The 70,904-nt window shown below is 45.6% G+C and overlaps 2 protein-coding genes across 2 annotated transcripts; both read left to right on the forward strand.

Annotated features, from left to right (window-relative positions):
- Positions 1-5,351: 5,351 nt before the first annotated feature.
- On the forward strand, positions 5,352-26,982 carry OBI1 (ORC ubiquitin ligase 1). Its single transcript, XM_064143920.1, has 6 exons — positions 5,352-5,494; positions 10,071-10,206; positions 11,075-11,166; positions 12,497-12,745; positions 15,191-15,279; positions 24,549-26,982. The coding sequence occupies exons 1-6, from the start codon at positions 5,423-5,425 to the stop codon at positions 26,050-26,052; spliced, it is 2,142 nt and encodes a 713-aa protein (XP_063999990.1). The 5' UTR covers positions 5,352-5,422; the 3' UTR covers positions 26,053-26,982.
- Positions 26,983-36,682: 9,700 nt separating this feature from the next.
- Positions 36,683-39,495, forward strand: POU4F1 (POU class 4 homeobox 1). Its single transcript, XM_064143921.1, has 2 exons — positions 36,683-37,190; positions 38,028-39,495. The coding sequence occupies exons 1-2, from the start codon at positions 37,068-37,070 to the stop codon at positions 39,075-39,077; spliced, it is 1,173 nt and encodes a 390-aa protein (XP_063999991.1). The 5' UTR covers positions 36,683-37,067; the 3' UTR covers positions 39,078-39,495.
- Positions 39,496-70,904: the final 31,409 nt, after the last annotated feature.

The raw sequence follows: 70,904 nt of genomic DNA on the forward strand, positions 1-70,904 counted from the left end.
TCACAGAGAGAGGACAAAGGAAAAGAAAGTTTGAGATCTCTGTGATCTTGGTAACGTTTTCAAACTTCTCTGGTATGTGGCAGTGCTTTGGCTCATCTCTTGCTACACCCCGGGGGACAGATGCTCATCTGGTACAGGCACCATAAGGTACACTCAAAGGCCATCATAATTGTAGAATCACAGAATCAGTCAGGGTTGGAAGGGACCACAAGCATCAGACAGTTCCAACCCCCCTGCCATGCCCAGGGACACCCTACCCTAGAGCAGGCTGCACACAGCCTCAGCCAGCCTGGCCTCAAACACCTCCAGCCATGGGGCCTCAACCACCTCCCTGGACAACCCATTCCAGCCTCTCACCACTCTATTTGCAGAATAATGCCTGTGCTAGTTTGAAGCTAGCTAGAATGTTCTGGTGAGAAGAATTAGATGCTAGGCTGTGAAAGGGAAACAATGGTGATGTCTGCTGCACTCATAGGCTTGCTGAGATGGATAAGAACACAAACACAGATAACACAGTCGCTGTCTGGGCTTTGGTGCTGCACCTCTCTCTTTCTAACCTAACCTGCTGTCTGTGTGACCAATCCAACTGCTTCCTACCTGCCCTGGCCAACCTCCAAACCTAACTTAAACACAAGGCAAGATCTGGGGTAAGGTAGAGGAGTGAGAGGAAAGTGGAAGGGTGGTTTAGAGCCTCTCCTGGGGACTCAGGTTTCTGGGAGGGCTGTTGTGTTTCTGTATTACCCTTTAAATTGTATATTCCTGTATGTAACTGTATATATATTGTAAATACCTGCTAGTCTATTGTGAATATAAAGCTTCATTCCATTTCCAGAGCTGCTGGGTCTAGTCTGGGTGATTTTCCAAAGCTGGGGTGGGGGGGAGGCAGGTAAGACCCAAACCATCACAATGGCCCAAACTTCCAGATGTTCCCTGCCTAGTTAGATAGTAGCACTATTCTTCTGAAGTCAGTTAAATTTCACCAGATGGAAGGCTTGAGAGAGATCCTCTATGCATATAAAGTAGCTAAAGTTCACCCCTCTTCTCTGTTGCACTGCCTATTTCACAACGGCTCTGTATAGACTACAAAATCAGATAAGCACAGGAGACAAAGCACAGCCTTTTTCTCTGTACCTCTTGGTGGTCAGGATGCTACCAGGTACATCTGTGGCTCACTGCAACCAGTCTTCCCCCTGAAGTCTCAGCCTCTGGCTGAGACATACCATTACAGGTAGGTTAGAGAGCGCCTGAACAGCATAACACTTCTGGAGCTTCTTCCTGCCCTCAGATGCCATTTTAGTATAATTCATTTTGTTTGGATAAAATATTCATCTGAAAAAATAGTCTGATGGGAAATCAACCTCTTGCATGACCCTCAAAAAAGAAAAAAAGGGCATAGACTAACGTCCTAGGCACACAAACTGCACCGACTTCAGACAAAAGCCAGCATTCCTGTTCACTTGTTTGGCTCCTACTGACACACTGCAAGAAAAACTGAAAGTATAGAAGGGTAAGATAAAAAAGAAAATCTAATCTCAAAACAAAGCCTGCATCTGTAAAAATGGTTTGTCATCATTCACTACTTTGTCTTGAGAAGACTAACTGCACCAAGCTGACTCACGCCTGTCAGCCTCAAATGTCACTAAATTGCCAAAGCTGTGCTTTTACTTGGCCTCCAGCTCACTTACCCAACAGCCAGAAATCTATCTCCTGCCCTCTGACATTTATTTTGTTTCCTTTCTGGAGGTACATTTTTTGCCAAAGCCCAAAATGTTGTCCTAAAGAAAGAGATTAAATTCACTTCCATTGTGAAATGAAAGCCACCCTGGAACTGCCAAAGAGCAAGCAGCAAGAGCAGCCTACAGGCTGTGTCCGAGAGCTACACTTCCACTGAATGGCCTGGGAATGGCACCGAGAAGGGATTGGGCAGCTGGTGAACCCCTTCCAGCCTGACACAGTCTGAGAATCTGTGAAACTTCAATCAGCTTTGTGAGTCAGACAGAAGTCTCAAGCTGCAAGGACTGAAATGGCTTACTTTAGTACTCTGACTAGTTTATCTTGCCCTAAATGTGTTCCTTTCAAGCTCTCATGAAACAATTTCCCATTTTTGTGATAATGTTTTTGTATTTCCACTACAAATCAGCTCAAGGCTTCCCAGATTTCAAGCACGAGTAGTTAAGTGGCTAAAGTGTTTTGCTAATACAGCCCTAACCACAGGAGACCATTCATGGTAGGGTTCTCAACTTCTAACCTGTTCTTTTAGCCATCCTTTCTCTGTAGTTTTACCAAGAGCAGGGGCAGACACCCATCTGCTGCCTGTTTGATCCTCCTGACCCAGTGCCTCCGCAGAGGCATGCCAGGCATTCCAGGAAGTGGTGTGTCTGTTTCGTCCTGACTCCAGACCCAGTGCAAAAGCATCCTCCATGCACTACACCGTTAGGTAGCCTGGACTTCTTCAACATTTGTCGCTTCCTGCAGTCGTATAGGATCTCTCAGCTCCCTTTAACTGCAGGAGATTGTTACCCCTCCAGCTCCCTTCTCCTTGCTCTCTGCGGTCCTTTCCTCTCTCTCTCAGCACTGCAGAAATAAACATTTTCCATGCCCCTGAAGAGTTGGTAACATCATCCCATAAATTTCAACTAAACCTCAGGCACTAGTAGATCACAAATAATTTTTGAAGTGTTCGTTCACTGCCTAGGCATCCAACTGCAGCAGAAATCTGCTAAACAAATAAATTTAACCTCCTCACATGGAAAACATATCCCTTTTAGCAGCTTGTTCAGGAAAAAGCATAGGGGGAAATAAAAAAAGAAAAAGCTCCTTTGGAAGCTGGTTTTGACTGAGAGAAAATATATTCATCCCAGCAGAGCTTTTTCTCTAGTAGGTCACTTTCCAGTTACATACACTGTTTTGAAGAAGTGGAAGTCGTGCCTTTGAAAAGGTTCCTGCTTCATCCCAGATTCATTTAAGAGTTTCATGTGTCAAGTGTAAGATGCATCTCCTTGCTTTTGATTTCTCTTTCATGCATTTACCCTTTTTGCTTTCCTATTGTCTAGTCACATTTTCTTCAAGAAAAATCTAAGAAAGATAAATATCTAAGAAAGATAAATAACGGAGTTCTATGGCATTCCTGTCCAGCTCGCTGACTGCATGATAAACTTAATCAATCATAGAATCAGCCAAGTTGGAAGAGAGCTCCAAGCTCATCCAGCCCAACCTAGCACCCAGCCCTGGCCAAGCAACCAGACCATGGCACTAAGTGCCCCAGCCAGGCTTGGCTTCAACACCTCCAGGCACAGCGACTCCACCACCTCCCTGGGCAGCCCATTCCAATGTCAATCACTCTCTCTGCCAGCAACTTCCTCCTAACATCCAGCCTAGACCTGCCCTGGCACAACTTGAGGCTGTGTCCCCTTGTTCTGTTGCTGGGTGCCTGGCAGCAGAGACCAACCCCACCTGGCTACAGCCTCCCTTCAAGTGGTTGTAGCCAGCAATGAGGTCTGCCCTGAGCCTCCTCTTCTGTCAGGCTCCAGTGGTGTTCTTTAAAGCTTGGAATCCAATCGTTTCTCTCGTGAAAATTCTCTATGCATCCTCCTACCTAAGCAGGAGGTTGATTTTGCCAGGTCTATCAGCATCTCCTCAAAGTGGATTTCCACCTGCTCCAACTTAACAATAATTAATGGTATGTTCATTATGTTACTAACAGGGTCTTTCTCTGCTTGGCAATAGATCATTTGCTCTGATGCTCATGAAAAAGTGTGGCACTTTAACACATGAATTAAGCCCATCTTACTCAGACCTGTCCTTTCTCATCTAAGGACATGTTACCATCAAAGCCACTGTGCCTTCTCTATGCTAGAATGTCACTGTTGATTAGTTTGCTCTCTTTATTCACAGTGACTTGCCTATATCAAATTGAAATGCATCCATGCAACTGTGCTACATCAGCTTGAGATACTTTTCTTGCTAATCATTGCATCCATACCTTTACATCTGTTTGAATTAGCTGCTCAGCATTCTAAGCATTTACCATGTGGTGCAATATTAAATCGCTCAGGTCTATACTTTTAGCATGCTGTGGCTCATTTACAAGAAGCTACAGGAATCCTGGGGCTGAGGTCAAATGAGCAAACTTCTAGGAGCTTCCCATCCTGCCAGTGTCACTTCCCAGCTCTCTCCAGCAGCCCGAACGCACAGCACCAGGGCTTTGCAACTTGAAGAGCCATCGGTGCAAGGTGGGTAGCAGAGACGAATTTTCTTCTGTGGATCTGGCCCCTCAGTTCCTGTGGTTTGGGACAGGACCTTCCATCAGGCATCATTAGGCAAGCACCACCATGCACAACACTTGCAGGACTTGGGGACTTGGCACAAGTACTTCTTTTCTCGTCACTCTCAAAGCTGCAGGAGCAGGAAACATTTTGGGCCAAGAAGCCCTTGCTTCTCGGTCAAGCTACCTGTGTGGCAGGAGGGCAGCGTGGGAGCTAAGGGGTGATGGCAGGCACAAGGCAGTGGGGAAGGGAACTTGTGTGCTCCGAGTTTCTCCTGTAACGCGTTCCCAGGTGCTGCACTGTATTTCAAAGCAGTAAAAAGGGATACCTGAGCGGGGCCACAGGAGAGCTGGGAAGTGACGTCTTACAAAGGCTTGTTAGTGATAGGACAAGCACCAATGGGTTTGAGCTGGAAGAGAGGATATTTAGGCACCATTAGAAAGACATTCTCTACAGTGAGGGTGGGGAGACATCGCTCAAGGTGTTGTGGGTGCCCCATTCCTGGAGGTGTTCAAGGCCAGGCTGGACTGGGCCTTGAGCAACCTGGTCTGGTGGAAGGTGTCCTGGCCATGGCAGAGGGGTTGGAGCTGGACGATCTTCAAGGTCCCTTCCAGCTCAAACCATTCTATGAATCTGTGAATCGATAAAAAGCACAGAGGAAGACCCGGGGGGATTAAACAGGATTAAAAGCGCCACTTTATTTAGTTCAGTACAATGAAACCTGAGCTAGGAGCAGAAACACTGACTCGTTTAGGCTGGAATAGACCTGTAAGAGCCCGGCCATGAAGATGTTTATCTGGAGAATGTCCCTGCGGCCGCGTCGCCTCCAGCCGAAAGGGCCCCAGTTTTCCCTCGGGAAGACGGCGCCCTGGCAGCCCCACGGACCTCCTGGGGCCGCGGGACGCCGGGGACTGGCCCATCCTGGCCCCGAGGTCAGCAGCAGGCAGCGGGCAGGGAGCGCCGGAGAGGTCCGCGGCTGCCGCCCGCCCTCCAGGGGAGCGCTGCAAACGCGCGGCGCCCCCCCTCCGCCGGGCGGCGGCTTGGCCCCGGCGGCTTGCCGTAGCGGGGCTGGCCGTAGCGGGGCTGGCGGGGCCGCCGCTGCCGCGGCCGTGAGCCTGCGTGTGGGACTGCCGCGCTGGTGGCGCCGGGCCGCCGCCATGGCGCAGCACGGGCCCAGCGTCACGCTGGCCCTCACGCTGCCCATCACCTGCCACATCTGCCTGGGCAAGGTAATGGCCCTGCCGCCGCCCTTTCCTCGCCTGGAGGCGCCCGGTGGTGGATGCGGGGAGGGGGGGAGGAGGTCTGGCCCGGCCCGCAGCCCTGAATCCGGGGGCTTGTCTCTTTCAGGGGACGCAGCTCTGCGTTGGGAGGAAAGCTGAAACGTGGGGCAAAAGCAGGGGTAGGGAATGTCGCTTCGGGGCAGTGGAAGTCCCTATCTCTGCCTTGGGGAGGAGAGGATCTCATCTCTCAGGGAGGGCCTTTAGCACCTGCGGGCGAACCGTGCGCCCACCTGGGCGTCTGTCGGGGCATTTGGAGAGACCCCGGTCCTTCAAGTTGCCCCTGCTTGGAGACATGGATATATGGCTTCCAGGGTGACGGGTTTGAGGTTTTTACTTGGTTTGTGGGTTTTTTCCTTCCGGCATCCATAGGATCGTCTCTTAAAACAGTGCGTGAGTTGGTGTTTGAGCCTAGTGTGTCGTAGAGAACGTGTGAGACGAGGAGAGGATGTGTCGCCAGGAGGACTTTAAAAGTGTTGAGCAAAAGTGCAGCAAAACTGGAGAAGCAGTTTCCATTTCTTCGCTCGGACCCGGGCTTGGTCTCTTGTTCATCTCCCTGGGGAAACAGAAGGCTCTTGCTGATCTGCTGTTCTCTAAAAGCCTCCGAGCACCTCATAGCTGTCACTAATTACTTCTCAAATTCTTCGCACATTCCCGGCCGCTTTTTCTTGTTTCCTTGCTCTCCGAAACAAAATGACCCTCTTAGAGTACAACAGCAATTACAAGGGAAGAAACAGCCTTTTTCTACTTGGCGTTTGCTGCTTGGTTACCTTCTACCTCACGTGGCCTTTAAAGTCTTCCCTGATAAAAGTGATAACCAAAGAGTGGGCACTTCTGATTGTACAGAGTAGGTGTGGTGCTGCTAGGGAAAGTAGCGGAGCTTCTCCCTTTTCTCATGCTCTCTTAACAGCAAGGGGTCATTTTTAGGAACCATGTTTACGTATTTCTTGGCTTTTCTGTGGAAGCTGAGCAAGATTTCCTGGGCATGGTCCTGTTACCACTTGTGTTTATCTGTGTAATGAAAATGGATAACACAGATTTACTGTGTAATGCAGAGTGGATACTCTCAAGGAGAGTGAAATTAAACCGGCAATGTATTCACTGTTTGAATCAGATCCTGGTGACTTCCTAATCTAAACTCTTGGTAGACTTGCTCATGTTTTGCTGTAAAGCCACTGTTTCATATTTCCACTTCTCTTCTGAAATTGGTCAGAAATGTTCCTGAGGTTGTACTGGAAGAGATTTCCATAGTTTTCTTACCTGATACCTTGCACGGAGGTGATGTATTAACACAATATAAGCGAATCTGATCTTGATCTCTCTAACAAAGGTCCTTGAATGCTCTCTTTTCTAGATGCGAGAAGGTGCTTGTGTGTCTTGCCAAAGTCGGGGGCTCTGGCTGTCCTTTTTTTATACATATCTTTGTTACTGTCTTTGAATTTCATTTAGAAATTTAAAACAGAAGAAGCACTTCTCTCAGGAGTAAAGTTAGCGAAGAAAAAGCGACTTATTTTAAGGGAAAAATCTTTCCTAGTCTTGTCCTGTGTCGTAGAGGGTGGCAGAAAGTGTCATGGAGGGTGGACATACTCTGATACTTCCATGTTTGTAGCATAGGCTTCAACTGGAGTAGAAGGCCCACCCTACAATCAGAATGTACCTCTTGCTCTCCCTGCAAAATTTGGCCAGGACTAACTACAAAATAGGAACTATTCAGTGTGTATAATGGTAAAGGGGTAATAGGAAATCTTGAAGAGAAACTCCTCCAGTAGTGTCGACTGCTCACTGTTTTTACTGAAGCAAAAATCTCAAGGGGGCACACAGACTTCAGCCCATTTTGTTAGTGTGAATGGTGTCATCCACTGTATTGGCAAAGCGTCAGATATTTATAGTAAGAGTTAAGTGTTTGAATATGTTTTATGTTTGTTACCTGAGTGTTCTTCTAGTGCAGTCTGGGCTGTCTTCTAACATGTCTCTGTTCCTAAGTAGTGAGCAGATCTGAAGCCATCAGAATGACCAAAGGTCCGTTTTGTTTGTTTGGGTATTGACGGCTTGCTTAGGCTTGGGCACATGATTCTGTGTGCATTGAAACATCCCTAGGATGTCTGGGAATTCATGGTATGGATGCTTTTCCATATGCCTGCTCCTCCATTAATCCTGCTTGAGAGTCCAAGGTGCCTTCAAAGGACCTGTGTGTGTGTACAGGACCTGACTCTGGTCTGCGTAGTAATCGCGTTATGTGTAAGGGGGAAAATCAGAAAGCTCCTCCAAATCATCTGCCTGATCAAGCCTTCTCAAAACAGCTGTAGTCTTTCTAGAAAGTATAGTTGATTCAGGAACTGAAACTGTGCTGTAATTCAGGTGAAATGCTTCTTTGGTAATGAGTATGTCACAATTTAACACCCCCTGTGCCAGGGTTTGTCAGAGCCAGTGGCTCAGGGACCTGGTGAAGGGCAGCAGCACCGCCAGCCATTGTGTGACATTTCAATAGCAGCCTCTGCTGTTGTCACATGGATTACTTAGTGTGGACCCTGAGCCAACAAACGCATGCAGCTCAGCCCTGAAATGAAACTTGTAAAGGTGTGTAAATCAGAAGCACTGTACCCTGGAGAGAAATAAATGTGACTTACTATTTTGCTAGAGATATAGAGTAATCATTCACTTGCAAGAAGTGCACTTTCATGTAAGGTTTGGGGTAACTGAGGGTCTCTTTCTCCCCAGGGGGGAGACCTGCCCTCCTGAAATGTCTTTTCCTGTTTGGATTATGTTATGCCTTTCTGCTCTGTGTCCTGTCATCGCCATCCATGTAACTAAGGCTGCTTCTGAGCAAGAAAGAAGTATGGGTAGGGAAGAAGTTGTTGGGTTTTTATTTTTTTTTTTTCTGGCTGCTAATGGAAAAGCTGGAGAAAGCTCTTTCCTAATGAAACAAAGCAGAAAATAACAAGTAGATTTGGGTTTGTCTTTTTTTTTCACAATTGAAATTGTAGTATTTAAACATTTCCAAAGTAGTGGTGTGATGATGCTTGTGCTAAGCACAGAAAATGTCTCCTCAATTAGCAGTGAAAGCGTGTAGATGTGGTGAGAAATCCTCTGTTCACACCTTCAGCAACTTGAATTTCTGTTTGTTTATAGATAAGTCCTTTGGCTTCCAGGACTGTCATTGGAACTTTTAAAAGTACTGTGTATCTTGTGATGTAATAGAGGTGTAGATAATAAACTAGAGAAGCAGCTGACAAATTTGGGTCTGAACTCAGATCCATGTGTGTTTCAGTAGTAGAACACTTGGTTCTTCTCATGTGCAACGCTGTTTGTGTGGGTACCATTACAACAGGACCTATCTAATCTGTTTTCCCAAGTGTTTTTTGGCTGTCTTTTCCAGTTGCTTACTTCTCTCTGTCAGCACTTTTTTCTTCCCTTTCTACTTTAACTACTTCTCATAGAATGAAAGAGGAAGGTCGTGGAGGTTATGAGGCCTTCTTTTAAAGTTGAAAGGATTCTTTTGAACTTAAATCTAAGTTCAACACAGTAGAATCTCAAGTAACAGCTAAAGATACTTCGATGTCTCAAAACAGTTTCTTGGACAAAGAAAGCAGTAGAGGAAAACCATTTCTAAGACTCCAAACACAGATTTTAATGTTAAGAGTGAATATTCAAATATGCTATAATAGTAGCTGCCATAACACATAAGTACAGAGGAAAGTCTTTTTATTCTGTATCATATTTGGTCCCTCTGTGCACACTGGCTTTCAAACAAGGTTTATGGTTAAATGACAAGAGAGAATAATGTATATTCATTAATATTTTCTAAAAGTTTCTTTCCCTTCCTGTTTTGGAAGGGTTGGAAAAGCTTCTTGAAAAGATCTGTGTCTGATTGGAATATTTAATCCTTCAGTTAGCAGCCCCATTCATGGGTAATGACTTATTTAGTAGCAATGCATATCTAGCAGGACGTTTGAATTAGTGATTGCTGGTTCGTGTTTCTGCTCTGTGGTTTTAGCCCTTATCCTTTTTAAAGCCGATTTCCATGAAGCTGATTATTCCGTGAAGCTGGTTATGTGCAGACTAGAGCTAATCTGTAACACTATCCGTTTCGGTGACACCTCTTCCAAGGCAGAGTGCTGGTTGTTGCCAGGAGCAATCCCTTTCAGAAATCAGTTATTGCCTGTCTTTTGGTCTCCTCCTGTCTCGAGAGGTGAATGCACTTCACTGTAGTGCTTGACTGCAGTTCTTGGTGGGTTATGTTAAAGGAAGGGTGCCTGCCGTGCTCTCCCAGTCAAGGACCTCAGTTTTGCAAAAAAGGTTCTACCTTTTGATGTCTTCGGTAGTGGGGAGTTTGGTGTGGTGAGTCAGGAGGCCACTTCAAGGTAGCTCTGTGAAACAAGCGTCTCTTTCCTACAAGGCTAGACTTGGCACTGAGAGTGTACTTTCGTTTTCTGTTGTTACCGGAGAAGAGTTTGACTATTCATCCTTTTCTTCTGCTTGCTTTTCTTCTGTCTCTCCTCTTTTATTTCTCTTTTCTCAATACCGAAAGGTCCGTCACCCAGTCATCTGTGTCAACAACCACGTGTTCTGCTCCATTTGTATTGAAGTGTGGCTGAAGAACAATAATCAGTGCCCAGCTTGCAGGATTCCCATCACACCTGAAAATCCTTGCAAGGAAATTATAGGTAAGGACAACTTTAGGCTTTGAAATAACTTTCTGATGCTTAATGCTGGAGGAGGCATTTTTAAATCCAAAGATGTCTGGATATTTTTTCCTCTGTGGGTTGTTGTTTTTTTTAACCACCATCTAATGAAAATCTGACTTATAAATCTTTCCAGTAGCTACAAGGTAAAACTGCACAGACAACGTGTGTGTTAATGGCTAGATGAGTCAAAGGCAGCAAGTATCCCATAACACTGGTGATCCTTTTTCAGTCTTGGTGGATGGTAGCTTTAACTGAAGAAAGTGCATCTCACTTGAAGTAATCTACCTATGCACTGCAACCTGTTGACTTAAGAGAATAGGTCAGTATTTAGCTGAGGAATAGCATACTTAAATCCAGAATCTTAACTACGTGATCTTTTTTCATTTTGTTCACCATTTCTTCCTTTTTTGCTTTATTTTACAAAAATGTCTTGTGGCACAGAAGTAAGACAGTGCTACAGAACCTGAGTGAGGGTCTGAGCTTCCCCAGAACTAGGAAATGCTGCAGTCTTTGTTTGACATATGTCATCTCAGCTATTGCTGAAAGAAAAAATGTGTCTGAACATTCAGAAACTACACAGTCCTGAACTGATGAAATGGTGTTTGCTTGATTTCCCCACCCTTAGCTCTGCTTTAACAGCATAATCTGAAATAAAATAGGATCCTGCCATGGAAAACGAACCTGTTTAACCCATTCTGAAAATGAAGGGGCTTTAGATCTCCCATGCTGGCAGATTGGTCCAGTATTCGTTGCTGATGATATAAAAAGCAGTATGCAGTGAATGACTAGCACCAAACTGACTGAAAAGAAACGATACTAACTTTTCTGTCAATCTGTGCTGCTTTAGGAGGAACGAGTGAAAGTGATCCTGTATTTAGTCCAACAGTCAGAAAACACCTACGTAAAGCAAGGCTTGAATTGCTCCACAAAGAGTATGAGGTAAGAACGTGGGGACTGGTGGGAGTAATTCTGCTGAAGTCACAGTGGTATTCTTTCCCTGACACAGATAGCCAAGTACAGCCAACTCTACAGTTCTGTGGGAGTTTCGAGTGACATGAGTGAGTGCGCTTTTTGTTTTGGCTTCAGTGCAAATGTAAACAATTTCTTGATGCTCAGGGATAAAATTTATTGTGTTAAGGCTATTACTCACTCTAACTTTCTGACATAGGTCATTTTTTATTCTTATTACTTTGTGTTTTTTTCTGGAAGTTTATCACTACTCTCCTACCTGAACAGTATTGTCTTAGGAACAAGGTAAAAAGCTGTTAATAAGGAACATGCTTGCTTTTTTTCCTGAGCTGTTCTTTCCTTAGTAGCAGGAAGAGAATAAGAGAAAGGAAATTGACATTGTATATATTCTTAACACTGGAGAAGGAAGGGCTTAGGGTGCAGACTTGCTTATAACTCAGCTTTCATTCTTTGTGAAAGGAATCAAGAGGTGCAGGTCTCCTCCCTTTCTACTGAATCAACTACAAAATCAGACAGATTGTCACAGGATAACATTAATCTCTCCCAAGAAAAGTGTTTTAAATGGTTGTTCTCATGCTGAGGAAAAAATACATTGGTTTGATTGTGCAAATATGTCTTGGCCATAGATGGCCTTTTTTAGTAATCTCACCTTGAGCAACTGAAGTCTTTAAGCTGGTGTACAATGCAGAAGCTATCTTTTCAGGATAAATTACTTATTTTATTCCTTTAACAACAGGATTTTGAATGTTTTGGTTTTCTGTGGTTTCAGACTGATACAGCTAGGAGCTTTGTTCTTTGCATCTTGAGAGTCTTTGCTAAGATTTTAACTACATTTGTGTAGCTGGAGCAGCCCCTTCCAGGCTATTTTGAATCCTGAGACTTTCAGCATCTGAACATGTGATGTTTCAGAATTATATGAGAGAAGCATTCTCAAATAGCAGCAAATGAGTCAGCAGAAGACAACCTTAAGAACACCCTTGCTACAAGAAATCCTCCCACAAAGTGCCCTAATAATAGATTCATGCTTTGAAGCTTTCGGTCTACCCACCAGTTTGTTCAGGGTCCTTTGTATGTAGTCAAGGGATTCCCTTCACTAAAAACTTTGCTATGGTTGAGAGTGAGGTTGATTAAAATCCTGCCTAGAGCACAGTACATAAGCATACTTAGATATCTGTGTAAGTGAATGCATGCATCTGGGCTTGCCAGAACCCATGTTTCTAAAGAGCTGTGGAAACTTGTCAGTATTATTTAATTAATCTCAGGCATCATTTTAATTCCTGTGAATTTCTAACACCTTTAGGATGAAATAGAATCGTTGCAAAAGGAAGTGGAATATCTGAAAGGTAAAAACCTAGGTTTACAGATACAGCTGAAATCTCTTCTGGATCCTACAGCATCAGCTTTGTCTTGCCAAAATGAGAAAACTAGCCAGTCAGCAAATGAAGCAAGCACCAGTGGCCCAGAAACCCCAGAGGAATGGAGTAAAAAGTTGAAAACCGCCCATGATGTATATGAAAAAGTGATGGATAATGTGGAAAAGCTAAAAGAGGTAACAAATACCTTTCTCCAGCTATTTGGTATTGCAACTGCCTTGTGTTAGTTCAAGGGGAGTGAAAGCTAGCATGACCTCGGAGTACTTCAGAGGTCCAGGAAAAAATAGTAAAAGGAAAAAGTTGAGTTCTAGTGATTCTTGTGCTACATATCATTTCCACCTGGCCCTGGCCAGTGTCAGAAGTTATTGCTTGCTCCACTGAGTCTTGTATGTGGCTCTTCTTAGCTCCTGTCACTCTCTGACTGGGTAATTGGATTACAGTAGCACTTGGCACAGTATTGATGACCAGATTTTCTCAGGCTTGCAATAATCTATATAATATATCTGCTTTACAACGTTCAGGGGCCAAACATACCACAGCTGGCTGAGGCAGTTTTTGCACTATTGCCCTCCCTGCTAGCCGATATTTTTGGTGCGATCTGCTGAGACAGAGTAACTTGACCCTTGGACTGAAAATAGACAAGCTTCAGCCTTTTATGACCAGAAGATCCTTTACTGGAAGCCTGCAGGTTTTTATACATCTTTGATGTAATAGAAAAGACAAAAGCCTGGTACCACGGAAGGCGACATTCAGGATATAGTGATGTGAAAATACAGCTAAATAAAAATACCTTGCAAAATCTACCTGTGGACACAAACAGGATTCCTCAAGCGTTGCAGAAGAGTAAGGATTAATTTGAAAGGCAAGGTGAAGAGATTGAAGATGAAGAAGGACTTGGATTTGTCAGAATGCCACTTTTATTTCTTCAGCAATCCTGGGTTGCCATCTGCAAAACCAAAGCATGATGCGTTTAGGACTGGTTTGGGTTTTTTTATCCTTTGTGAGCGTTGAGCATTAACAGTACTTACACTTTTCCTGTGCTGCAGACTCAGAGACCCACATTACACTGTTCTGCCATGCTGTTGTTGTTAATGGGACACTTCTAGATTTGCCTCTAAAGCAAATTCTGGCCCTGACTGGACTGTGTGAGAAAGAGTAAAAGGTATAAACTCACCTTGTGCCAGGTGGACGTCCTATCTGCCAGTACTATACAAGTCATGCAAGTTCCTATTTGATTGTGTGGCTGCGTGTCTCTGGAAAGAGAGGAAGGTCTTGGCTGTATTGTCAACAGCTTTGATACCTCCTTGGAAGTGATGTGTTCTGGATTCTTGTTTACTGCTTTCAGGACAGGGGGGGTTGTGCTTTTCTTTTTTAAATGCCAAATTGTTGATGCTCAGGCATCCAAGCCCTGCACTTACCCTTCCCGTTCCTTCTTTACCAGAAGTCTTATATTTGCTCTTTCTGCCCCTAGGAGTATTTGGTGTTGGAGGGATGGTAGGTGTTGGTTTGGTGGGTTTTTTCTGCTTCATTCCCTCTACTTCACACTGTCATAGCCACACCTGTAGAGGTTGATGGGGGAGGATATTTGTATATTTGAGGTTTTATGCCTCTCTTCTTGCACTGTTTGATGCTTCTGAAAAAGTACACTTCACTGCTGAGCCCAGTTGCATAGTTTCTTCATAGATTCATCAAGTACTAGGTTAGAAGGGACATGAAGGATCATCTAGTCCAGCCTTTTAGGGTAAGAATATAGTTTAAATGAGATGACCTAGCACCCCATCCAGCTTGGCCTTGAAACTGACTGATACAGGGAAAGCCACCACCTCTGTTGGGGTCTTATTCCAACGTCTAATAGCTTGAATGGTGAACCATTTTTTTTCTGGCATCCAGTCTGAATTTCCTCAGTAACAACCTGTAGCAGACAATTAAGTGCAAAGAGCATTTTCTGCTTGTTAGGGTTGTGGCATTCATTGTTCTGAGACACGGCGGCAGGAAGACTTCTATGAAGTGCCTTGTTAACAAGAGTGTCTGCTGAACTGCAGAAAAGGAATTGACCTCAATTCAAGAATGAAGAAGGATTGGGAATCGGGAGTCTTAATCACAATGTCCTGGAAGAAAGTGGAGGAAGGCTGCAAATAGGTTGTCATAATGGATTTGCATCCACAGGGTAGCTACACTTGAAAAGCATGCCAAGAAACCCAAAGTAATCCTGCTCTGATTTGGAATGGAGGAAGCTGTTCAACATTGGTTTTGCTGATACCTGCACATTGTAATGTTAATGTCCTTAACGGATTTAGTCATGTGGAAAAAATAACATGGAATTGCCATTAGTACATCTCCTTAATGACTTTCTATGCTAACTAACGTAGCTGTGTTTATGTCCCCAGATAGGACACTTGCCATGTGTTTTGGGAATATAAATAAGAAATGCCTGTTCGCTCTTCAGTTTTGCAAGCCATTTCCCCTGGTGATTTGTAAGTGGTGTCCCTGTCTGAAGGCTGTTTCCTGCCTTCACATTTCTAGTTCTGTCTCTTTAAAAAAGAGAAACAGCTTGTCCTATAAATATTAGAAGTCATTTCTCATTTACCATATACTTATTTTTTTCCTTCTCTTTTCCTTAGGCAAATAAGAAACTGAGCATGGAAAACAATAGCCTTTTAAGAGAGAATTTGCGCCTAAAAGCTGAAGTTGATAGTAGATCACCCCAAAAGTACGTGAATATTTTAAAAGCTACCATCTTTTATTCATGCACTGCTTAACTGCTGTAGGACTTGAACCTAAAACTGTGCTGATGTATATGGTGTTGCATATATGTCTGCAGGTAGACTTGGAAATCTTTATCCTTGTAGACCTGGGTGACAAATGCAACTTAGAGAATAGCTGCAAGTCTAGAGTGAAGGAATACGACATGGCTACAAGTGGCATTCCTTGTATTACCTGGCCAATTTGAAGGACTGAGTTTACTAGCTGAATAGTACTGTTAGTAACTTAGGTTTTGTGACTGGGGACCTTCTAAATCTGCTGGGTGTGTGCAGCCTGCAGAAGGGGAGGCTCAGGGCAGACCTCATTGCTGTCTACAACTACCTGAAAGGAGGCTGTAGCCAGGTGGGGTTGGGCTCTTCTGCCAGGCAAGCAGCAACAGAAGAAGGGGACACAGTCTCAAGTTGTGGTGGGGGAGGTCTAGGCTGGATGTTAGGAGGAAGTCGTTGTCAGAGAGAGTGATTGGCATTGGAATGGGCTGCCCAGGGAGGTGGTGGAGTCATTGTCCCTGGAGGTGTTGAAGAAAAGCCTGGCTGAGGCACTTGGTGCCATGGTCTAGTTGACTGGATAGGGCTGGGGGTAGGTTGGCCTGGATGATCTTGGAGGTCTCTTCCAACCTGCTTGATTCTATGATTCTATGGAAGTACATTTTGCCCTGAAGTCTGCTAATAAGAAAGATAGAGCCCTGTTAAAGACCTGGACAGTGGAAAGGGCTTTAATGTTATGATACCTTATGGTAACAATTATGAGAGTGAGTTAGCAAGAATGGCAAACCTGAAAAGGAAATAGGTGTAACTAAATAAATCCTAGAATAGAGGAGCTACAAAAGATGAGCTCATCTAACTTGGTTTTTCACTTTCTGATGTCAGGTATACTCTCCAGTGGGGAGAATTTCCATTTCTTCTAGCTTATGTATGATTTACCATCTTGTGCGTCAGAAAAAATAGATATCAGAGGGGCAGGGGAGTGACAAAATAGTTTTTGTTGCAAGTGAAGTTGATAATTTTCCCATCTTTTGCAAGTGTGGCCTAAAACAATAGCCAGACCTTTTCTTTTTTAGAAGCACAAATGTAGTCAAATGTCACTAGAAAATGGATAATATCAAGGTCTTTTTTGCACCCCGGATGCCAGCCAAATTGGCCTGTCTCTACTATTAAACTTTTTTTGGTCTCCAGAACAAATTGGGAATGATCTTTGGCCCATACTGACTCTGCAGCTGTGCATGGTAATTGAGCATATGAGATGAATCAGGCTTAAGCTGGGTGAGGAACAGTTCAGACACTTTGGGAGTGTAGACAGTAGCATGTCTGTACCCAGCTTTTGCTGTTTTCATCAGCTTCGCTTTTATCTTGAGCCCAGTGATGAACTGCAAGAATTTATCTATATGCAAAACAAAATTTGTACTGGAAGAAAGCCTTCTACTTCAAATTTTAGCCATTTTGATTCAGCCCTTTCAGTTCTAGTCATATCCTCCAGACCAAATTTGTCCAATTCTTCTACACAAGTGTGACTTAAAAGTAAGCTGCTGGTTTACTTGGTTTTGCTGTACTCTTGAGGACTCCAATATCTATGGTTTTCTGAAGCAATAATGCTTAGTTAGAACTGGGTACTAGGTTCCAAATAAAGCCTCAGTGGCACTAATTAGGCCAGAAAAGTTGTCCTGTGCCTTGCAACAGCATCTTGCATTGCGATCTTGCAGTATCTTCTTTGCTGCTGCTTTTCACCTGACTCTTCTAGCACAAACGGCCAGTACCAAGTCTGCTAAATAACTACTTAGAAAGTTACTTTCCTGCCTCGTTTTTCATTTGTGCTGCTAATGGCCCCTTCTAAAGTGTGGGACTTTATACCTGCTTCTTCACTTGCTTCAGGTCGAAGTTTGGATGCACATGTCAAGCTTAAAACAGTTCTTTTGAATTCTGGTCAGGTGGTAGAAAATGTCTCCCATCTTAGTGTTGTTTGCAGACACTATAAATTGACTTTCACCCTTGCAGTCATTAGTCTGGTCAGTATTTAGGCCCAGTCTAACACCTGAGGGATTGTTTTCTGATGGCAAACATTTTTTTAAATAGGATCTAAAAGATCTTTCAACTAGAATTCACACACTGAAGAGGGATTGCAGTAACTCTTCTCTTAATTTGCTTCTAAAATCAGAATTGGGGACATAAGTATTGGAGCCTGACAGTGTCACTGTACTGAAACTTCTGTGCAGGCACACCGATTTGCCAGCACAGTTGTTTCATTGTGCTTTATTGAGAATTATCCAGAAGACAATTTTGGGGGAACGTTTCTGAATGGCTCTCTAATGCTATTTGAAACAACTACCTGACTGGATCTTTGTAATTGAGTGTCACCAGCGTTGTCTCATTTGTCTTGTCTTTCCTAGCTTCAGATTGTCAGGCATAGCTTCATGCCTAAACAGCTCTCTAGATACATAGCTAAAACTTGTATCACAATACTTCACAGGCTCACAGGATGCTAGGGGATGGAAGGGACCCAAGGAGATCATGCAGTCCAACCCCCCTGCCAGAGCAGGATATTACTATCTAACACAGAGCACAGAGGAACACATCCAGACAGGCCTTGAAAGTCTCCAGAGACTTCTTTTCAATTGATGATGCTGATTGATTAGGGTTTTTTTCTTTTTCTAATTACTGTTTTATTCACTGAAACATTTCTGAGAGTAGACCTCCGCCAGAGCACCCTACCACCATATAGTTGTTATATGCTCAAAAGAAGATAGGACTTTCTTGCTCTAATTCTTACCAAAGACCTGTTTTGGTCCTCCATGTCTCAGGCAAATCAAAATGATTGTGTGGTAGTTGTTGCAAGCCCTTTGTTTGCTCTTTCTCTTGCAGGAATTCCAATGACTTCCACTTTCCTGAGACAGAAGAGGAAAACTTCTAAAACTTAAGTTTCATGGGATGATAAACCCCTATTGCTTCCAGCTCTACTTAAAATAGAAAACTGTTAAGTTTATTGGCAAGGCACAACGGATCTAAAAGCATTTTTGGCAAAGGGATGTTTGCTTTTTACCTGAAGGAAAATAACTAGCAAGTCCATCTACTCCAGGGCATAGTGTATTTTATGAATGGTTAGATTCAAATTAGCTTGAACCAGACTTCTAGGCTTCCTAGGAGTCTTTTCCCTAAATATTTAATTTCCTCTGCCAGTTAAAATCCCAGCCTGAAAAAGTATCTGCAACAGGGATAAAATTGTTGTCTTACCTCTTTTTCTCTGGGAGTTATTTTATTGTTGTTTTGTGGTGTGATTTTCTTCTTAATTATGATTTCCTTTTCTGCAATTCTACTGTTGTCTTGTCAGGATTTGTGACTTGAGATACTTGCACACTGAAATCTAAGGCTGTTGGCTTTTTAGGTCATTCTGTACAACATTCAGGTTTTATCTAACACAAATATTTCCACTCCTGCCAGACTATTTAATTCAGTCTACATTTCACTGAGCCTATGAATAGACTTGTAGTAACCTGTGTCCATGACCTGGAGAGTAAGAATGCTGCTATCTTCCTTGAGAGAAAACTGGGCTTCTTCCTCACCTCCCTGCAGGCTTGATGTGCCCAGAGCAGCAACCATCAGCAAAGACTGGCTGCAGTTTGGCCTTAAAAGTAAACAGGAGAATATGCTGTATAGCAGTGATCAAAGCAGCTTGGCTGTTAAGTCATAGTATTAAAAGCTAAGGAAGCACCCACTCCAGGAGCAAAAATTGAAACTTTAAGCAGCTGGGTAAGGACATTGGGGTGTCATTGCTTGGTTTTCTGGGTTTCCAAGTGAGGTGATTTTGGATTTCTTTTTTAATTTCAGTCATTCTGAAGTCTTAAGCCATCCCTAACCTCAAGTGTGATGTCTTTCCTACATGGAAAACCAGGGTTGTTTCACTGAAGGATGTTAAAGAGCTTGAGGAGTTTTGCACATTTGTCTAAATTCACCCAATTTCCAAAGTGAAAGGAAAACTCTTTTCAAAGAAGGTGTCTTGGATGTTCTGGTTAAATCCTGCTGCTGTAGGTATCCAGCAAAGAGTAAATTTTAACCTTACTTATTAGATGTAAAGTAAGTGGAATCACCTGATGCTCAGGAGAGGTTTCATGAGGAAAGCTGTGTGTCTTCAGGTTGGTTTTTACTTTGTGAACTGTGATGAAGGGGATTTATTGCTCAGTATTTGCTTATATTGAAAATAACATGTTCTTCTACAAGCTTAGTGGAAACACTTGCTGTAGCTCATTTTCTGCCTCCTTCCAAAAGGAGCTGTTCTGTCAGCCAGCCTGATGGGTATAATGGAAGGATTATACCTAAGACTTCAGTGAAATCAAATTCTGTTCCTAATTCATTTGTTTGTGTCATCAGAACTTAAATAGAGCAGCATGGTTGAGGTCTGTCTCTCTGCCTTTGGGGTTTTTCTGTTTTGTGCTTCCTAGTAAAAGACCCCATTGGACAGCTGCTTGGTTTTTCCTTTACCCATTCAAATATGACACACTTCTAAGGCAATTGTATGTAACCTGGGATGTTGTTGAGATGTTGCTGCAGATTGCAGGTCACTTTTCATAGTTGGTGTAGAAGATGATTACAGAATTCATTCCTGCCCACCTGCATTTAGTACATGATATCACGGAATAGCTGTAGAAATGAATAAGGCTTTCAGCTATGCTGGTCATTGATTTCTTACCTTTTCCTTCTGATCTGGGTTTCAGAGGCCAAGTGAAAAATGTGTATCTGAACAATGCAGCTGGGTTTGGTTGTGTGCTCTGGCATTGCTTTGGTCTAACAAGTCTTGACTGTACATTGTCATTTCCACTTAGCATCCTTTGTTTTCTTGAGAGAATTGATCATACTTATGTATCTGAGCCACAGGATGCAGTTCCCAGTCTGGGCCATCAGATGGTTCATCTCCTGTGGCATCATTACAGCTCCAGTCTTCTGCAAGTGGTTATACAGGGAAACCATTTGATGCAGCTGCTTACTATCCACAAAGATAAATATTTGTATAAGGTTGTGTGGTTTTAAACTGAGTTGGTATGAGGTTTAGGTCTCAACTAGTAGACAGTGCCATGGTCCAGTTGACTGGATAGGGCTGGGGGATATGTTGGACTGGATGATCTTGGAGGTCTCTTCCAACCTGGTTGATTCTGTGGTATGCTGCAGACACAGTGGTCACTGATGTATGAAAATCAAACCCTAAGCCCGAATTTGTAGAACTGAGAAATAAGATTAAATTTGTTCTCTTGTAGGTGAGAGACTAGCAAATTTCCCAGACAGTTTCTAAATTAACATCTTCAGGAGCACTCAAAACATAACTGAGGGAGCAGTTGTAGAATAATGTGACAGTAAGTTACTCAAACATTGTAGATACAACATTTGTTCCTCTTGCTCACTGCAGGTGAGAGCTGACTGCAGCTTTCTGATTAGTGTTAAGTTAGAATGACACTGGGACAAGAAGGAAGTCTCAGATTGAGGAAAGGTCCTGACATACAGGATACAAGTGCTCATCTAGACATTCATTGTCACCTCAAACACTGTAACACACTCCTGGGGCTAGCATCTGTGATACAGGACCTATAGAACACATGTACCCTTCCAGAGTCAGAGATGGAGGTCAGCAGTCATGTAAAAGATCTTAAGCCAGCTTAAATGTTACTGCGTGTCTGTGTTGAAGGATCCGAATCCAGAAACATCTTTATGTTCACAGAGTCATAGAATGGCAGGGGCTGAAAGGGACCTCCAGAAATCAAGTCCAACCCCTCTGCCAAAGCAGGATCACCTAGGGCTGGTCACACAGCAACATGTCCAGACAGGTCATGTAATTCCATCTCTAGAGAAGGAGACTACATAACCTCTCTGGGCAACATGCTCCAGTGCTCCTTACATTAAAGATATGTATCCTCATGTTGAGGTGGAACTGCCTGTGTTAACTTTGAATGACCACTCGTTTCTCTTGGCTTCCAACTTGTTATGGACAGGATGTACTTGAAACAACTGCAGTGAGGTACAGACTCATTGTTTAAGTGACAGAACTAGAGAGCGAGACCCTTTGTGTCAGGATATGAGAAGTGCTCTTCACCACGTGAATACCAAACACCTTAACTTCTACTGAGCAATGTATCAACTTGGTACCCAGTGTGAAATGGGGCAAATGCTCGAGGGAAAATCATTGGTGCCATGGTCTAGTTGACTGGCCAGGGTTGGGTGATAGGTTGGGCTGGATGATTTGGAGGTCTCTTGCAACCTGCTTGATTCTATGATTCTATCTAGAGTGTCAGGTCACACTTTAATTTATTTTCATGTAGCTGTACTGCGCTCTTATTATTCCTCTTATCATCAGACCATAATTTTTTGGCTGTGGCACAGCTCACTGTATCTTGAGGGAGTATAAGAGGAAGTCTCTGAGATGAGGAAAGTTCTGGCTTTTTTAACCAAAATACGTATGTTTCTTAGCCATTTACTGATCTGCTAGAGCAGTCACTAAAGCAGCTGTGCCATGCTAGGGAGGAGGAATTGTTTTAAACATGTGTGTTGTAATATGGCTGTCTTAGAAATCCATGTCCTTGAAACCCTGGGAAATCATGCAGGTCTCAGAGGCAGAACAGAAAGCAGCTACTGTTCTGGTGCTTAACTGCAGAGGTAACTGTAGGCAGCAACACATATGCTCCATTGCTGAAAACCAAAATTCCCAAGCACATCCCTCTACAACAATTAACATATTAGTGATGCTGTTTGGCTTTGAAGCACATAATGTGGTGTGTTTGGGTGGTTCTTTTTTAACCTGAGGACACTTGTTATAAATGTTGCACTTGAGAATACAGAGCTTCTTCCTCATAAGCAAATCTCAGGCTGTCGCTAATGCTGTTTGCATTAAATAAACATGCTGCCCTGTTCTTCCATTTAAAAAGGAATTGGCAGGTAAATACAAACACATTTAATTTTTATGTCAAAGTGTCTGTTACAGCAGACCCCAGAAAATGTTGTGCTTTTTATAGAAGCATTTTCCCCATCTCTCAGTTTGCTGTTAAGCTAACTTGTGGGTTTGCATCATCTGCATATCCTCTAATAAGCAGTGTAGGGTTTCTTTCTGTAGGGCTGTATGAGCAGGTCTGTTAAAGGCAAAATAAATGCTTTTGGATCGCTCTAGGAAGTAAGAGGTGTCTTATTTGGGCCTTGCTGTGCTACACTGGCTCCTTCAGTATTTTAAACCGAAATCTGAGTTCCTTTTACTGCTGGAAGGAATAAGCCAAAACATGTTGTATATGGCAGTACTTACATGAGGGTTATTTCACTGTAGCCTTCTGCACTGGAATATAAACTTGGAACATTCTTGAGGAGTGACTCTGCTTTCATCCCATTTCCTAGGGGAGAGGGAGAAAGTCTTGTGCACCCTTTCTTCCATTCTCCTTTGCATGCCACCATGAACAGTGAAACAACTTTAATCAGTTGAGAAAACTTGGTACCCACAAAGTAGGCAAATGAAAATGGTCTGCCTTCATTTTTGTGAAACCAGAGGTGATCAGGTAGAGATCCATGTCTCAGTAGACTTCCAGGCCAGCTGGCTACTTTTTGTATTCTACATACAAAATTACTGTTTCAGTAGTTTGTGTACTGAGAGCAGTGGGTGCATATACCCAAACTGAGTGGAGCTTAGGCTGATCTAATTTAAAGATTGGTCAAACAGCAGTTCTGTGGAAAAGAAAATTAGAACTGGTTTAGGCTGTTGTGTTAATCTTCCCCACCACTGAACCATCTACATCAAACTCTTCAAAGTCCCCATTAGAATGGTGAAATATGCAAGTGGAGCCATTTGCTCATGTCCAGTTTGTTTGGGGGCTTGTGATACCTGTTGTTCCTTTCCCAAACTGCCCTCTTAACTGTATTGCAGTCATCAGCATAGAGCAGTTTCATACTGGTTTGAACTGGGGAATCAGAAAAACCCACAACAGAGTTCAGTTCTTTGCTGGAAAGGCACACTGGGATTCGTGGCTATTTTGCCAGCATAGTCACACGCCACAGACAGACCATCTTCAGACCTCGCTGGTCTAAGGGTTGCAGTGAGAGCATTTCATGAAGGAGTGAGGGGGTGGAATCGGGGAAGTGGAATGGGAATTCCCCGTGACTCTGAAAGGTGCTGAAAGAGGGATAGACAAACAGAACAAAGAAACAGGATGGAAATTCCAGGTAGTGTTTGTGCTGGAAGAGTGACTATAAACTTATGCTGTAACAAGGAGCTGCAAGATGGAAAGCAGAGGTATGTAAGCTCCCATACAGCATTGTTATTTCTTTGTGATTGAAAGCCTCAAGTGTCAAAGTTGTAGGGTGGCTGCAGGTCCTTCCCTCCTTCCTAATAATACCAGAACTTTAATTGTTTTTTCTTTCTGTAAATTGAAAGCCTCAAATGAAGCCAGGAATTCCCTGGTGCCCAGCTGTCAGTGACAGGTTAGCATTAGTCAGGGCATACAGCTGAAACCTTCACCTGCCCTCTGGGGAAGGTCAGTCTTGAAAGCTGGTGAAGGATGGGGGGAAGGCAAGTCCATATCTTGGCAGCTGAAAACGTGCTCATGTTGAGAGCCCCACAAGCACGCAACTTTCACAAACCACAAGTGGCAGGAGGTGTTTCTTTATGGGAGTCAATCAGAAATAAGTTGTTCTGGTTGTAAAGCCCAAGAAAACATGTAGCTCTGAAGCAAGTGGAAGCATCACCCACATGACGACAAAGGAACGTAATTGAAATGGTCTATAGCAGTATTTAAACCACCTCCAAGGGCTCCTGCAGTCTCTGAGTTTTGTATTTGACAAGGTGACATTGTGTAGGAAATGTATTGTAAAACACTGCCTCACTGTAGGAAAGTGATTGAATGTAAATATTTCAAGATGTGGACCACTGTTCAAATGTTATCATAAATCTGTGCCATTGTTTTAGGGGATAATTCTTCATGCATATTTGAGTTGAACTGATAGAAGCAGCCCCTGGAAGGGTAATCTGCTTCTTACTGCCTTACTACCACTAATAATTCCATTTTGGCTTTTTCAGGTTTTCACCTCCACCTGTGCATTATAGATGACAAATTTTTTTTCCCATAACTAGCAGGGGAAAGTTCTGACTTCTGTTTCTCAGATTAGCACAGTGGTTAATGGCTTTGTTCTTTCTTGCAGTGATCTCACAAAGCACCATCACGGTGGCTTTTTCCAGTTTAATATGTTGTCTCTTTTTGAATTCTTGCAGGTTTAGTAGGTTTACAGTAGCTGCACTTCAGAGCAGAGTAGAACAAAGTGAACGTGAAATCGGCCGTCTGAGAAAGGCATTGGAAAGAAGTGACAAATACATTGAAGAGATGGAGTATCAACTGCTCCAGCTGAAAAATGCAGGGGAAGGAGCCCAGGCAGGAGGCGCGCCCGGCGAGACAACGCTTCCCACGGACACTGAAGGAGCTGAAAGCGGTGAGGATACAACATGCCTGAAAACCCAAGCTGAGAAGAAAAAAGCTTTGACTAGCAGTCAAAGCCCTGACAGTCTCGAGCGGCTAAAAAGTGGGGCAACTTGTTCCGGCTCTACCAGTCAAGGCAGTTCAGATGGCTCAAATACTCAGTGCCCCCCAAAGAAAGAACTGTTTCCACGATGTCCTGGGGTTCTCCTGGATGAAAATGCTACAAATATGGATGCCTGCTTAGAGGAGCAGTGGAATAAAATTGAGCAATGTACCTCATACAAGGACGAAGAACTTTACGACCTTCCACCACCATGCACTCCTTTTCTGTCTCTCAGTCGCCTTCGGTTGACCACTCCTGAGGGAAAAGAAAGTGCAAGGAAACCATCCCCGTTCCTGAGAAAACTGAAGTGTGAGGAGTTTTGTGACACACCAGATAACTGTAGCAAAGCGTCTCCAGAGCACAGCACAGGCAACTGTAATAGCAAAAAGAAGTTAAACTGTTTTGCTACAGGAAAATCAGGGTTTTGGGAGACATGCCAAACAGATTTTGCTGAGAACTTAGATTTTGATGGATCGGAGCACAGTTCAGTAGCTGGTCAGTCAGATGAGCCACCAGCAAAGTCCAGTGATAAAACAAGTTCCTGCTTACCTAAAAGGTTACATAGTCTCTGCTCTTCTGAGATGAATCGCACAAGAACCTCCAGTGAGGCATCTATGGATGCTGCCTACCTGGATAAAATCTCTGAGCTGGACTCAATGATGTCCGAATCAGACAACAGCAAGAGTCCATGCTATAACTTCAAGTCCCCTGATCTAGATAGTTCTTCAAAGTCAGCAGAGCCCTCTAAGCTACTGCATGAAACTGAGAAGAAAGTAGAAGAGATGAAAGAAGAACAAAGTATCAAGTGTGCAGAGACAAGCGATCTAGCAGTTGACAGAGCTGGGTGGAAGCCTGTTACATTTTCCATCCTCTCCCCGTCTGAGCAAGATAGGAATGACCACTTTCCACTGTTTACAGGCCAAAACTTAGGGGCTGGTGATACCAAACCTCCAAACTGTTTATTTCAGAGAGACTTTTCCCAGAGTTTGCTCTTCAGTAACTCACAAAGGTCGTCTGAGGAACAAAAATTTGGTTCCTGCTTTTTAAAGACGTCATCTGACCTGCAAAATCAGCTTAATCCTCCTTGGCTGTCTTCCTTTGTAGCTGAAAGAAAAAACAAAAACATCAGTCAGTCGACCAAGAGGAAAATTCAGAACTGCCTTTCCAGTGCTAGCCCCTCAAAAACCACCAAAAACTGACTCTGCTTGGAAATGGAACATGACTCAAAGGCTTCAACCTGCAAATGTTTAATATTTACAGGTGAACTTAATTTTTAATGACTTCCATGCAATCTGATCCTGTCTTGTGCGACTGTGTGAAAACTGAATGTTCCCTTGCCCATTACAAACGCTTTCCTAGGGAAGGGCCATTCCAGAGGCTTTCTTTGGCTGGGCTTTTTTTTACTTGGGGGCTCGGGGGGGTTTTGTTGTTGTTTTCAGGTTATGTGATCTTCCAATGGTGACCAGAGCTAATTGCTCCCTTGAACAGGACGGGTTTAAGTGGTCTTGTCAAATAAGTCATGTATGTAGAAATGTGTTTTAAAGGTTCTGTTTCTCATTCCTGAAGATTACATTTTGTGCTTGTAAGGCAGCTAGTAGCTGTATGTCCTATGGATTCATTAAATTGCTATAAAACAGTGTCAGTTTTGCCATAAGACTTGCCTCCCAGAGGAAACGTTGGTGCTCAAACTGTTTCATAGCACTGTACTAAAACTTGGGTTATGTGGGTGTAAGGTAAAGAGCTTTTTTTTTTCAGTTACAGCATTTCACTTAGAAAGTGACTCTTTAACACTCCAGACATAGCTCCTATTCCTTGATTTCACTTAGAAAGTGTCTCCAACACTCCAGACATAGCTCCTATTCCTTGATTTCACTTGGAAAGTGTCTCCAACACTCCAGACATAGCTTTTATTCCTTGAAGTCAGGCAGAGTTTTTAATTTCATTCCCCAAAAGCATTATTATTCCAAAGGTGTTCAGTATGCCTGGATAGACCATAAAAATGGGTTTGTATGCTAATGGCTTGTTTACCTAATGTGCACTGAACATTTTACATTAATACTGTACCATTTTGCATTAATACTGCATGCTTTTCTATGTGAATTGAATAAAACATGGTATCAGCAGTGTAATCTTTGATGTTGCTTCAAATATTGAATTAGCAAAAAAAAAAAGAATGGGGAAATATTTTTTAATAACTTGGAAAATACCAAAGTTTTGTAAAACAGAGACCTGAGGTTATTCACTTAAGAAAAGAATTGCATTTTCCTTCCTCCTCCTTGTTAGACATATTACCATTCTAGTGTCAGCATCAATACACTTGATGGAAATGTCTTTCAGCCTCTCTGGAGGTGACTCTTCCATAAAGTATTGCACAGGTCAACATAATGTGATGGCCTACTACAGGCAGGAGACCTAATTAAGCAGCAAAGCAAAATTGGTTTCTTTGCATTATTGTGTTTAAGGGTTTGGTGGGTTTTTTTTAAGGGCATATTTAATTGCAAGATGCAGGGTTTTTCTTTCTAGATAGGCCTCTGGTGGTATGTCTTGCAAACAGACATGCTCACTTCGTCAATACCTGTGATATGAAGCCATACTTTGCCTTCTGTCCCCCTGGAAAGAGTGATAACCACTTGAACAAACTGCAACCGGCTGGGTCAGCTTTTGTGAAGCTAAGTCCTGCAAGGAGTTGAACAAGAGCTGCATTTTGTCTTGTGATGTGTGCCTGCACGTGTGCAGTTGTGTGTTCATTCTGAAGTGGGAATTTCTCTGTCAAGGAAAAGCTTTACAAAACAATCCTCATTGGAGCCATTCATGCAAGACCCCTCTCTGGTGTCAGGCAGGATGGCATTGTGCTCTCATGGACTACTACCGGTAACTTTAACCTTCACTGAGATGGCTACTCAGCTTTCACTTACACTTCTCAGAGATCAGACACCAAAGCCATCTGGATGTGAGTTGCTGCTTGATTGGACTTGTTTTTATTACTAAAAGTCTCAAAGTGCCATCTCGGTTTAACTCCTTGGGAGAAGAGCAAGGGTGTCCCAAGTGCATCTCCAGTACTTTCTTAAAGCAGCCATGTGTTGCAAAAGAATCACAAACATGCAGTAAAGTGAGAAGATCACTGCTGGGTCTCATTTTGCTTTGGGAGAGGATGTGTGTCTGGGCTTCACTGTATACTTCTGATACACAGGTAATTTTCAGTGATGGGAAGATGAATGCACCTGGTATTGTAGCTGAAATCCAGCTAGAATAACGGCTGCGTTGTTTTGTTGTTCATGCTATTTCCTAGGCTCTGGGACAGGCACACCGCCTATGGGGTTGAGCCTCAGTTTTGACTGAATGTCATGCAACTTGAACAGAGAACAGAGCTCACTCTAAGGTTAAAAAATGCTGAAGATCAAGGATATTAATTCCATAACTTTTTCTCAAACAAGGACTGAGAGAGACATTTCAGTCCAACTACTGGCTCTTTACTTGGAACTGTTGTGGGAGCACATACGTGGTCACCTACAGCCTCCAAGCTCTGGGCTGGGAACTTCCTACATTGTGGCAAGAGAGTTGTCGTAGTTGTCCTTAATTGCCTGATTTTCAGGCTCTCTTCATAGCCTCCAACCTCAGCTACAGATACAGTGAGCATATCGTGATTGCATTCAGTATTCTGAGTAGAAGCATTTTATGTTTCACAAGGTGTAAAGTTGAAACAGATCTGAATGTTTATTTCTTAGTCTTGTTTTGTTTGGCTGGGATTTGGTTTTCATTGTTCTGAAGGTTTGTGTGGTGGGTTAGGAACTTCCCCCCTGCCCCGGCCCTCCAGTTGAAATTTACCAGAGCAGCTCAGAGGGATTGGAAGTAAGACGAAGCTGTATGCACAGCACAGCTAAATTTGCAAGCATCTGTACAAAATGTATTCACATGTATTTACAACTATATACAACTTGGAAATAATACAGAAATCAAATCTTCAACCCCCCTGGACAAAGAAAGTCCAGAAGGGGCCAATGCCACCTTCTTTTTCTCCCCAAATAGAAAACACTTAAACCACTACAGTTTGCTTTGCCCTTTGTCTGAGTGCCTTTAAAGCAGCTATCATACTCTCCAAGTTTGGCATCATCTGTACTTAATGTAGGTTGTATTCCCTTTGGCTTAGAGTTTGGCAGTGCCCTGGTGCAGTCACAACTCACAAACTGAAGCTGTGTATAGTGATAAGGATTTCCTCAGTTATGAAGTTGTTGGCCATATGTGGGGCTGCAGTTTTCCAGGCTGCAGTCTGACAGTGCTGAGCTTGCTAAATCTTTTGCTGCACTTACCATGCTCCCTGAATAAAAGGGCTTAAGTGACAGTTCATTGCTATTAATATTTTATGATAGTTACCTAGTTATCTGGTAATGTAGAACTGGAATACACAAGATCTGAAACTCAACTATTACAATGCTGATTGTGACAATAGATGTTTCAAAGTGATGTGGAGATGAGGTCTGTGATATCTAATCATATTAAATAGCTCATGAAAATTTTGCTTCATCTAATCATACTTAAACTACAAGGCACCATGCAGGTTTTGACACAGGAGAACACTCTCCAGGAGCGTTGATAACACAGGAGAATGAGTTTACCACTAACTTCAGTTCATTGCTAGTGCAATCTATGTGGTTATGCCCAAGAGCAAGAATGCCCAGGTCAGGTTTTCACTCTGTTACCAGATGGTTTAGCTGCACATAGTCTGCCAAGTGACGACTTTTCCAAGATTCACTGAAGACCCTTGTGGAAGCCTGGTTCTGTTTGCTCTTGCTTCCTCAGAGGAAAGGCTGCTGCAACAGTTCTACCTACCAGATTATTTGCTTTCGAATGTGCTTTACTGTCTTTTTAGATCAGACTTGAAAAGGTAGATAGCAAGGGAGATAATGCATAGCTCATACACACAGTGCAAGGTGTGCTTACTTGTGTCTCGCATCCTTTTCCCCTTCTTTTCACAACTGCTCCTCACCTAAAAATGCCATTTAAAAGCAGATTAAACTGACTACATGCAGTCTTAATTCTTGTACATCATAGACATCCTGCCTCTGACTCCCATCAGCCACTGGCTTCAGAAACCCCTCTCTTTACAAGCCTCTTCCATACTTTGATTGTAGTAAATGTTTTGCACACTGTGAAAATGTTCCTTCCTTGCTGCTTTTGGCATATGAATAGTCCAAGGCCTCTCCTTTCTCCCCTCCCAGCTTTGAATGAGAGAAGTGACTCTTAAGGTGGCTTGAGGGAGAGGTTCATGCTTTCAAGGACCACCCATGGTCAATGGCCACTCATCTGAATCTGGCCCTTCCTGCAGGCATGGACTGCTGTGACAAACCACCACCTTGATAGGCTTGGGCTGAAGGGGTGGCCTGTCTGTCCTGCCATTGGGACCCAACTTCCAAGGGATGTCCACCAAGTCCCTTAGCTCTAACTGGAGAAGCCCTCTTCATTAGCAGAAGGATTGGAGGGAAAGGCACAGCTGGCACAGGGGAAAGCTTGTGTGCACTTCCACAGTTGTGACTGTAGCAGGGGAACATGAAACTGGGCCGAAAGTGAAGTTTACTATTTCTGATTGTTTTCATCTTCTGTCAGTAGAAAGTGGCATCTCCTCCTTAGTGCTTTCAGAGGCTGCACAGTGCTGTCTGCCGTCTGTCAGGGAAGCCAGATGGACAATGTCAGAATCCATCGGGCACCTCGTTGCACCTGATGCTCAGGAGCCAGGTCATCAAGTGCTGGTTTCCAGTCGGCGAAATGTGTCAGGGAAGCCCGGGGATTGGCAGGGATATGAGAGGTCCCTGTCTCGTTCCCGGCTCACAAGACATCACACCCATGGGCCAGGGCCCTCGGCCAGAGCGCCGAGGACCAGCCGCAGGGCTGAGCGGCTCCATGGCGATGCGGGCTTCGCTGAAAACAGTATCAGGGGCTCTCTTTTCCCCCCGCCCAGCGTAGAGCTGGCTCCGGATTTTCAGGACACATTGGGTGCCAGCCGCTGGCGGGACGGGAGCGCGGAGTCCTCATCCCCTGCCAGCATGTGGCGAGGGCATGCACCTGCCTCCCTTTCCTCCGGCCTCGCTTCCCTTCCTCGGCACCAGCTTCCGCCTGCTCGGACCAGACTAAGTTGGTTACCTGGCCCGGGCACCACCGTCAGTCCGCCTGACCCCAGCTCGGACAAAAAGGCCGAGAGAGGCCGAGATTTCCGCGGCCCACCCGTGTCGTCCCGGACTCGCTCCTGCCGCCAGCGGTACCCTTCCCCTGCCACCCCCGCTCCGCCAGCGGTACCCTTCCCCTGCCACCCCCGCTCCGCCAGCGGTACCCTTCCCCTGCCACCCCCGCTCCGCCAGCGGTACCCTTCCCCTGCCACCCCCGCTCCGCCAGCGGTACCCTTCCCCTGCCACCCCCGCTCCGCCAGCGGTACCCTTCCCTTGCCACCCCCGCTCCGCCCTACGCAAACCCTCATCGCGATTGTTTTCCTTCTTTTTTTCTTCTCCCCTTCACTGTTAACAAAACCTGGTGATTAAGACGCGAAACTAACAAAGAGTTTTTCCTCCACCTTAACCTTGCACACAATCCTTTAACAAATTAATTAATCCTAATGAATTAACACTTCATTTATTTAAACGCGCTACAGTTCATGAATTAAATTTTCATGCAGTGATTAAAGGCTGTTAAAATATGCATGATTTCGTTAAAATTTTATAATAAATCAGGGCAATGTGTTACATGACAAGGCAACTACTTCCCAGCCCCTCGGAAGGTGTTTTCTAAGGGGGGATGTGGGAGCCGGGCGCTCCTCTCCCGGTTTTGGCAGCCGAGCGCGTCCCGGAGCGCGGTGTACTCGGCTGACCACCGACCCTTTGCCCGCTCCGAGCCCCTCTCCCGGTCTTTCTGAGGGGAAATTAGGCAGCTTTGGTTTGGGCTAGCCCACAGAAAAACGTCGCTCTGGGAGCGGGAGCGATCATGAGAGCGAGTGGAAGCCAGGAACGGGTTTGCCCACCCAGCCGCTGCGAGGGGAGATGTTTTGATGGAGGTGCGCTTCCTAATTCCTCCGCACCGCTTGAAAACAAAGAGCGAGCAACTTCAGTGGCAACAGGACCTGCCGTGTTTTCCACTGGACCTCTGCCTGGCTCCCCCCGTCTTCCTTGCTTTCCCGAAAGGGGACGTTGTGAACTACCTTGGGACTCAAATCACCATCAAGTGTTTCAATTTTTAATATGACAACATTCTACACTTTGGCTGCAAAAGCAATTATTGCGGCTTGTACATCGGTAATTAGGAGGTCTTTGCTGATGTAAGGAAAGTCCTCATTAGGACATGGAAATACTTTTTGTGCATTCACCCAAAGGTGGTTTTGTTTTCTGTTGTGGGTTTGCTTTTTCTTTTCCTTTTGTTTTTTTTTTTCCTTTTTTTTTTCCTACTGAAAGTTGACTTTTATCAGCTGAAGGGAAAAGCAGCTTTTACACTAAATGGGATATTGACTTGCTGAGAACTTCACTGAATAACACAAGTACTGTAGTTTTCCTCTCAGTGCTGTTACTGACAATCAGGGCAGGACAAACACTGCCACTCAAAACTATGAAGTTAAGTTTGGTGAAATAAATACATCCAGAAGGCTTGGAGTGAGTGCTTCTATACGAACTACATGAACTGGTTTGGTTTTGCTGGGGTTTTTTGTTTGTTTGTTTGTTTCAGTCGGAATATACAGCAAGCTGTGGTCAGGCGTTAATATCCCAAACTTTGGTATGTTCATCTTCGGGGAATCCCCGAAAGAGAAACACAGTACAATGAGATGAATTAGGGTAATGGGTGTATAAATTCCACACTGTGGAATTAAGCTTTATTACTTGAAATAGGCAGTTCAGTCAGTTAAGGAAATCTGCCTCCTTCTGGGGTTTGAAGCTGGAGAAAGCTACGGGAGACAAGTAAATGTGTTATATACGTATGCATATATGCCTCCTTCCCTTTATTGAGCATCTTGGGGCATAAAAGCAGGGCTATAGCGTGGTCATATCGCGGATGAACTCGCTCCTCCAAGCCAGCGCTTTTATTGCCATCAGTGTTCATGAGGCTGGACGTACCCACGAGGAACAGAAAAACTAGCTAACATTAAGATAAAATCTATTATCAGTCCGCCTGATGCTGAGCCCGGCTCAGACCGTCCTCCCAGGGAGACAGCTAAGTGTGGCGGGGACAGTGCGTGCTGCCGGGGCCACTGGGAACTGGTGACAAGGGCGGGGAGGGGGAGGGCTGATCCCCGACGAGTCCTGCAGACCGCCCGGGCAGCAGCCCCCGGGCCCGGCGGAGCACGAGTTGCAGCTGTAACCTCTCAGCGGGCTGCACCAGGCTGGAGTGTAACACTGAGCGTTGGAGTTGGCGCTTTCCCTCTTTAAAGTAAAAAATAAATAACATGCAAAGATTGCAAAGTTTTTCCTCTCGAATTTGGTAAGTGACAGACCAAACTGTACCTAAAGAAAAAAATCCTTTCCTCTTCGCACCTCTGAATGACCAGAGAGAGGGAAGATTTGGCTGCAACTCCCTGCCGCAGCTCCTGTCGCCAGGGGCAGCAGGAGGCACCGGGCGGGAGCTGGCAGTAGCTTGCCCAGGAGCCGCCAGAAGCCCGGACCCTCTCCAGAGTCCGGAGCCTATTTGCCACCCTAACTTATGCAGTCACCTCCGACACTCGGGCTGGTCCGGCGGCTGTTTGCCACCCCAGCTCATGCAGTCACGTCCGACACTCAGGCTGCCGCCGTGACCGCGACCCATTCTGTTTGAATGGGGGAACGAGGAGCACCTGGCAGAGTCTCTGCAGTCCGGGGGACTACGTCACCCCCTGTTTGCCAAATCAAGGGGAATCCAGAGTCCTGCAAGCTGCAGAGACACCGTGCCCACCCCCACCTCTGTCTCCAGAAGACTCCAGGGAGATGAAACAGAAGGCCTTTAGAACATCACCTCTTCAGCCTTACTGCTAGCACTTGAGGTGGAGGTGGGAAAGCGCCTTTATGTCGGACAAAAAATAAGCACGTGTGAAGAAAAAGGGTCGATGTAGAGGTGCCGGAGGGGATTCATGTCCTTCCGGCCAAGAAACGCCTGGGCTGGTTGCCACTCGTGTAGACACGCCCCAGGCCCTGACAGCTCGCACGCTGGACACACCGGCCGCAAGCCCGGTGGCATGTGAGGATGAAGCCTGGAAATCCGTAACCCGCCTCACGGCGAAAGCCTTTGTCGCCGCTTGCACATTTTGTCTTTGCTCTCAGCGTTTCTCTTAGGGAAACCTGATGAACTTGGCCTGACTGCGTTCTGGGGAGAGGGGGTCACGCATGGAGGAGCAGACAAACACCCACTCGTCCCAGGTGGAGCAGATCCCACACCTTCCTGCACAGGGCGAGCAAGTGAGCCCGGATTTCCACCTGGTCTCCCCCGCCAGCATCAGCCAAGGAGCCCCGCAGTGCGTGTCTCTGGCTGGCTCTCGGCCGCAGGCTGCTCGGGCCTTTCTTCTGGCGCTGGCCCCTTCGCAGCAACTTGGCAAGAAACGCTAGTGTCTCCGACTTGCCTCCTTCTCTCCATCCCTTCCCCAGGAGGCTCTCTGCTGACAAGGCATGGTAGCTTAGAAAGAGCTAGAATAGGTTACATGGCCTTTTTTTTTTTTTTTTAAACCAACCAACCAAAAGATGTTCGAAAAAGAAAGAAACCCACACAGAGTACGCGCTGGCTGTCCCGATGCAATGATTTCCATAGATAAGGAGCCAACAAGTCCGCTTCAGATGGGTGCCTTTCGGGTTCAGGTTCATCTCCTCAGAGACGAAGTTCCACTCCGTCACCTCAGGGCACGCGGTAATGGATGGAGACTTGGCGCTCCTGTGCGCAAGTAATTGCCAGTGGTTGCCTCCTTCCCCTCGGACTGGATGGGGAGCTGAGGAATGGCTTATGAAGACAAATGTGGGCTCTACCTGGGGTTGCGGTGTGCGCTACGTGTGTGTGACTGCATGTGCTTGCGTGGCCTTTCGGCGTTCGGGAGAAAAAGCAATTCCGATGCATTCCGAGGCTATTCTATCCCTGATCCAAACACTCTGCTTGCCGCTCCCCGCCCGCAGCCCTGCTGAAACAAACAAGGTAGCAGCTGGTCCGTCAGCGAAGGACGACTCAAATATGCCCCAGGGGACAGGATTCACCGGGGGCCTTTCCCTAGAGAGTCACATTAACCTTAGAGGCACAGTAGCAGGTACAGTCCTTCGACAGTTGTCTGCAACTTTATAAGCAGCTTTGGAAAAAAAGAGTCTGTTTTAAAACGGTATAGAAACGCCAAATCACTCATGAGGTCAACTATACGCTAACCCTAGTGTCACTCCTTAACTGTTTCATTCAAATTAAAGAGTATTCAAGGAATAAATCGCACCAAAGAGAGAGGGGGAGGGGGAGTAGAACAGACAGAAAGACAGAGAAACAGAAAGAAAAGGGGAAAAAAAGAAAACTCTCCAGACAACAAAGTTGGAAGAGAAAAAGAAAGGGAAAAAAAAAAAAAAACAGAAAGAGAATAAGAGAGAAAGAGATCCAGGAAGAAAGAATGAGAACAAGAAAGAAAAAGAAAAAGAAAAAGAAAAAGAAAAAGAAAAAGAAAAAGAAAAAGAAAAAGAAAAAGAAAAAGAAAAAGAAAAAGAAAAAGAAAAAGAAAAAGAAAAAGAAAAAGAAAAAGAAAAAGAAAAAGAAAAAGAAAAAGAAAAAGAAAAAGGAAAAGAAAAAGAAAAAGGAAAAGGAAAAGGAAAAGGAAAAGAAAAAGAGAAAAAGAAAAAGAGAAAGAGAAAAGGAAAAAGAAAAAGAAAAAAAAAGAAGAGAAGAGATGAGAAAAGAAAAGAAAAGAAAAGAAAAGAAAAGAAAAGAAAAGAAAAGAAAAGAAAAGAAAAGAAAAGAAAAGAAAAGAAAAGAAAAGAAAAGAAAAGAAAAGAAAAGAAAAGAAAAGAAAAGAAAAGAAAAGAAAAGAAAAGAAAAGAAAAGAAAAGAAAAGAAAAGAAAAGAAAAGAAAAGAAAAGAAAAGAAAAGAAAAGAAAAGAAAAGAAAAGAAAAGAAAAGAAAAGAAAAGAAAAGAAAAGAAAAGAAAAGAAGAGATGTATTCTGATTAGGATTGCTTTCTGCGTGAAACTCGTATTCCCCCAGTGCGAAGGAGCGAGGGATGGCTGGGCAGTTGTGGTTCCACCCCGGCAGAAGGCATGCACACGCTGCTCGGGGGAGACGCGACTGTCACCAGCGGTGGCTGGCACAGTAGTGTTTGCAATCAAACTACACAGGGCAGGAATAAATGAAATCGTGTGGAAGTCAGTAGACACTGAGTGCTTCAAACCAGTGTCTGCCACCCTGATTCTTCTCGAGAAGCCTCTGTATAATGACCGAAAGTAGCGGGGCGCGACAGAAGGACGCCCCTTTCTGCGATGAGGGCCCTCGACGGGGACTCTCCTTTTCCCGCAGGGCGCACCTTTGCGTTCTAGTGCTGAGAGCCGGGCCGGTGGCCATCTCTGCTCCGAGGGCAAGGAAAAGGGCCTCCTGGCCTCACCCCGTCCGGCCCTGTCCCGGCGACCCGCTGTCCATGCCCTCTCCGTCGGGGCGCCCTGGGCCGCGCCGGCGGCCGCGCAGCGCGCACGTGTGGCAGCCACAGGTGCCACAGCCGCCCGATGTTCGGCGTCTCTCTCTATAAGAGCGTCCCCGCCGCCGCCGCCCCGGCGAGACGGGTAAGGGCTGCGGGAGATGCAACAAGGCGCGGGGAGGCAGCGACCGGGGGCGGCGGGAGGAAAAGGAGGAGGAGGAGAAGGAGGAGGAAAGAGAGGAGGAGGAGGAAGGGGGGGAGACAGCTGATGCCTGTCAAAGCCGGAGCCGTCGCGCTCTCGCGAGAGCCCGCCCGCCGGTAGCCACGGGATGCGGGGCTCAGGTGCGGGCAGAGCGCAGCGCAGCGCGCCCGGCGCCGGGCAGCGGCAGGCAGAGGAGTGAGACGGCGGGGGCCGGAGGGAGCCTCGCCGCCCTCTCACCCACCCACCCAGCCCAGCCCCGGCCACCGTGGAGGCGGCGGCGGCGGGGGCAGGGTCCGCTGCGGCACCGCAGCCACCGGCTCCGCCACCGCTATCCGCCACCGTCCGTGGCTTCCCCCGGCGGGAGGAGAGCGCCCGGAGAGCACTTTCCCCCCGACTTTAGGAGTGTTTGTGGATTTACATGCCAAGCCTTCAAGATGATGTCCATGAACAGCAAGCAGCCGCATTTTGCCATGCATCCTACCCTACCTGAGCACAAATACCCCTCTCTACACTCGAGTTCGGAAGCAATAAGAAGAGCATGTCTACCAACTCCACCGGTAAGGGACAGGCAGCTGCAGCTCTCGCTTTGCCTTTTTTCTCTCTTTCATGCACACTCACACGGGCACACACTCTTCCTTTCTCTCTCTCTCTTTCCTGTATACTGCATGTATGTGTATGTGCATTAATAAAAAAACCGCTGCGAGGCACATTTTGACAAGCGGCGCTTAATGTTTTTTTCATGTCGTCCTCTGCAATCATCTGAGCGCCTGTGATCTTTTTTGAAAGCGGTGTTCACACGCGTCTCCGACTTCATCCACTTTCTGTATTAATTTTTATGACTCGGCCTCTGAAAGAAATGCGCTTTATGTGCTCTTGTGTTTGACACAATTCCCCAGCTGAGAGTTACAGATCCATTTCTTCTCCTCCTTTCTCTTCTTCTTTCGTTCTTTTTCTTTCTTTCTTTTTTTTTTTTCCCCCCTTCTAATTTATTTATTTATTTGCTTCCCTCACTGTTTCACAACTCCCACCTCGGCTTCCTGCCCTACTCCTCGCTGTTTCTTTTCCTCTTTTCCTCCCCTTCTTCGCTTCTCCCCCTATTATTCTACCCCATCCTTTATTTCCCCTCCCTTCCCTGTGCTGTCTCCTGCTACTCCCTGTTTCACCTTTACATGCACATACTGCTGCTGTCTCCCCGCTCCTCTTCGCGCTCACCCCAACTTTGCCCGCCTCTCTGTCCTCGCCCGGGCTCCCCTCTTTCCACTTTTCCCCTTCCCTCCGCACGGCGCTCCCTCAACCCTAACGTCCTCTTCCCTTTCCGCGCTGTCTCTGTCCCCTCCCCGGCTGACGCCTGCCCTCCTCTCCCCGCACCCCGTTCTTTTTTGTGTCCCTTGCAGCTGCAGAGCAATATCTTCGCCAGCCTCGATGAGACCTTGCTGGCGCGGGCCGAGGCTCTGGCCGCCGTTGACATCGCCGTTTCGCAGGGCAAAAGCCACCCTTTCAAGCCGGACGCCACTTACCACACCATGAACAGCGTGCCCTGCACCTCCACCTCCACTGTGCCCCTGGCGCACCACCACCACCACCATCACCACCACCACCAGGCGCTGGAGCCCGGAGACCTCCTCGACCACATCACCTCCCCCTCGCTGGCGCTCATGCCCGGCGGAGGCGGCGGCGGAGGCGGCGGCGGCGGCCACGACGGGGCGGGTGGCGGCGGCGCCGGGGCCGGCAGCGGCGGGGCCGGCGGTGGCGGCGGCGGTGGCGGCGGCGGCGGCCTCATCTCCACCTCGGCCCACCCGCACTCTCACATGCACGGCCTGGGCCACCTCTCGCACCCGGCCGCCATGAACATGCCGTCGGGGCTGCCGCACCCGGGGCTGGTGGCAGCTCACCACGGGGCAGCTGGGCAGGTGGCCTCGGCGGCGGCTGTGGTAGGAGCGGCTGGCTTGGCCTCCATCTGCGACTCGGACACGGACCCGCGGGAGCTGGAGGCCTTCGCCGAGCGCTTCAAGCAGCGCCGCATCAAGCTGGGGGTGACCCAGGCCGACGTGGGCTCGGCATTGGCCAACCTGAAGATCCCGGGGGTGGGCTCCCTCAGCCAGAGCACCATCTGCCGCTTCGAGTCCCTCACTCTCTCCCATAACAATATGATCGCCCTCAAACCCATCCTGCAGGCCTGGCTGGAGGAGGCCGAGGGCGCCCAGCGGGAAAAAATGAACAAGCCCGAGCTCTTCAACGGGGGCGAGAAGAAGCGCAAGAGGACTTCCATCGCCGCCCCGGAGAAGCGTTCCCTGGAGGCTTACTTCGCCGTCCAGCCTCGGCCGTCCTCTGAGAAGATCGCCGCCATCGCTGAGAAATTGGACCTCAAAAAGAACGTGGTGCGGGTTTGGTTTTGCAACCAGAGACAGAAGCAGAAACGGATGAAATTTTCCGCCACCTACTAGGAGTGGGCGGGAGGGGCGGCCCGGGCACCGGGGGGGGCCGGGCTGGGGCCGCGGGGGACGCCTATGCACCGCCGCAGTCGCCCGAGACTCCGTGAGAAGCTCCTGAGGACCAAGGGACGATGTAGAAATGAAACGTGAACTACTCGATGAGAGGGAAAGGGGGGCGTGCGCGGGGAGGGGGGCTGCTCCATCAGTTATTAAAACAAAAAGACACCGGGACACCAACTAGAAGAAGGAGGAGAGAGGAGGTAAAAACGCTCTAGAAACCCGTGTGGGTCACTTCTGCGGCCCCAGGCCCACCTCTGTCCGTGTGTGTCCCCCCCCATGCCCCCCAACAGAAAGCGGGAGAAAGAGCAACTCAAAGCGTAAACACACATAAACACACACCAATAAATGCCGTGACAGCAACAACCACAAATCGAGATACTTAAGTCACAACTTCCCGAAGGAAAAACAAACCCGACCAACAAACACGGAAGGCGAAACTGCCGGTGATGATGCTACGTTTGGTTTGGGTCTCTTTTCATTCCTTTCAGTCTCCTTTCTTTTCTCTGGATAGCTAACGACTAAGGACGGCGGTGGCTTGGTGTGGGGGCTCTTTTTTTTCTTTGGTTGGCTTAGGTTTGGGGTTTATTTTTGATTTGTGTTTTCTCTGTGGTTTGAGTTGTGGGGGTTTTTTTGTTTGTGTTGGGGTTTTTTTGTTTGTTTTTTTTTTTTTTTGTTTGGTTGTTGGTTTGTTTGGGTTTGTGATTTTTTTTTTCGGTGGTTTTTTTGTTTGTTTGTTTTTTATTGTAGTTTTTGGTTGGTTGGTTTTGCTTTTTTGCTTGCTTTTATTTTTCCCTCGAATGCAGTTTTTCGCGAGGCTTTGACGATGGGTCTTCTCTGTGCCGGGGGAGCGTTGCAAGCAGAGCCGGGGCAGGCAGCCGCAGCCCAGCGGGGCAGCCGGACCTCCTGAGGCTCGGCAGCGGTCTCTTCTCTTTCGGCCTTTGCCTCAATAGTCCTAACTGGCTCCGGGAAAACAAACAAAAACAATTACGCCGTAGCCGCTTTATTTCTCTTCCCTCGCCTGGGCGGTTTGCATTTACAGCTGTGTCTAAAGACAGGTCCCTGCCTCTGCAGAAACGTGTCTGGAGGCAGACGCCAAACTTGCCTGTGCAGGGATGCTCTCCGAAAGAGAATGTTCAGATTCATTAAGGCTCATGCTTAAATACGGCCTCTTTCCCTTCCCTCCCCCACTGCTCACCACCTCATGCCCCCCGGCACCCCTACCAAATCTGCTGGATTTAGTAGCGGTGGGAAAAGGGTCCCGCCTTGGTGTTCTCCGAGGCCTGGGGGCGATTGCACCCAGTAGGCAAAGGGAATCACCAGTGCGGGGCTTGTTTCTGAGGGATTTGCACGCTGGGAACAAACAGGCAAAACAACCAAGTGGGCTTCCAAGTCGTTTATTGTAAATAATAAACGCTAGGTAGAGGATGGCTCTTGGGGGGGTGGGGGAGTCTGCGTGTGTAGGTTCAGTTTGCACTATCACAGTCTCCCGGGTTGGAAGCGATGATGTTATTCCGTATTAACGTATGCTGGTACTGCTAATAATCATCAAGGTGCATTTTATGTCTCATGGATTTGGGGGGGTGGGGGGGGAGTGAGGGGGGGAGGGGCGAAAAAGGAGAGGGGGATAAAAAGAAAATTATCAGAGCTCATTAGGTAAAGCCGCCAGCTACGCGCAGAAGTCATTGCTGGCTCTGGCTGTTACTGAGCCAGTGTTTAGGCTTTCAAGCAAGAAGGAATCTCTCAGAAAAGCAAGTATCATTCTGTTTAAATAAAACCACACAACAGACTGAAATTGTGCATGACCTGCAAAGAAAAAAAAAACACAACAAAATAAAAAGGGGGAGGGGGGAGAAGAGGCAAAAAATATAAGGAAAAAAAAACCAAACCACAGCATAGAAAGATCCATGATAAAGTCTCGATGATATTATTAGTTTATTTATCTATCTATTTATTTATCTATTTATTTATCTATTTATTTATTTTACGGTTATTAATATTAACGTTATTTTGTGTATCATTGTTTGCAGCGCAAACATTCTATGCATTTTGAAACTGGGCACTAAAATAGACTAGCTTCTGGTAGAATCTTTTGTGGATGGTGTAATTTCACAGTTTAACTGCCTGTTTTCACTGAAAACACAAACATTCTCGTCACGTTCTTGTATTTAGATTTAAAAGAGGGGGGGAAAAACGAGGGGAAAAAAGAAAGTTGAAAAAGAGAATTGTAAATATTTTCTTTAATGCATAGGAAAAAAAAAAACAAAAAAGAAAAAAAAAAAAGGAAAGAAAAAAAAAAAAGCTACAAACTGCAACCACGTGTGGATCCCGAACTGTCTCACTGAATAATCTACCCGTCCATGTATTTTTGCTGAGCTTTCTCCTTGGTTGTCTTTATAACTTTTATTTCGATCAGAAATATTTCTGTACGCCAAAATACAACAGGGAGATCCATCCCAGCACACTTACGAATAAAACAAACGTGAAAACAGAATAGTTAGTATTATTGGGTGCATTTTAAAAGTAAAATTAAAATGATTTCCAAGACACGGCTGGCAAATTCCAGTTGCGGCCGTTAGATGATAAAACTAATTCTACCAAAAAATTAAAAAAAAAAAAAAAGAAGAGAGAAAATAGTGAGAGATGTATTTTTCTGCTAAATCCAGAAATCATTACTTTGAGATAGCTCTTATGTGAAAAATCGGTGCTCTGAATAAAATTAACTATATATTAGCTGCGTGTGTGAAGTTTATTCTATACCTGCAGAATATAAATCAAAGTAAAAGTTTAAGAAGGACTTCCGAAGTTATTTCTTTTCAGTTTGCTGGAAAGGATTATGCACCTACAAAATATATATAAAGAAGAAAAGGTTTGGGTGGTTTCAGGTTTGTATGTTGTTCTGACTGGCCTAATTGCACTTAATTATGTAACAAGATACTTTATTTTTATTTTGGGTTAATAAATATGAAAATCCTAAACTGATCTCTCCTTACGTTGTAAATGCAGTTGTTCATTAGGAACGTATAGGATGCCACCTACTGCTTCAACTGATCAAAGAACCTCTTTCTATTTTCTGATGACCTGTGACTCGATCAGATGCCAAATGTAAAAACCAACCAGGTTACTTAGTAGCTGGGGTTATTTCTTCTGTAGACATATTTTAGCCAAACCTTTTTAATTTTGCCGGTAAATCTGTGAATCAAGACACGTGATGCTCAGAAAAAAAAGAATAACGCGTTCAAAAAGCTGTGATTTTAAACAACTACTGATGGTAGGATATAAGCACTACAGGTATTTTTAAAACAAAGCAAAACGAACCACGTAGACTTCGTCCACTGGAAATTGACTTGTTTCTGTTGTTATTAACTTGAAATGTCATCAGAATTTTTAATAAATGCATTTGTAAAAATATTATTTTATAGAAGAGTATGACCGGATATCATTTTTGGAGAGTCAGGAATGAACAAATAAAAATAATTACGAACGTTGGGTTTTTTTTTTTTCCCTCTTTTTTTTTTCTTCCTTCTCCTCCCCCCTCCTCCCATTCCATCTGCCCCAAATGGTTGAAATGTTGCAAGCAATACCACGTTTGTGTTACACAGTCATGAGCGATGTATGTACCGAAAAGTTAAGGAGTTTGTTTTGTAATAAGCACAATCTTTATCGAATACAAAGAAAAAAAAACAAAACAATATGTAATAAAACAGATGGTAAAAATAAAAGCTTTGCAGAGTTTCCTAATTGTCATGATAGGAAACTTTGCAAAACCGGAATGTGCTGCTTGCCGTTGGATAAATCTGAATAGCTCATAAATCCAGGAAGCACTCCTGAAGCTTTTCCAATAAATGCCTCACTAAAAATATTGAAAGAGTGAGAAAAAGGAAGGAAGGAGGGAAGGAAAAAAGAAGGAAGGAGGGAAGGAAAAAAGAAGGAAGGAAGGAAGGAAGGAAGGAAGGAAGGAAGGAAGGAAGGAAGGAAGGAAGGAAGGAAGGAAGGAAGGAAGGAAGGAAGGAAGGAAGGACGAACATCTGTTTACATCTGTGTTGATAAAGGACTAATAGCACTTCCGCACTCGAGGGGGAAAAAATAAACAGAAAAGACGAAGATGTAAAATATATATTTGCATTTATTCCCCAACAGTATGCAACATAGATTGAGAGTTTTGACCCCCCAAAAAATTAGATTTCCCCCTCCCCTTTGTGACACTGGCTGAGGCTGCTGTCTGGTGACCACCTCTGATGGCTCCTGAATTTCAGCTAGTTCAGCATCTGTGACCCTGGCCGAGAACGCTTCGGGACTGCAGTCCCTCAAATGGTCTGTCTGCACGCCCGAGGTATCGTGCCTCTCTCCTGATGTTATTTCCCAGTCCTAAATCCGCAAAAGCCGTGCTGGATCTCTGCTTAACACTTGCTCTCCGATTGCTTTCAACTCAGATTAGGCCACCATAAGCGAATAACAGACACCCACTGCCACGCTAGTATTGATTTTCACTCTCCTGTGATATTAAACCTAATTCGGTCCTGGTTCAACAAGTAAAAAAGGGCTCCCCAGAAGGAGAATGAAGTGTCCTGCAGCACGGATTTTATGGTTTATGTGCCTCCCTCCCCGCCTCCCTGTGTCCCCCCTGCTCTCCAAAGAGAGATAGATTTGTCGAACGATAATTCTCTTAACTCTGACGGACTGGAGCGCATAAAGCTTGGTACCACCGCTGCTGCCCTGTGATATTCTGGCATTTCCCAAACGATTTAAAATCCCTCCAGTTATTTATGTCTCGCTTTTCAGCCGGCGGTATTTTTCCTCCCTTTTAAAGCTTTATTATATTTACCTGCTGATTCCAAAGCGGAGGAAAAGCCTAATTGATTTTTAAAAGATCAGCAGCAGAATTCCAATCCGCTTGGGAACCTGTTTCCACCTGCCAGACGAGGGTCTGATTATGGGTAATTACGTTATTTAGGAGTTGATAAAAGGCGGGGGCCCCGCTGCCACCCGGGTCACTGCCCCAGCCGGGGCGCGGAGAGGACCCACGCGGGGAGAGCCGAGGCACAGCGCGGCGGGGCCGCCGCCGACACGTCCGCCCCGGCAAACACAATTACGGAGCCGCCGTTAATAATTCATGGGCTGAGATTTAGAAAATTAATAAAATGAATTATAACAAGAGGCTAATTAAAAACTTTAGTAATTGTTGTCAAGACAGCTTGATGGGAGGCGTGCTGCACGAGCCACAACAGCTCCCCCCACCTCCCCGCCTCTCGCCTTCCCCTCCCTTCCCCTCTTTCCCCCTTCCGCTTTTGGAAAGCATTTTCTCTTTTTCCTCCTTTGCAATCCCTTTGCACCTGAAGGAGGCTCAGTTTGGGAGAAAAGAGATAGATGAATATATAGGTCAGCTGAATATATAGGTCCCAGAGATGGGACCGAAGTGGTAAAACTGCAAACAGATCCTTTTGCATCACGGCAAGACAGCCAGGCAGGCGGTGGGTGGGTGGCTGCGTGGATGGATGAATGAAATCCAGAGCTCAACAGTTAATTTAAAATAAGATGTCACACATGAATCTTTGAAGAAGCAGCAATTGCAGAAAGTGGCTCTTGTTCTGGCGGGCCCCAGTCCCGCAGCCGGGCGGAGAGACAGCAGCTGGGAACGGGCAGGAGCAGGAAGGGCTAGGCGGGGACCCGGGGGCACCGCTGCGCACTTCCCGCCTTTGCCTCCGCGCTGCCGACGGCAGCAGTAATAAGTACGAGGCCACCACTGCGGTTCCTGCTCCGGAATTGCTTCCGCGGGGTACAAAGGAGGCTGTGAGACGCTCATCCCCTTCCCAACACACTGCCCCCCGCCCCCCTAGCAGCCACCAGCAGGATTGCTTTGTTCCTGCTGGTTTAAGACGTAACTTTAAGGCAAACTCAGCGCGGAGTTTCAGCGGCCAGACGGCCGCGAGGAGCCCGGTGAGTTGCACTGGTGCGGATTTATTGGCATGTCACCAGCGAAACCCTGCCCGGGAGCTTGCCGTGGTTGATCGTCAAGGGGCAGCTGTGCATGCAAAATCTGCTTCCCAAATTGGTCTCTGGATTTCCACGGAGTCACAGCCCCTCTGGGGAAAGCGGGAGTCCTCCTTTGAACTGCGTTTTAACTCCTTCAGCCTGCTCACCTCAGTGTGCCGAAGCATCTCGAACTCGGGGGGAAAAGTTGTTAAACATCTATTTAAAAAAATAAAATAAAACCCAGGAAGGGAGTGCGAAATTATTGTAGGAAAATCGGATGCCACAGGGCGCAAATCACGCCAAGGACTGAAGTATTTAAGGCCTCTTATAAAAATTAAATGGCAAAAAAACCTCCCCCAAACAAACAAATAAACAAAACACCAAACAAACCCGTACTGCTCTGGTACGCTGAAGACAAATTGTAACTTCCCATCGATTCTCGCAAGCCAAACATAAAAGTCTCAGATTAGCCTCCTCGGCTCAGGAGGTGGAGGGGCCCTCCCTCTCGGTACTCTCTCGGTGCGGGGACAAGCCGCCCCCTGTCCGGCCTCGACAGCAGGAGCCGCGGGCACACGGCTTCTGCTGCAAACATCGGGGTGCAGAGAGAGAGAGATGCGCATCCCTCGCCCAGAGTAAAGAAAGCAGCTTAAAAATGTAAGCCGGAGCTAAAATATGTAAACGCTGGAGGTCTGTTTTTTTGGGTGTTTTTTTTTTTTTGTTTGTTTGTTTGGTTGGTTTGGTTTGATTTGGTGCTGTTGTTGGGCTTGTTGGTGTTATTGTTTTTTTTTTTTTTTTTTTACTTTGTTTTCTTTTAAAGAAAGCTATTCCTTGACAAAAGGATGCCGTCTCAACATGAATACGCCTTTTTACAGGCTGCGCCTAAAGAAGACAAGGCGCGGATATACCTGACTTAGCCCCTGATTATGGTCATTATGTAAACCGAATTACTAACAAAAGTTTGTTTGGTAACTAATTACAGCTCACTAAATCTCTGCCTCTCTTCACTTCAGCATAATGTATACAAACTTTTGTACACGCTTATCAGAATAAAACAAAGTGCTGACAGCATCCAGCAGTGGAAATTCACTTACACGAGACTTTTTTCACTGAAGTGTTGACAATAAACATTTAATGAAGGCAGAGACTTGGATGTCTCCAGACAGTGTCAGAATACTTTAAACAGACCATTAGCATGGCTTCTTCTACTTCAAACAGAGCACACTATACCATAACATTATAAAAATACAAACTATGAAACAAATAATCTGTTTATACAGATATTTTAAGCTGTTTTCACCAGCTCTGACATCCCCTGTATTTAGTAACAGAAACTTACTCATTTCAGATTACTCGCGCTTAAAAAATGTTAAATACAGTTAATGCAATATTAATCGCCCTTTGGTGATATAAAATGCAATATTTTCAGGCAGCTATCGAGCTTTTCTAGAGGAAGAGCTGATGAAAACAGTCACAGCTGAATAGTGGAGGAAAAAAGCTCTGTATTTATTGCTTTTGTTTGGCTTTTGGCTACACAGACAGGAACATTCTAATGGGGTAAGGACATTTATTTTATCTGCAATCTATTGCTGCTAGAGCAGGAGTGGCAGATGGGGTTTGGTGTTATATTCACAGAGTAATTTAGAGCAAATCCTAATAACTAATAATGATTTATGTTAATTTCAATCACTTATGTGACTTTATTAAAGCACTGCTGTAAGAAGAATAGAATGGGGGGTGGGGGGGTGGAAAAGGAGAGGCTGGAAAGAGGCAAGCTGTGTCTGTCTGAAACCGAACCGCGTGCTTGAAAGATTGCTATGGTGGTGGGCTCCAGCGAAATTCCTGACCTGAGGAAGCGGTGACTAGCACCAGCTACCGCGCATGGTTTGCTTTGATATTCTACATAGTCGGCACTATTTTTTTATAACGCCCGGCGCAGAAGCCGTGTCCGCCTGCGGGAAGACAAACAAAAAAGGAAGAAAGAGAGGAGCGAGTGTGTGAGAGAGACACAAACATGTTGATTGTGAGAGAGGAAATCTGCCAGACTGATGTGCTGGGCTCCCTAAAGAACAGAGGAAGCTGCTGGCAGAATAGCTGAAAAGACCCCAAACGGGCAGCACTCGGAAGTTTTAGTCTGGGCTGCTTCAGCGTGGTGGAGGGCTACATTTCTCTGCTCACCTTGTATCGGGATTCTTTCTCCCCGAGGACTTTACATTCTTATTAGGGGAAACCAAAATAATACAATAATAAAACCAATAATAGAGGCTGTTACCGCAATAAGTCTGTCGTATTTCCTTGTATAATCTGCAGCTCCACTAACGACTGATCACAGCAGAGTGCGCACACATGAGCACAGGCTCGCACATCGCCGTGTGTGCATTGAGATGAGAGGTATTTGCAAAAGCCAAGAGAAATCTCACATCGAGCAGCGCTGCTCTGCATAGGATCAGTTTGATGTAGGAGAGAGGAGTACTTGCAGGATTTTGAAAGGGAGGGTGGCTCTTCGCTTCTGGCAATTTACTTTCCCAGCTACCTTTATGCGCTTTTCTGCCTTAAGGCATACAGGCTGAAAGTAAAGCAACATCAAAGCTCCTTATTAACACTATTTTCCTGAAATCAGAAGATGAAACTACCTGAAACTAATCTAGCGTTAGCATTTATTTCCCAACAAAACACTCAGAACAAAGTTCAAAAGAGCTGGGGCAGTTGTCTACAGGAGACTAAACGGCGAAGTGCAGGGAGTGATTTATGTTTCTGTCAGAACCCTTGAAACGGATTAAATAAACCTTCAATTTCGCCGCATTTTCAGCCGCCGTATTGTGTACTGTAATTCCCACTTCCCAACAAAGCGGCTGGGAATAACCTCTTTCTGCCTCTGCTGTGCGCCGTGAGTTCTAACTTTGGGGCTATTGGCAGAAGCTTGTTTTTTTCTGCTCTGCAGACTGGCACTGCGTCTTGGACGAGGCCGGTTCCCACACACGGCAATTTTTGTGCTCTCTGTAGCGCGGGTTTTATATATAGCGACGTTTTGTTCGTCTTTTTTGTTCCCCCTGAGGAAAAAAATGGGAAGGAGACATGCGAGAGCAATCCCTGGTTTAGGGGCTGGCAGTGATGCTGATGTGGCTTGGAAGCGGCGCAGGACTTTGGGATCCGTGCGTTGCGGGCACGCCTGCGTTCTGAGCTCTGCTCATGGCGCAGAAGCTGCGGCGCGGGCTGTCACGCTTGCGCGCAGGCAGAGCTGCGAGATGCGCGCGGGGGGGACAGGGCTCCGCGGGGGCGCTTCAGCACCGCGGAGAGCTCCGGCGGGGCCGCGGGGCGCGGGGAGAGGGCTGTCTGTCTGTCTGCACAGAAGCCTGTAATATGTTAATGGCCGCAGGGTATGCCTGAGGTACCATCTCAAGCTGCTTCGCACACCATATGTCAGGCCGTTAGCCACATGGATCTATTAATCAAAGAGTGAGGGAAGGCAGAGGAGCGAGGCGGGGGGAGGGGGAGTGGAAGGGAGCTTTTAATACCCCACCCTATTTTGCTGTATACTTTCTCCTTTGATTTCTCTCAGCTATAAAGACCCGGAGTACCTCGAACACAGAGCTGTAATTCTCTTCGGGTCCTCTCTTTCGTACTCTGGTGTAACCAGCTAAGGTCAGCCGATAGCGAGATTTGAGGGAGAGTGGGGGAAATGTGTCATTTTTCCCCCGGCAAAGCATTTGGGTTTAAAGTGCTGCTCGACTTCTGTGACAAAGGGGATTTGTGTCCTCCCCTTCAGCCTCCTCCTTGAGGAGGGTGTGTCTGAGGGGAAGACCTTTTCTAGCAGGCCAAGGATCACCTCCGCTCCATGCAGCCAGACCATGCCACTTCAACATGTGCCTACTGCAGCATGTCATTTCTGCGTGGAAAGTTTGTTCCACAGTGGCTAAACCCATGAGATTCACAAAAGAAGCCGATCCACAAAAGTATCAGGAGCAAGAGAAGAAGAGTTCTGTGCAAGAGAGCAGTAAGTGAAATGTTCACTCAGCTCTACAAGTGGACCCAGGGTGCCCCCTCAGACTTGTGCAATTTGGGCAAATAAAGATGTCCTGATGTACCTAGCAGCAAGGCTTAGCATCCAGGAAGATGCAGGGCCTCTCGAGTCAAGTTTCTGCTCTCTGCTTAGAAGATGGGTTGTTTTGGGGTGCTTTCTCTTCAGGGATAGAATGAACACGCTCACACTAGCTTCTCCTGCACTTTGCTGCCCAATCCATAGGTGACACACCTAGGCACAGCCTGGTTAATCGACACTCCCAGCCTAATTCTGAGACCTTTTTTTTCAATCTGTTTTGCTTTGTTTTGTTTTTGGTGCCATTTATTTTTTGCTCATGCACATACTACATGATATTTTTGAACTCTGAAATTCTAGATTATTATAAAGTGCTAAAGCAGCTCAGAAAACTTGCGTGGTGAAGAAAGGATAGGACAGGACAATTTTGGTGAGCCCTGGCTACAGTAGGGTCCCTTCATGGGAAGAATGCAGGTGGATTGGGCACATTCCCCACCCCTGATCTCCAGGCCAAGAGGCATGGACTTATGTAGTGGAAGTGTTTGAGAAACACATGAAAGGACATGGGCTAGACCGGGGCCATGGAACACATGGAGAAACTCTGCCTTTTACAGGCTTACATAAGGAGCACAAGGTCCTCTAGCTGATTGTAATTCACTCTGTTGGTACAGTGCATCGCACAGAGGCAAGTCAGAGGCAAGAAGTACTTGAGAATTTCTGGAATGTATGGTGCAGTGCATAGGCCGAGCTGGAGCCAGTCTTTTAAGACAGACTTATTTTCTGACCTTTTCCCTGCTTTCTGTGGCTGGAAAAATAGTGAGTGCTTTCTGTGCTTTAGCTATCACCCATCTTCTGGAACCTTTGCTTTAATACAGATTGCTTTTAACCTGCAAAAAAAGCTCAAGCCTTTCTAATCTGTGCTTTACATCAAGATAAAGGTAAATGCACAGGCTGGTTCATTTGATTCTGCGTTTCTACCTAGCTAGGGAAAGGCTTTTGTTACCTTTAAATTTTGGTGCACACATCACCCATCATTTTCTTCCTCCATTTAAAAGGTAACCCATATATCTGTCGTTTTAGGTTTCCAAAGACTCGTAACTTAATTCCTTCAGGCTATTCATCAGCACAGTAATTAAACTAGCAAATGGATGTAAATAAAGTGAAATTGGTTTCATGACAGATGAGCCGAAGAGGCCTCTGACATGAAACAAGCCAGGACAATAATTATTTCTGCACTGGGCTATATGAGGAACTCCATCTGGATTTATTAGGTGCTGCGAGTTATTTGCTGGGAGCAGGCAAGACAGGAGGACTCACTTTAATTTGACAGGATTTTTTTCCCCTTCTTTTTGCATCCTAAGTAGGTACCAGAAATGTAAATCTGGAATTAACTTTGGCAATACTCTGAGAAGCCTCTACCGAGTGTAAAAACTCATCAGTGAAAATAAGTAGCAGGAGAAAGGTTTATTAAACAATGTGTTTCTGAATACTAAATAGGGGGAAATAGCCATTCTCATCCTGCTCTCACACTTTCCGCTATGCAAAACGTAATCCGGATCGCTGTGGCAGCTAATGTGTGCCCTCTCTCTCTCTGCCTTTTTTTTTCTTACAAATATGCATGTGGTACAGTTGAGGCAGAAGAAAGAAGGCAGATTTGGAGATCTGTGGAATTCAGAAGAGTTTATCTTAGATAAAAAATAAACCCAACCCAAACTGATCCACTCAGCTGAACGGTGTCTGCTAAGATTCCCTTTCGGTCCTGCTCCTTCTCTTACAAGGAAAAGTTTATAGCTGCGGAGAAGAGGGCAGCAGAGAAGGGGGCTGATAAAGGGAAGGTATGGATTCCACAAGGCTCAACTGTAATTGGAGCCATCAGGTCCAGCTTGGAGTGGAAGTAATATACAGAATAAATAAAAAAAGGGCTCTCACAGCAGGTGCAGATTAGTCCCTTTCCCCCTGAAAAAGATTAGAAACTGACTGCTTTATGCTTAAACGTACTCTCAATTATTTAAGCTCCCCTTCGTGATTAGCAAGTAAAAGTAACGCTCCAAAAGCGCTGGAGAAACGAAGCAAGAATAACATCGCCTTCCCACCGCTCAAGTAGGCTCTCCAGCACCAGCCTAGCTCCCCGCCGGCTACCGGCGCTCAGCTCGGGGCACTCTCCTACGTACGTGCACCTGTAGTGTGGGGAAGCGGGGAAAGGCGAGAAGGAGGGGGAAAGGACGGAGGGGGCAGGTTCATCTTGAAACCTCTGTCGAGGCTGTGCAGGTTGCAGCCCAGCCTTGTTTCACAAGTGACTGGGATCCGTGGGCAGATTTTCCCAGGAATGTTATAAATGAAAACCTAGCACCAAAACCCCCAACAACAACAACAACAAATCCCCCAAACTCTGAATCGGCTGGAAATGAACCGAGGGGTTTGCACGCAGCAGTTTGATCAGGGATCATGTCTTTCTGCAACCAAATCAGAGGCGGTTTCCACCCTTCCTCACGGAAAGGACTGTGATAGCTGCAAAGCCGGAGAGAGATCCTAAAGGGACTGAAATCCCCTTATGTCTGAAGCTTTCCCTTTTAACACACAGAAGACTAATTATTTAAAAGTTCTTGCAAAATTAGAAGACATAGCCCGGTCCTTTAATTAGAATACGCAGTGAATAGGGATAGCATATGGAGGGGAATGTCAAGAAGAGGGTGCCAGGGGCAGATCCTAGGAAATCTGTATTCATTTCTGCCTCCTATTTGTTCAGTAATCTCTACCATCATAACTAAATCTTGGAGCACTGATGTAGTTCGAGTTGTTGTTGACTCAACGTCAAAATTCAATCACTGGGGGTTTTGCATCAGCCGGGCTACTTATTTGTCTAATAAATCCGTCATTTTGTAAGAAAAATATTTGAGCAGCCGTACTTGACCTCTTGGTATCCACAAGCCACATTTATTTCTACCAGTTTACAAATGCAAAATGGAGATGATCATCTTAATGCCTGGAGGTACTGTGTTGATTTCTGATTGGATTTTAGATGGAAATGTCTATTTTAAATACCCCGTGATTAAATCGTACTTATAATAGAATTTATGCCGCTCGAATCAAACCCTGGTTTGCAAAACCCGCTTTTATTTTAAAAGAAATATTATTTAAGCATAAATTGTTTTACTAAATGATTTGTTAACACCCCCACCCCACCCCGTCCGTAAGAGTTGATTATAGCCTGGCATCCTTCTCGCAGGGAAGCTTATTTTGACCCCGAGCTACCCGTTTCTGCCTGGAAGGTGTCAGACAATGGTGGGGGTTGGAAGCAGACTGGCTTGAGAGTGCCGTCTAGTCCGCGACATCCCACACTTGGGGGGCTTCTGGCCTTGATCTTTTTTTTTTTTTTTTCCAAAAAGAGGGCCACCCCCACATCTTTAGTTGGAGTGGGGAGAAATAACTTTCAAGAGAGCTTTTGTGATTTGCGTGAAAAGGGGAGATGGGGGTGGGGGCGGAGGCGAAGCGGCGCTGAGAATGTATAAAGTCAGCGGCAGGAGGGAAGAGATTTGGGAGCCCTTCGTGGAGTGGAGGGGCGGCTTTAGTCCAGATAGCAGCCCCCGGGAGCCGAGGCACTCCCCTGCCCCGCAGGACCTACCGTGCTCCGGGCCATCCCGCCCGGGTGCCCCCGCGGAGCACTGCGGTGCCACGGGGCTGCGGGCACCCCATCCCGCCGTTCTGGCTAGCGTGCCCTCAGCTTCTCCCGGGCGCTGCCGGGCTCTTTCCGTCTCCACGGACATACGGGCGGCGGCTGCCAGCGCGGACAGCAGTCATTACTCACACGCTACAGCCAGCTCTCTGTGCCCTCCCTCGGTACCCACATGCGTCGGGACCACGACAGGCCGAGGATGGCCAGGCAAAGGCCGAGGGCTCCGGGGCCGCTGACCAGGCAGCCTCCCCTACAGCCACCCGCTGCGAACGCCTCAACCCAGTGCCGGGCGCAAGGCAGGGGAGAAAAAAAGTGAAATGTTTCAGCGCATTGAAAATATTAATGTTGGCTCCTAGGAATTAATGTAATGGGATATAGTTATTAGCAACTTATAAAGGTTTAAATCAATATAAATTAATTTAATTATGATTTCTAATTGCATTATGCATGATCAATTTGAAACACTACATTAAAGATAATTAGGGCAGGGTGCTAGTCACTAATCACTTCTCTAATAGCTCGATGGCAAGGAATGCCATGTGCTACCTATGGGACGGACCCATGAAATCACAGAAACGTGCATTTTGCAAAGGAAGATAATTGTACTTTCTAGCAGAAATCTTAACCACTTCATTGTAAACACAAAATGCTCGGTCCTTGTCATCACTGGTGGTGATGGAAGTGCTGCTGTATTGTCAGCCCATCTATGGGTGACCGGGAGGAAGACCAACTTTTATCTAAAAGTATCATGCTGTCCTTAGAAGCCAGTGGCAAGAGGTCACAGTAGATGGAGGTCCTAGCTTAGCATAATGGGTTTAACATTTCCATGACATCATCAGGGAATCTGAAAAGGAGTCTAAGGATAATCAGAGTGGTCATTCAGAAGCAGAGTAAATATTTTATGAGGATATATAGAAGACAGGAAAGGAGGTGGTCAGAAAGGTGAATCTCTACTTCTTCATGCTCTGTGAAGAAGGTTTTTCACTTGGTACCAGTTTTGATTGAAAACTTGTGTATTGTTAATACAAAAAAGAGGCAGAGCATGACCCTTGTAGTGGTGAATCCCAATTTGTTTTCAGCAGTGATCTAAATATATTTGTATTCATTGTTGCCCTATGGGTTACAGGCGATTTCTCTCTTGCTTTTCAGCCACAAATACATCCTGACTTGATTCTTCATTTGCCCCGTATATTGTCAGTTACTCAGTAATATGTTCCCACTTTAGCAACAAAAGTTCATTTATTGTTAAAATTAAAAGCAAGTGACACAAATGAATGCCTTCTAAATGGATGGCGTGAAGCAGAGTAATTGAAAATGCTCTGCCTGTGATTAGCTTTATTTTCATATCTTTGCCTAATAACCGAGGCAGTACTTGCAGTATATATCTTGGTTAGACTTGTTATATAATTAATAGTCTTCAGAGGAGTAGTGTGTAATTAGGGAAATTAAGATTTGAGGAGAACAGTAAAGAACAGTAGCATATAATACCCAGATTTGTCACAGCAAGATCTGCTTGAGGAATTTTCCTTCTATTAAGGCCTGGTTCAGACCAAGAAGCTTTGGAACTCCTGAGGATAGCACTGTCTGAATAAAAAGGAGTGAAGGATGGAGCTTAAATGTTACACGAGGACTATAGTCCTCAAGTGTTATTAGAAGCACACTGATTGTAGTACCGAGATATGCAGCGGAAAGGCTGCAAGATGTGACGATCCCAAGGATATGGGGTTCTTTTCTAGAAGACTCCTGTTTAAAAGTGCAAAGTCGAGCAGTTATTCCCCCCCTCCATGTCCTACAGAGAGAAGATAGAACCAGAAATAAGCTTACTTTGCATAACAACTTCTAAGTATTCCAGTGACGTGGGACAAATTGCAGGATGAGCCTGGTCATTTCCTCTGCTGTTCACAGCTTGAAGTTAGGTGGCATCGGGCTGCCAAGACCCAGTGACAAGACCTGGAAGCAATTAATGAAAAGGCCTTTAAAACTGCAAGTACTCCAACCTGAAACTTGCTCTTTTTCTTAAGAAAAATCCTCCACCAAAGGCCTCAACTCTTACAAGGAAAGTCCTGACATACTGGAATAGCAATAAGCATGTATGGAGCCCAAGAGTTTGAGCTGAGGGCGGGACACCAATACAGCTTAAAATACCCAGGTGACAAATGCCACATAAAATTCCAGGGCAGGCAAACTCTTGTGGCCCTTGTGTCACTTTAGCTATGGTAACTATTCCATCTGCTCCAACTTTCCTGCTATGTCAGTCCAATATCAGATGCTGACCTTTGTCCTAGAAGAAATGATTTCCATGACTATTGTTCAGTCTCTTGTCAAGAGTGAGGAGTCCCTCAGCATGAGTCTCCCATAGCCAAAGAGCTCATAAGGAGAAAAACAATCCATTGGGTTTTACAGATCGGCTTGCAGACCGAAGCCTGTATGCAAACTCACCTTGTGACATGCCTTAATTTTCTCTGCCATGAATAAATATTATGCTAGCTGATGTTTTTTATCTTGTACTGGAGTTGAGGAAGTCTTATCTACAAAGAGGTGCAAGTGGGGTATTAGCTAATAGGACTGCTTTGGAGAATATTGATTTTTGCTTCCCCCCCCCCTTCCTTTTTCTTGAAGTACAAGCACAAAGAAAACCCTTGCTTGTGCAGGAGACCCTTGGTTATAAAAGCCTCATCTATACACTGTTTGAGTGGTTAGATTGAGAGCCACATGGAGTCTATGTTTGATGCTGTGCTTTCATATAGCAATTGATTTTAGCTAGCCCTGTGAACCAAGGACGGAGCATGCGTGCTGATTCCATGCCAGGGAAAGGAGCGGGCATAGGTGGGATGCAGCGTCGGCTGGAGCATAAAGCTTTGCAGCTGTGGAATTATCCCACTCTCCTTTCTCCAAACTGAATTCAGTACCAGATACTTTTGTAGTTCAAGCACATCTCCCTAGCCTTTTGGGCACCCCCTGAGTGACTGACATGTCTGCAATCACGGCAGTTCATCAGAGCCTTACCATCCATTTTGGCAATTTTTTTCCCAAGGTTTTTTTGTTGACTATAAAATTGTTTCCCCCTCCCCCCAACCTAAGATTAAAGAGAGGGAAATTTGTATTTCATCTAAATAATTTATTTTTACAAAATTAAAAATCACATTTGCTGCCTGACATCTGAAGGCTTCCCCTTTTCTGACTGACTGATTTTTGTACAGTCCATTGACAGCTGCAGGCAAATGCATTAGCGGAAAGTTTATTAAAGACTTGGATTGTTAAAGCTTCTAAACCTGGCAGCTTTGGTTTTCAGCAGCAGGACCGAGCCCAATTTGATCAGTGGCTATGCAGGTAGGATAGTTGGGTCTGGCCAGGCTGTCAGTGCGATCTTTGCAGTGAGCTGTTGTGCTCAGTGTGAATACGTTGGGTTGCAACTCTCCATTAAAACAAACACACAAAGAAACCAACCTGCTTAAAGGCTGTGCCACAGTGCCAATTAATTGCACATTGTGTCTCATATTAAAAACACAATTGCACAGGATTATGCTAGAGAAGTTTTAAAGTAGTAAGAAGCACGAGAAGGTCTTTTCAGCATCCACGGGAGACTGAGGAGGATGATGCTCTCAGCATGTAATTAAAGATTAATAACGGGGAGAGGCTTGACTTACTTTTATTCTCTAAAACATTGTTAATAGGTCTCAGTCTGTCACTGAAAACATTAGACACGTTGCTCCGTGTCTCACCTTTTTAACCCCATTTGCATGTTTAAGTAAACATATCTCAATGTCTTTTGTGCTTGTGATTGGTGACAAAAGCAATCTGTACGTTAAAGTCAGTGCTGCTCGAAGGAGAAGCATATTCTGTGCAAACTCATCCCATCAGAAACCGAGCAAACGGAACCAGCCACAAACTGCTCCGGAGGTCTGTATTTGAGCCACATATGGTTTGGTTGCTCAAAACAAAGGACGAGCATGTGGAGCTTGTACTCATCCACATGAAAATAGGTGGAAACATTACGAAAAATAAATTGCATTAGGAAGCAGATGAATATAATGACCTTCCTTACTCTCAATCATACGCTGCCAGCTAAGTGTTTGAGTCTGAAAAATTGCACTAATGAAGCTATTTGAAGGCTTTTGTGGACAACTGCTTCCTCTTTGAAGATTAAATGAATGATGTTGATGTGATTAATCTTAGTAGAGGGAGTGATGCAGCAGCCAGAAAATACCTTGGTGATTTTCATAATTAAACTGAATCAACATTTCAAAGAAATGCCAGTGTTATCACTTGTATATTAGAATTACATTCATTAGACAGAAGAAACAAATAATTTGAGCAAACAAGATTTTCCTTTTGGTGTACTGAGATTTCTGTCATGTCTCAGAGTACCTTACTATAAATCATCATTACTGTTTAATTTTACCCTTGCTTTTTAGGTTACTTGTTTTCAGTTTATTTTTTCTTAACCATCCTAATGACTCACAGTTGCTTATTTTCTGATTGCTTCTTTCATTAGACCTTCTCAGTTTTCCAGTTAGAACTGCCTGTCCAGTATAGGAGTTCAAATCATTGTCATCCAGAAATGCTTCGGATCACTGCTGGTTTATGTGGATAGTGGGAGCAGGGAGCACAACAATCTCTAGCTTTGCAAGGGCTCATCTCCAAAGGACAGGACATGGCACAGAGTATTTGAGAGACAGGAGTGACAGCGTTTGCAGCATGAGACTGAGAATACAAGAAGTAGCTTACAGTGATCTGTGAGACAGAATCATAAGAATCATAGAACAGTTTAGGCTGGAAGGGACCTCAAAGCTCATCCAGTTTCAAACCCCCAACATAGGCAGGGACACCTCCCACTACAACAGGTTGCTCAAGGCCTCATCCAACCTGGTCCTGAACACTTCTAGGGAGGGAGCAGTCACAACCTCCCTAAGCAACCTGTGCCAGTGTCTCACCACCCTCACTTGTAAGAACTTCTTCCTAACATCTAGTTTAAAACTCCCCTCTGCCAGTTTAAACCCATTACTCATCATCCTGCCATTACGAGACTTTGTCAATAGCCCCTCCCCAGCCTTCCTGAAGGCTCCCTTCAGACACTGGAAGGTCTCTTCAAAGCCTTCTCTTCTCCAGGCTGGAAACCCCCAGCTCTTGTAGCTTGTCCTCATAGCAGAGGTGACATGTGGATCACCATGTGATGTTTCCCTGTTGGCAGCTACTACCTGAAGGAGACCTGGCTCATCTCTGCAAGACTTCAGCTGCATTATTTTGTCTCCAACATGCTTCTAGGCAGCGGGTTGAGAGCACTTACTAGTCCCTCATTGCTTCCACACCAGTGTGTCCTCCCGTGCCTCGCCACATGGAAGCCTGATGACTTTGTGCCCCTCCCCCCTTCACATCCCATTTAAAGCCCTGTCAATTAGTCCTGCCACCTCCTCCACAAAGACCCTCTTCCCACTTCAAGAGAGGTGTCTCCTGCTTGGAGTCAACAACCCTGGTGCTGTATAGATCCTGCCATTGTCAAAGAACCCAAATTTATGGTGACGACACCATCCGAGGAGCCATGTGTTAAAAGCCTGCATACAGCTGCTTAATCCAAAGTCTCTGACGCTGGTTGGTGGAGTTTGAGTCAGATTTCAGACATTCAACTCATTCCCTGAAAGTCTTACAGATTTCTCATAGAATCATAGAATCAGCCAAGTTGGAAGAGACCTCCAAGCTCAGCCAGTCCAACCTAGCACCCAGCCCTGGCCAAGCAACCAGACCGTGGCACTAAGTGCCCCAGACAGGCTTGGCTTCAACACCTCCAGGCACACAGACTCCACCACCTCCCTGGGCAGCCCATTCCAATGCCAATCACTCTCTCTGCCAACAACTTCCTCCTAACACCCAGCCTAGACCTCCCCTGGCACAGCTTGAGACTGTGTCCCCTTTTGGTAGGACTGCACAAAGTTATTGTTCTTAGTAGCTGCTAAAGTGGCAGAATCTGGGTTAACATAATTGAGCAACCCTAAGTGGTACTTAATAGTGCATATTTAAAACAGTTGAATAATATATGTGCACTTATTTTGTAATGTAAGGAACTGAAAGTATTCAATCTACCTCTCAACATGTGTGCTTAAACACACAGATGGGCACACATATGCGTACGTATACTCACATACAGTAAATGTGCCAACCTGTCAAACAGTTTTGATGGGCTAAAAGCAATGAACATCACAAAAATACAGTCAGCATGGACTGAAGGTGTAGGGTTAATGACTGTTGCTCAATACAGTTCCACTGTATTACTCTTATTACTCTTTCTATTGCCTCTTCACATCATTTGAAAGGTTTCTCTGCGACTCTTGATAACCCTGATATTTACAGTGTACTTCTGCTACTCATTGCACAATCTTGCCTTTCACAGTTGTTTAATAGACCAAAAGAAATTACTTTAGTGCAGTGGCTAAAAAAACTAGCTTTTCACCTTGGGAACCTCAGTTCATTCCATAATCAGAAGTGAAATGAGCTTGGTGGTCTCCGCACAGTCTCTAATGGGCAATAATCAATGCCACCAAGATGATGTTTTCTTCCATACTCAGTTTAAAAGCTGCACGTAGATTTGAACTGCCCAAGTCCATGTGCTCATGCCAAGTCCAAGTGCCAGGTTCTGCACTTTGGCCGCGACATCCTCTGCAGGGCTACAGGCTGGAGACAGAGTGGCTGAGAGCAGCCAGGAAGAGAGGGACCTGGAGGTACTGGTAGACAGTAGCTGAATGTGAGCCAGCAGTGTGGCCAGGTGGCCAAGAGAGCCAATGACATCCTGGCCTGGATCAGGAAAGGTGTGACCAGAAAGATCAGGGAAGTCATTCTGCACCTGTACCCAGTGCTGGTTACACCTTGAGTGCTGTGTCCAGTTCTGGGCCCCTCAACTTAAGAAAGATGTTGAGGTGCTTGAATGTGTCCAGGAAGAGCATCAAGGCTGGTGAGGGGCCTGGAGCACAGCTCTATGAGGAGAGGCTGAGGCAGCTGGGGGTGTGCAGCCTGCAGAAGAGGAGGCTCAGGGCAGAGCTCATTGCTGTCTGCAACTACCTGATGGGAGGCTGTAGCCAGGTGGGGTTGGGCTCTGCTGCCAGGCAAGCAGCAACAGAGCAAGGGGACACAGTCTCAAGTTGTGCCAGGGGAGGTCTAGGCTGGATGTGAGGAGGAAGTTCCTGGCAGAGAGAGTGATTGGCATTGGAATGGGCTGCCCAGGGAGGTGGCGGAGTCACCACCCCTGGAGGTGTTCAGAAAGAGGCTGGGTGAGGCACTTAGTGCCATGGTTTAGTTAATTAGAAAGGTTAGGTGATAGGTCAGGCTCAATGATCTCAGAGGTCTTTTCCAATCTGGCTAATTCTGTGATTGTGTGATCCCAAGTTACCTAGTCTAAACTAACAGACAGACTTCTGGTACTGTTTACAATTAGAGAAGTAGTCACTTCTGAAAGGAGATTCATTTCACCTGAAGACATAGCTGATAGCAGAGCTGGATAGCTCTCTGGAGGTGCCTATCCCTTCTGCTGGTGCTTCAGCACAGAGAGAAAGCCTTAGATAATCATCTAGGAACAGTTGGGGAGCTGTTAATCCTGACTTCATCCTTTGTGGCCCAGATCTAGAGGGCCTTTAGGCATGCCTCAAAAGAGCTTGGCTGAACAGGGTTTGTTTAGTTAGGAATTTAGTTTGGCTGCAGATGTGTGAGCATGAAAATGACTTTGTAGTCATTTCTGCAAAAGGAACAACAGAAGACCAGTAGAAGATTGGTCCTGGCTTGAGGTGCCAGAAGTTTTCATTGCCTTGTCATAGATCCAGCCTGATTTCTTTGCCTTGGAAGGGAGAGGAAAGAGGAGAGAGAAGGTGGATTAAAACAGTCCTATTCCTTCTGTAGTCCATAGAAATATGTGTTTTGTAAGACTATAGCTATTTAAAATGTTTTGTTATTTACATCTACTCTTAGAAACTACTCCAAAGGGCTCTCCTCATCTTATTTCAGTTCTTTTTACATTCTGCCTTCCCTTCCTCTCCTGCTGCTCGTAAAGCTACCTGAACACCATAGAAAGTCTAGGTGAGATCAAGAGGTATGTGGTGTGTCATATGCACACTGCCCGCATGAGGATACTCATCTTGGCCAGGATGGTGCTTTACCATTTGCCCTGAGAGGTAGAGAAGATTTCCTGGCATGCCAAGGGAAGGAAAAGTAGCTGAGACAGTTAGACACAATAGGCAGCTCTCAGGAGGAGGTAGTGAGGAAGCAACAGACAGTGGGTGTGAAGGGACTACTACCCTTCAAAACTATACTACACTACCTACAGAGATATCACCAGTTCCCTCAGTGCAGGAAGACAATTGCTTTTGTGTACTGACACCTTCCTTTGGGCCAGAAAAGTTGATTAGGGTGAGATTCCCTTCCAGCACCTTTAGACAGTCAAAGAGTAGGCACTGAACCTGAGCTGGCTGTTCAAGGTTTCATGGAGTCAGTGCAAAGAGATAACCATGTCTTGGGAGCTCAGTCCACCTCTGAACAAATACATTGAGTAGGATGGCTGAATCATTCCTTGGAGGAATTGCTATTTATCTTCATTTTTAGCTAAATCCTTCCCTTCTTGTAAAATATTGATGTAACTTCAGTGTTGATCTGACTGTAAAAAATGCAGCCAGGATTATGTTACACAACACATACACATCAGTGTACATACATGTGCACTTAGTCATGCTGCTCCACAAGCCAGAAGCAGGGCAGGCTCTTGAACAGGTGCCTTTTGGAGAGGGAGAATATTAAAACAGATTCAGTGCAGAAAATGTAAAGGCAAAATTTACCTCTGTTGGAGAAGATTTCCAGATCAGCAAGCCTTGTTAGAAAAGGAGAAGCCTGTGTAGTCAGGCTCAAGGAACAGGAGAGGGTAGAAGTCATAGGTGAGCACTTATTAATCCCTGATAGCCTGCTGCTGAAAACAAGAATGATAATGACTGTTGCTCCGATTGTGAGATGCTGCTTTTGGGGAGTTCCTCAGAGCCACCTCTTCTTTGGTATGTGTTATGAATTGTACTCTAATTGTATGGGTGAAACAGACATACACTTTCCTAAAAAAGGATTGCCCAGTTCCCTTTCTTAGCTTCCCTTCAGTAGAGAGACCCAGCCCCAGGCTTGAATCATGCATACTTCCTTGGACTTGCCCTCCCTCTGGTCCCACAAACACTTGCTGTGAGCTGTTACTCCTACGTAGCCGACTCCAGTCACCACTGTCACACAAAACCTGCACTTCCAAGAGGTTATCTTCAGCTGAGCACCCTGGCTCTTGCTCTGCATGGTTGTGTGAGTGCTTTCCTGTTTATATTGGCTGAAGGCTAGGCTCGGTTCTCTGTCTGTTGTCTCCAAGTGCTCTCTAGGTTATGGAAGATGGGAGATATGAAATGTGACATAGATCCAAAGGGACACCCATGGTCTCACGTAGAGATTATATTCCTGATGTCCATTAAGTCAGACAATTATCCTACTGGTATACACACACAGGCAGACTCCTAAACTTCCCTTGCTGCAGTCTGGTGCTGAGATCTGAATCGATTGTCCATGCAAAAGCTTGCAGTGCTAGTTCAAACACCCTAGGTGTACCTGTCTGTGGAGACTGTGGACATGACACAGGAACTGTGTGAGAGATCTAAGTTCTTCTGGAGCATCAGCTAAAGGGCAGGAGGGCTAACCTGTGCTATCTCATCCAGCTCGGGATGCCTATGGACAGGCAAGTGGATTAAGCTCCTAGTGTTAATGCCTACACTTCAGAGGGAGGCAGTGGTATGTCTATATTCTGTGGCTAATGGTTCATAGCAGCTATCTAAGGAAGTCTGCTCTTCAGTGCCTAGCTCTCTCCACTGATCAATTAGAAAGCCTAAGTACTCAATTGAGGCAGTTGGTGACTGCCTAATTAATGCTCCTAAAAAAATAATTAGGAGAGGGTATACTTGCAGCCAGGGTTTCCTTATTACAGTAGTCCAAGAGCTCAAGCTCTGCTCCTGGACAATCTGATAATTGTCTAACTCCTGACCCACTCTGTGTGCTGCATATACCTGTGCAGGCTTTGGAGTTTGGGTGACTTTATCCCACACGGTCTTGTATTTGCAATGTGATAGGAGTAGCTTTTACTCCTCATAGACCTTGTGAGTTCTTTGGCCCTGTAGATGAAAGGGAGATGCCAAGTCCTTCAGAATTTGCTGCACGAGGGTAGAGTAGAGCACATGCTTTAAGTATGAACTTAGTTTCATTTAAGGCAGAAAATTGTGATCCAGTTAATTCTGCTTTGCTAGGGATGTGAAATTGCATCTCGCACCAAAACGTTCTAAGCACCAGGCTAGTAGGTTTTCTGGGGCTGGCTGCTCGCAGCCTCTCCTTGCAAGATGTGATGTTCCACTTCACAGAGAGTGATTAAATATTCATCAAGCTAGTGAAAGAACAAGCTTCTCAGAAGACAGAAAGAATCTGGTACTTAAGGCAGTCACCTGGGAAAAAGGGAGATCTGGATTCCAGTCACTGCTGTAATGATTACTTAGTATTAAATACATACACTGGTTCACGAACTGGAACCCAGCTTCTTTCTTGGGGGGAGAGAGGTTGACTATCAAGCATTTCTCACTTTCTCTCTGTTGCGGTGATTACTTAATTATGCAGACAAGATCTGTCTGGGGAGAACAAGCACTCCTTTGGGAGCTGGGAGATCCTAGTTCTGTGTAGCAAAGGAAAACTAGATGTGCAATTCTGGGGCCCTTTATTATCCAAAAGCCAGAAAAGGAAGCCCTTTCTCTAGGGAGTAAAATGTTGAATCTCAGAGCTTTAGAACCACAAATCCCAAGTGGAAGAAGGTATCTCCTTTAATTTAAAAATAAGTCTCACACGAGGAGGTTTAAGAACTATGCCCAATCTCAGGACTTCCCCAATTGCTTCCTTACTCAGCATGTCTTTTTACACTCTATTTTCCCTAAAAAATCCATGAGGAAACAAACATGTAGCTGAGGAATGCAAATTCTAGTACAAAAGGGATGAGGCTTTGTGATGGATGCTGTGACAGTCAAGTAAAACCCCTTGCAGATCTGTCCTCTCGGGTGAAGCTTTCAAAGACATTCTGTGTTGCTTCCATAACTCTTCTGGAGGCCAGGGTAGATTTTACCATGGATTTAAGGAGGGGCAGAATGATGCCAGGAGATATGTGCTTTATACTGCACTTTTCCTATGTGGTGTAAAAGGAGTGATATTAGAGCACATATTCTGTCACATAAATCCCACAAGGACAAATTGCATTCCTGAGGTAAAGATTGCATAGCTTTGTGTTGGTGGTGGTTGTTTTTAACATGTATATTTCTAACATAGAATCATAGAAGCAGTCAGGGTTGGAAGGCACCACAAGGAGCAGCCAGTCCCAACTCCCTGCCATGCCCAGGGACACCCTACCCTAGAGCAGGCTGCACACAGCCTCAGCCAGCCTGGCCTCAAACACCTCCAGCCATGGGGCCTCAACCACCTCCCTGGGCAACCCAGTCCAGCCTCTCACCACTCTCATGCTCAACAACTTCCTCCTCACCTCCAACTGACTCTCCCCACCTCCAGCTTTGCTCCAATCCCCTCAGTCCTCTCACTCCCTGACACCCTAAAAAGTCCCTCCCCAGCTTTTCTGGAGGCCCCTTCAGATCCTGGAAGGCCACAAGAAGGTCACCTGGGAGCCTCCTCTGCTCCAGCCTGCACAGCCCCAACTCTTTCAGTCTGTGCTCACAGCAGAGCTGCTGCAGCTCTCTCAGCATCCTCCTGGCCCTACTCTGGACACACTCCAGTATCTCCACATCCCTCTTGTCCCAGGGAGTCCAGAGCTGGATGCAGGACTCCAGGTGGGGTCTCAGCAGAGCACAGCAGAGGGGGAGAACCACCTCCCTGGCCCTGCTGGCCACACTTCTGCTGCTGCAGCCCAGGCTCTGCTTGGCTTTCTGGGCTGCAAGTGCACACTGCTGGCTCCTGTTTAGCTTCTCATCCAGCAGCACCCCCAAGTCCCTCTCCCCAGGGCTGCTCTCCAGCTAGACACTGCTATGCTGACAAATGCAAAATGCTGTACATTGATGTGAGTAATCTGAACTTCTGTTAAGCCTTATGGAGATGTGGGAGTGATTGAGCAGCACATGACCTACTGAGTTTCAGAGCCTTGCTGCATGGGATGAACCTAAGCAGATAGCTTAAGCCCATGTATGTGCTGACTTAGGACCTGAATTACCCATATCTGCTCAAGCAAAGACCCACTGGATATAGAAAACCTCTGGCAAAACAAATTTTTACTTGCTTTTAAAACACATTGAAAAAGAACTGAAAATGATAAACTGTAAAAACATTTTCAATGTCACAATATGAACTGGAGCACAATATGAACCCCAAGCAGTGCTACAGGCTGGGGACAGAGTAGCTGAGAGCAGCCAGGCAGAGAGGGACCTGGGGGTGTTGGGAGACAGTAGCTGAAGATGAGGCAGCAGTGCCCAGGTGGGCAGCAGAGCCAATGGCATCCTGGGCTGGCTCAGGAGCAGTGTGGGCAGCAGGACAAGGGAGGTTCTTCTGGCCCTGTGCTCAGCACTGCTCAGGCCACCCCTTGAGTGCTGTGTCCAGTTCTGGGCTCCTCAATTCAGGAGAAATGTTGAGGTGCTGGAAGGTGTTTGGAGAAGGGCAGCAAGGCTGGGGAGGGGCCTGGAGCAGAGCCCTGTGAGGAGAGGCTGAGGGAGCTGGGGATGTGCAGCCTGCAGAAGAGGAGGCTCAGGGCAGAGCTCATTGCTGTCTACAACTACCTGAAGGGAGGCTGTAGCCAGGTGGGGTTGGTCTCCTCTGCCAGCCTAGCAGCAACAGAACAAGGGGACACAGTCTCAAGCTGTGCCAGGGCAGGTCTAGTCTGGATGTGAGGAGGAAGTTGTTGTCAGAGAGAGTGATTGGCATTGGAATGGGCTGCCCAGGGAGGTGGTGGAGTCACAGTGCCTGGAGGTGTTGAAGCCAAGGCAGGCTGGGGCACTTAGTGCCATGGTCTGGTTGATTGGGCAGGGCTGAGTGCTAGGTTGGACTGGATGATCTCTTCCAACCTGGTTGATTCTATGATTCTAAATTTTCACCTGGGAAGATGAATAACTGATTTTTCTTGCTTCAGAAAGGAGCTGAAAGAAGTGGTTCAAGGAAAAGAAGGGACTGGTTTTGATTCCTTCCCTCTTTCCCTTCTCTCTTTTCTTCTTTCTTTCACTTGTTTCCCTTTATATAACCACGGTTATTGCAGACTCACCTGCAGAAAACAATCATCAGAGTCTGCCTTAATGGCAGGATTTGGCTGCAGATTGACTCAGAGCTACTTTTTCTGTCCCACAGTACAAAACATTTATCCCGAAAGCCCCGATAAGAAAGCTCAGAGTCTCTGTCTCAGAACACAGTCTTTGAACTTTTCAGCCAGAGGAAGTTTTCTGTTGGCTATCACTTATGAAAAATATGTTGGCTTTGTTCATTTTTGTTCTTATTCACTGAAGTTCAACAACCTAAAAGAGAAATCTAGGCCTTGATCCTTGAATCTGCTGAAAGCAGAAAGGAGAAAGGGAAGACTAGAAAGGAAAACTATTAGACTACAGTAAACTAGCGTGTGCTCTTCCAGGCTGAAGGAGAAGAAGATGAAGGATGAGGTGTGGATAGGATGGGGCAAGAGATACAGAAATCCTGCCTAAAGCCTCTGCATGTCTCTGCTGCTAATGACCTTTTTAGCTTTGACATGCCAGCAGCTTTCTGCACTACCTGCCTTTCTGATAGATGAAAGGACAGAAGGCACTGAAAATAATGCCAAGTTTAGACATGTTGAGAAAGGAGGAAAGAGAAGAAATGGGAAGGCAGCGAGGAAGCTGGTTCCTTGGTGTGGGTGAGGAGTGCTGAAGCAGGCAGCTGACTCTGAGGGGGCAGCTGGCATTTTTTGGACTGGTGTTCCACTTCTGCTCTGGTGTCTCAGATTCATGTTCCAATTAACACTTGAACTCAGAAGTAGTTAAGGTTGCTGCTAGGTCACATTTTAATTAAAGTCCAGCATATTCTGCAACACGTGGGGAAGCTCAGCAGAAAATGTCACTTCTATTTTATTACTGTCCTCACTCTTCTTTCCTCCATAAGTCTACCTCCTCCAGTCAAGCAATCAAAGACAAGTCTCCCACTTGTCAGTGCAGAGCCTGGTCCCTACCAGATGACATTCTGCTATTAATTTAAAAGGAGGGACTATAAAGTAACTTATGAGTGCCAGACTACTCCTGTTTATGTGTAGCCAAAGCCTATTCTATGGAAGAGAAGTCCACCTTTATCCAGCTTTAAAACACCAATGATACCAAACGTTCCTACATTTCCCAGGTGCCCAAGGAGGCCAACAGCATCCTGGCCTGTGTCAGAAGAGGTGTGACCAGCAGGAGCAGGGAGGTGACCATGGCCCTGTACTCAGCACTCCTGAGACCACACCTCCAGTACTGTGCCCAGTTTTAGCCACCACAGCACAGAAGGGACACTGAGATGCTGGAGCAGTGCAGAGAAGGGTGAGGAGGCTGGGGAGAGGTCTGGAGAACAGGACCTGTGAGGAGCAGCTGAGGGAGCTGGGCTTGTCTGGTCTGGAGAAGAGAAGGCTGAGAGGGGACTTTATTGCCCTCTACAGCTACCTAAAAGGAGGTTGTAGTGAGGCAGGAGTTGGGCTCTTCCCCTGAATTACTAATGATAGGACAAGAGGAAATAGCCTCAAGCTGCATCAGGGGAGGTTGCTGAGACTCTAAAACAAATTGCTTGTTGAAGGAGAAGGTTGGAATGGTTCAAAATGAAGCAAGGGACTAGGCTAACTGTCAAGTGGCATGAATGGTGAGAGGCATTGTGACACATTATGTTGCTACAGAAATGAAATGGTGCATTTGTTGTACAGTACTACATGACCTATCCATTCATTTGTTTGGTTTGTGTGGGCAAACAGACAAAAAAACAGAGAAAGCTGTATAAAATCTTTAAACTGATTGCAGTGTTGTTTAAACAGTAAATAAACTCTTTTTAGAAGAAAGAACTTTAGGAGAGACTTTCTCGTGGGACCTTGGATTTTACTGTGTCATTTGTATGGCCATTGTAAGATTATTTCTGATTCAGTGCATACTTGTCCTGTATCATACAATCAGGCAGGATGGAAGAGACCTCCAAGCTCATCCAGCCCAACCTAGCACCCAGCCCTGCCCAATCAACCAGACCATGGCACTAAGTGCCTCATCCAGGCTCTGCTTGAACACCTCCAGGGATTCTGACTCCACCACCTCCCTGGGGAGCCCATTCCAGGTGCTCTGCCTCTGCCCTCTGCAATGCCAGCAGAGCACTGGGAAGTGGCTGCTTTCCCCTCGTGCTCACCTTTTGTTTGTTTCTTTTATTCTAGCTGTAAATATGTAGGGATGTCCTTGTTACAGATTTGCCATCTCAAGAGAAAGCAGATTTCACACATCTTAAAGACCAGAGAACTAGAAACACAGAAATAGACTAGAAAACACTCCAATCGGCAGGAAAACCTGTGCACCCTGTTCAGTTGGTAGTCTCCAGTTTCACAGGAGTAGTATATTCAAAAACACTGGGCTGAAGGTGGATCTCTGCTTACAACCTATTCCCATGCCTTGGGGAGCAGAGTTTATCTGAAGACACTAATTTTTTTGCTTGCTGACTGCAGTGTCCTCTTGACCTTGCCTGTCACCCTCTTATTTAGTTGTGGGTTTTTTTTTCATTCTTTTCTGATTAACTGGAAATTGCTTTCTTTCTGAGTAGGGTGGCTATTTCTGTGCTGTTCAGCTCAAAGACTTAATTTGATATTTGATTAAAAAAAAGATCCCTCTGTTGTGGGTTTGTCCTTACTGTGCAGTGCTTGAATAATTCCTGGTAGGCTTCCTATGCATTGATTAATTCAAATAACTGAAAGGTCAGTGTTTATGGCAAGCAGGAATACACATGCACATATTTCCTGTATATGAGTAATCTGATTCTCTTGCCTGCTTTCATCCTCTAAATGCAACTCTATGACAAAATTGATTTTGGTCCTTTCCAATGCAAAGCTGAAGGGAACCAGAAGGAAAATTACAATTAATGGGAATGCTAATTCATAGAATAGAATCATAGAACCAGCCAGGTTGGAAGAGAGCTCCAAGCTCAGCCAGGCCAACCTAGCACCCAGCCCTATGCAGTCAATCAGACCATGGCACTAAGTGCCTCATCCAGGCTTTGCTTCAATGCCTCTAGGGATGGCAACTCCACCACCTCCCTGGGCAGCTCATTCCAATGCAAATCACTCTCTCTGACAAAAACTTCCTCCTAACATCCAGCCTAGATCTCTCCTGGAACAACTTGAGACTGTGTCCCCCTGTTCTGTTGCTGAGTGCCTTGGAAAAGAGACCAACCTCACCTGGCTGCAGCCTCCCTTCAGGTAGTTGTAGACAGCAATGAGCTCTGCCCTGAGATTAATTCTCAGAGGTGAGAATCAGTTTATTTTTTAACATTTTGAAGGGAAACTTTTTTTTTTAATTCTGTCTGCACAAGCTGAATTTTATGTATCACAAATGTCATAAATGGTTTTGTCATATGTAATTGAACCAAATCATTACTTGTGACAAGCCTGCAAAATGTTTAAAGCCATTACTTAGAGAGAAAACTTAGAAAACAGTTTCTCATTTAATTTGGGAGGAACTCTGTTTTGCTTCTTTTTGCTTTGAGGAGAGGCTGAGGGAGCTGCAGAATAGGAGGCTCAGGGCAGAGCTCATTGCTGTCTACAACTACCTGAAGGGAGGCTGCAGCCAGGTGGGGTTGGGCTCTGCTGCCAGTCAAGCAGCAACAGAACAAGGGGACACAGTCTCAAATTGTGCCCAGGGGAGGTCTAGTCTGGATGTTAGGAGGAAGTTGTTGTCAGAGAGAGTGATTGGCATTGGAATGGGCTGCCCAGGGAGGTGGTGGAGTCGCTGTCCTTGGAGGTGTTCAAGAAAAGACTTAGTGCCATGATCTGGTTGGGTGGGGCTGGGTGCTAGGTTGGCCTGGATGAGCTTGGAGGTCTCTTCCAACCTGCTTGATTCTATGATTACATGTGACTACACTTCCACTCTTACTCTTAATATCTCATACTTTACACACACATCAGCTAGGTACCAAGACACAATGTCTCACCAGCTGAAGTGGAAAACCTCATTTATCTAACCACACAGTCCTATCATGCTTTCCTTCTACCAAAGTGCATCAGCTCATCTGATGTGAGACTGGGGAAAGAGATGTAAAAACAGGTGGTGAAAAGGGAAAAATCCTTCACTTGATTCCCTTGCCAGACAAGGTTTCAAGATGTCATCACACGCTGTGGGAATGGTGAGACTGCAGAGACAGCTATGGGAGGGGAAGGAGTGGATATCTTTGTCTCTATGATGACTTACCTCCTAAGGACACTACATAAGACATTGCCTTTCCCAGAATAAATGTTCTGGAAGGCTGAGCATTAGATCATAACCAAGGTCAGAGTGGCTTCTCAGCTGGCTGATAAATGGCTATCTTTGCAGAACCCTACATGAGGACACCATATTTCCTTTGCCCCTCTTTACATCATTACCATACATCAACCTGGTCGATCCTGTTCTATTCTAGGCTTTAACACCAGACTTGGTAGTGTTAGAGAATGGTTGGACTCGAACATCTTAAAGGTCTCTTCCAACAGAAAGGTGTCTATGATCCTATTCTATTACCGACAGTTCAGACCAATTTGCAACTATTCTGTGCTGGGACCTACCAGCATCTGTCCTCAGTCTCCCAGAAGATGCAGCAATAACTGCAACTCCAAACAGCACTGTCCTTTCTTGCTTCCTTCACTCGGGGCCCTCTGCTGCTAAACACCCAGGAGCACTTGGTGCTGCTGACTTGACCTGCCAAGACATCTTTTTTCTGAATTTAAATTATCTGCTTTAACAGAGAGTTTGCAAAATGGCTACATAAACCAGAGGGGTGGAGAAAAGGTACAGAAAGAAGAGGGTAAGAAAACAGGAACAATTGTTCATGAGAAAATCACAGTTTAAGGGTGTTTGGAGTCAGACATTAGAAGTTCAATGGC

Source organism: Pogoniulus pusillus, chromosome 5, assembly GCF_015220805.1.
Source record: "Pogoniulus pusillus isolate bPogPus1 chromosome 5, bPogPus1.pri, whole genome shotgun sequence".
Lineage (NCBI taxonomy): Eukaryota > Metazoa > Chordata > Aves > Piciformes > Lybiidae > Pogoniulus > Pogoniulus pusillus.

What these genes read in the sequence shown, in the direction of transcription:
- OBI1 (XM_064143920.1), top strand. Translation starts at nt 5,423, where the DNA reads ATGGCGCAGCACGGGCCCAGCGTCACGCTGGCCCTCACGCTGCCCATC. An exon ending in TGCTCCACAAAGAGTATGAG is followed by an intron (nt 11,167 to 12,496) that starts GTAAGAACGTGG and finishes TAACACCTTTAG; the next exon opens with GATGAAATAGAATCGTTGCA. An exon ending in ATGTGGAAAAGCTAAAAGAG is followed by an intron (nt 12,746 to 15,190) that starts GTAACAAATACC and finishes TCTTTTCCTTAG; the next exon opens with GCAAATAAGAAACTGAGCAT.
- POU4F1 (XM_064143921.1), top strand. Translation starts at nt 37,068, where the DNA reads ATGATGTCCATGAACAGCAAGCAGCCGCATTTTGCCATGCATCCTACC. An exon ending in CATGTCTACCAACTCCACCG is followed by an intron (nt 37,191 to 38,027) that starts GTAAGGGACAGG and finishes TGTCCCTTGCAG; the next exon opens with CTGCAGAGCAATATCTTCGC.